Here is a 72,089-nt window from a genome sequence, read left to right as displayed (position 1 = left end):
AGTGCTCTTGGTTGTACTTAGGGAAGGGAATAGAGGAAAAGTATGTCCATGCCATGTTCCCAGGAGGAAAATCCCCCTCATTTCTTTTTTGATTGCTTCTTCATCCTGTGTTTCTATCCCCCATATTGTGGCTGGAGGACCGGGAGAGGACATACAGACCCCGAGGGGCCTCATCCCACCCACGTAACGACAACTTGCTGTCCCAACCTGGATAGCCAAGCTGAGAGTGAAATCAAGTGCTAAATTAAAATTATACAATTCGAAGTATTTGTATAAAAAAGAAAAATATTAAGTGTTCATGTACATTAAAGCACAATCAAAACTGCTTCGTTTCAGTATGACCTGACAATTAAAAACACTTGGGCAGAACTGTATTCCTTGTTATGTATTCTCTTACTTGTAAAAGTTCCTGGCTATGTCTATATCTACACCGTGTCACTCGTATTTTCTAAAAAATATATATACCTTTTGTAATTTCATCTTATAATTTTTTCTTCATAAAATACCTCATTCCTTTTCAAAGTTATGTATTATGGTTATAGGTTTGGGCGTGTTCAACATTTTCAACTGACTATAATTTTTAAAAAAAAATTGCTGGGGCACCTGGGTGGCTCAGTCGGTTAAGCATCCGACTTCAGCTCAGGTCATGATCTCGCGGTCCGTGAGTTCGAGCCCCATGTCAAGCTCTGTGCTGACAGCTCAGAGCCTGGAACCTGTTTTGGATTCTGTGTCTCCCTCTCTCTCTGACCCTCCCCCATTCATGCTCTGTCTCTCTCTGTCTCAAAAATAAATAAACGTTAAAAAAAATAAATAAATAAATTCCTAGCTCTCAAGCAAGTCTTAAAAGACTCTCCCAATTGGAAAAAAATTTTTATTAGTTTTCTTTATTTTTGAGAGGCAGAGAGAGACAGAGGGCGAGCAGGGGAGGGGCAGAGAGAGAGAGGAGACACAGAATCCGAAGCAGGCTCTAGGCTCACAGCTGTCAGCACAGAGCAGGATGTGGGGGCTGAACTCACGAACCGTGAGATCGTGACCTGAGCCGAAGTCAGACGCTCAACCGACGGAGCCACCCAGGCGCCCCAGAAAGACTTCCCGAATTTAATTGCAATTCCCATGATCACAGTTCTGTTTACCTGTCCACATTTACCTGTATCTATATGCATTGAAAGATAGCAATCTATATGCGTACCTATGTATTTAGAATCTGTAGACATGCCAATGTCTCTAGGTTTTTATGTGTAAAGGGAAACCTTCTTTTTCCCCAAATGAACCAGTGTGCTGTTTCATTACTTGCGTGGAGACGTCGCACTTACTGAACAGACGCCGGTGGAGTGCTGATGGAGAGCCGGTCATCCTGGCCGGCTCTGCCCCCTGCTGCTGACTCTGGGGAAAGCTTCCCCCGTATCCACAGCCAAGGGGCCGGCTTTCGCTCCCCCAGAGAGGAGGCCTTTCTTGGTGAGACAGCTGTAGAAGGAGTGGGGATGTGAGTTCTGTTTCTTAGCTTTTTCTGAAGGAGTATTGAAAATGACTTTGGCTTGTTTTTGACCCGTTTTTCTTCTTAATCAGAAGGTTGCGCAGGAACTGCTTGCAAGAAGCAGCGTGAAGCCGTGGCTGGGACTGGGGGGGGTTTGGCAGCACACCCCCCCGCCTGGTTTGGTCCCTAGGACTTTACGGAAGACACACATCTCTCTTGGTTTTCCTTTCTTATCGGTAAAATAGGAACGTGCCCCTTGTAGGGTCTGTGTGAGGGTTCAGTGAGGTCAGGCGTGTCAACGGCCTGGACAGACTCCGTCCCTGGTGGCTGGGAGCTTCTTTCCATCATCAGTGTATCCAGTGATTGGCTTCTGTCTGCCGTCACCTGGTCAGGACAGGGGGCCACTTCCCGGGGGTGCGGCCGGGGAGACCAGCAGTCCCTCCTGGGGCCCCTTGACCCGCTCGCACAGCAGCTGCACAAGGTGGGCATGGGCACACCTCCTGCCGCCTAAGCGGCCAGGGGCTGGGGGGGCACCTCGGGGCTGGTTGCGTGGGAAAGATGAGAACCCGAAGGTCTTCTTCCAGAAAGCCCTCAGTGTGCTCCGGAAGAGGCAGAATAAGGTCAAGACGGGTCAAAATGTAACAATAACAATAAGTTAATGCAGGTTTCAGGTCCTGCTTGTAGAGGGTGTAAAGTGACGCTGGGAGTTAGTTCTGGAAACTCTCCAGCAGCTGGGCCGTGCCATGAGCCACACCACACGCCCAAGGGGAATCAGGTGCATAGACAGCTAATGAGCTATGAGGTGCATCACACCAGCTCAAGTAACAGCATATTCTTATTATTCAACCAATCAATACGCCTACTTACTTACCCCCATCCTTCCTAAGAGTAACTTCTGGGTTCTGGTTGGGTATTAGAGTAAGTGCTGTAATCTAGGAATAGTTTTCCAGGAATAAATAACTCACGACCTTTTCCCTCTGAAATGACAATAATATGAACGTATACGGAAGATGTGAAGACCAAAACACCACAGCACGAGGTTTTTATTAAGAGAAGCAAGGGCCAGAGTCCACGGAGGGCCTGGGGACAGAGATGTGGGAAGATTCTGATCTTGCTGTGACCGGGTGACCTTTGACCAGCCCAGGCACCCCTTTGCAACTTCTCACCAGTAAACTGGAGATAATAACATTTACCTCCCTTCAACAGATCGTAGGACGAACCTTAAGCAGCCATTAAAAGACTATTTTATCGCATGGAAAACTCTATTGGCCTGTTTTAGGTGAAACGAAAGTGCAGAATCAGGTATAGATTGTAAGATTCCAGCAAAGCAAGATCAAATAATGATGGAAAATATAGCAAAAGTGAATCCTGTCATGGAATTATGCATCCACATATTTCAAAATTTTGTAAGGTGTATTTTCAATGTTTCCTAATATGAAATGGATGTTCTGACCTTCTGGTGACTAACAGCTCAGCGACAGGAATCCCATTTGAGGAGCAGTGTCTATGCCTTCACTGTGGGACGGTTCCTTCTAGTAAAGCTGGGCTTCCCGTCTGTTACGGTCCAGGGGTGTCCTCATCCCTGGTGCAGAGATTCCCAAAGCTGGGGTTTGTGTGTAAAATATACCCCTGAGAAGAGCCGGTAAAGGATGTGGTGATCGCAGCCGCCCGGACCGTCATGGGGCTGAGAGGGCTAGCCAGCCACAGGTCACCTTCGTTCAGCCGAGAGAGATAGGGTCCGGGGTGGGGGAGTGAGACTCCCATTGTGCTTGAGGCCCGCTCTGCTCTGGGACCCTCCAGTTTTGTAACTTTGAGGGTCTAGTCCCACTTTCTTCGACACTGTATAATCCACCTTTTATAGAGGCTCCGAGGAGCTGGTATTCATCAAGGTACAAATTCAAAACTGTCCGCACAGACTCATCCTTTCTGCCGGGGCCAGGTTGGCTACCACCAACATGCCATTAAACAGATGCATTTTCTGGGACAATCCGTGTCCCCAGTCACCTTCCATCAGCCTCTGAGAGATCAAAATGAGACCTCAGCAGGAATACACGGCAGGGCATGTCACACAGACCCTGTCCTGACCTCCGTTCCCAGGACAATGATGAGAAGGTCACGTGAGTGGACGTAGGTGGCTGCATGGGTTGAGCTCACACAAGTGGACCAACACCCCACCTTCGGGGCCAGAGTTAGGGGTTTCACGGTCACTGTGCCATATTTGAGTTCCTCCTTCACGTACAGAAGCTGATGAGGAGGAAGGAAAGATGGCAGGCTCCGTTCTGGAGGATTCCCACATTTGGGAAGCACTTCAGACCAGCTCCACGGGCTCCACTCTGACCGGTGTGAGGTGGTGTCTCAGTGTGGTTTTGATTTGTATTTCCCTGATGAGGAGTGACACTGAGCATCGTTTCATGTGTCGGTTGGCCATCTGGATGTCTTCTTTTGAGAAGTGCCTATTCATGTTTTCTGCCCATTTCTTCCCTGGATTATTTGTTTCTTGGGTGTGGACTTTGGTAAGTTCTTTATAGATTTTGGATACTAGCCCTTTATCTGCTATGTCATTTGCAAATATCTTTTCCCACTCCGTAGGTTGCCTTTTAGTTTTGTTCATTGTTTCCTTTGCCGTGCAGAAGCTTTTTATCTTGGTGAGGTCCCAGTAGTTCATTCTTGCTTATAATTCCCTTGCCTTTAGAGATGAGGACATGCTCTTTTGTAAGGAGGAGAGAATGTCGTAGGAAAGCATGGATAGACCGAGAGGAGAGAGCAACGCAAAAAGGGCCCGTGGCCCCGCGGATGCGGCAGAAGTGATGGCCTGGAGGTGTGGCCACCAGATGCCGGGATGCCTGGCCCTTCCCTCACCTCCTGTGGCTGAGGAAGGCTCAGGGAAGATCGAGCATCACCTGAAGGGTGGTGTCCCCAGGAAACATCCCACGATGGCCTCAGGCCCTCCGGACACATGTTTCCAGCTCTGTGCCTGGTCAGCGGGAGCAATGGCTAGACACTGACGAGGAAAACGCATGGGCCGATGAACCTCATGACATACATCCCCACCTGTGCTGGCACTGGTGCAGGGAGGGCACGAGCCCCGAGGCCGGTGGGGACCCCTGCTACGTGGTCTGTTCCGGGAAGGGGCATGGCGTCGAGTGAGGTAGCACTGGAGACACTGGGGGTACGTCCTGCCAGGGAACAGACACCGGGTCAGCTCCCCCAGTAGGGACGTGCTCCCTGGAGGTGACCAACATCATGGAGGTTTCCTCTGCCCCGGTTTTCTTTGGTGGCCCTTGCTGTTAGGACACCTTCCTTCCGATAATCTTCCTACGTATGAAACACATAACCGCCATTAGAGCGGATTCAGAGGAATTGTCAAGGCGTGCTGCTCAAAGGGGACTTAACTCAGCCGCTGGCTCTCAGCAGCCTTGTGTGCTGAACGTTTCTACAGAGCCACAGCCAGGATGCTGACTGTCCTCGAACACCTATCTTAACGTGGGCTCCCCAGGAAACACACGCTGGGATGAAGAAGCAGGAAAAACGGAGCTGTAACACAGCAGGGGCTCAGCTGTTGGCCCCTCAGAGACGTTTCCATCTGAGGCAAAGGGTGGGCATTTACAGTCGCAGGAACCGGCCGTCATTATGGTCTCACCTGCAAAGTCAAGTATGTTTGCCACCTGGCCCATTACAGGCAAAATGTATGGATTCCCACCCTGGAGAAGTGGATTCAACCAACTCGAAAAATAGTGTGGACCTGAAGTCCACCCACTGATGTCCATGGGATGCCGGAGCTCAGGTTAACAGTCTAGCTCCTATAGTAGGAAAGCAAGTACTTGGTAGGTTTCCTGGGACCTGCGGGGTCAGTCACGTAAAGTAATGTCCATGTAGTCCCATGACAGGCAAGCTGGTGGGATGGAAAACATCAAATGCCCAGGTTCACTGTCACTGCTACTCTCCCCATGAGATCTGCCCTGTGTTTATATCTTACTATTAGTTACATGTATTGAAAGTTTTCTGTAATGCTGCTATAGATTCTATGACACATCCACAAATACTGATGAGCTTTGAAATAAACACCCTCACCCAACAGAACTTACATAAATTCCTAATATCATTGTTCTTGAAACCTTTGGAAACTCAAATGTGTAATCCTGAATTACAAGAATTATAAATGTCTATAATTAAATTGGCACAGACGTACACAATGCACGATTCTGGACTACATCTCTTGGCTGCCTTTCTCTCCGTCTCTAGAAAAGATATTTTGATTCTTAGACACTGCATCGGCCATTTATTATGGCAAATGTTGCAAAACATACTCCTCCAGAGGCTCAGTGGTTTCATCGGCAATCACTCCATGGGTCTCTGGGTCTCTGGATGGCAGATGTGGGCCGAATTCTTGATGTCTGCTCAAGCTCAGGCCCCCGAGGGCGGAGGCGGGTCCCCCTGGTCCCAGCAGGCTTATGGAGCATGTTCTTCTCCAGAGGGGAGCCAAGCACAGGGAACAGACCCAACCACAGAAGCACTTTTCCAGCCTCCTGTCTGGCCTCCCCACCAGAGCTGTCCTGGACACAGCCAAGCACTGGCCGAGCCCAGTTACGAAATGAGGAAAATTCCTCTTCATCGGTGGGAAGGGGAAGTCACATGCCAGAGAGGACGGGCACTGGGAGAGGGGAAAGTTGGAGCTGCTAATTCTTCAAGCACAGCCATCAACTACCCATCCCGCGCACACAATGATCTGATACTCAGTACCCATCCCACGGAAGGGCTGGCGCCCTGGAGGTCAGTCCAGACCACAGAACCCGCATAGGCTCATGGCTGCCTTGGCCCACAGGCCATTTGACATTTACTGCAAAGTCACTCACACCTTCTCTCCTTTTTTTCTCTTGAATCTTCCATACATTTGTCTGAAAGGCTTATGAGCCATAGTCATTCCTGGATTAAATTTGAGATACATATTATGATCAAAACGGATTTTTTGCTTTCCTCTGAGAAGCGTGAGAAAATCCCTTTGGATGGGGCTACACAGGTTTTCTTGCCAAATTATGATTTAATTATAATAGTAATAATCTCTGTCAAGGAATACTCTAGGGTTGCCTGGGTGGCTTAGTTGGTTAAGCGACCAGCTCCTAATTTTGGCTCAGATCATTATCTCACAGTTTTGTGAGTTCAAGCCCCCCGTCGGTCTCTGAACGGACTGCATGCATGGAGCCTGCTTGGGATTCAGTCACCCTCTCTCACTGCTCCTCCCCTGCTTATGCTCTCTCTCTCTCTCTCTCATGCTCAAAATAAATAAATAAACTTAAAAAAAAGTTAAGAAAAAAAAAGAACATGTTTCAAAATTGGACCTGAAGGTCTCAGCTTAATTTTAAAATCTAGTTCATTGTTGTCTTCGTTTTTCCAATTTCTTTTTGGAAAAGCATGATAATTCATGGTGTAAGTTATAGGATAATGAATTTGATTACTTAATGACATATTTAATTAAGATCTATTTACATGCTTATGTTTTACATGAGTCTTTTTATTCATTGAAATTATGAGCAGCTAGTGAAATAAACATTCAAATATATAGTTAAATTATTTCAAGCCTCCTTTTAAAAAAATGTTTATTTATTTATTTTGAGAGAGAGTGAGCGGGGGAGGGACAGAGAGAGAGAGAGAGGGAGAGAGGCAGAGAGCATCGCAAGCAGGCTCTACATTGTCAGCACAGAGCCCGACGCGGGCCTTGATCCCAAGAACGTTGAGATCATGACCTGAGCTAAAATCAAGAGACAGATGCTTAACTGACTGAGCCCCCCAGGTGCCCCTATTTCAAGCCTCCTTAAACTTTATCCAAAGATAGAACAGTTGTGCAGGTAACGTCACACAGGTACCCGGTCCCTGATGCTCTGTCCAGCTGAACTCGGTCTCTGAGCATCGCTCCCAGGCAGGTGAGGCAGCTGGGATGAATTCTCGGCCAGTGAGGAGACTGGTGCCCAGAAATGCCCGGTCCTGTTTGCCCGTGTTCAGTGATACGTGAGGACTGGGGCTGAGTCTCTGGCTTTGATGGTCACCTGAGCTAGGGGAGGGGAAGCCCCCTCCACCTGTTCTGCCTTATCTACCACATTTCAGGGAAGAAGGTCTGTGATAGTGTCTGCAGCCTTATTTCCTCTTGTTCTATTATATCCGCGACTTTGTCATCCCTGGTCCGCCTGCCCCCTCCGTGGCTGCCCCTCCCGCGTCTGTGCTTTTGATTTCTCCCGTCTGGGTGGATAGGGCTGCTGTCCTTTGAAGATGAAAAGCTTCAAAGTCGGGGTCCTTTAAAGGTAGGAGAGGGAGGCAGTGCACTGACCAGACCGTCTGATTTTTTTTTTTTTTAAGTTTCGTTGTGCAAGGTTTGAATAGCACAGTAGAGAGAAGGGTATGACAGAACTCGTACACCTATCACTGGTCTTACTGGTGGTCAATATTTTTCCAATGGTATTTTGTCTGTGGCCCCCATTTTTTTTTTTGAAACAAGACAGATGTTTATTTTTCTGCATGGAAAAGAAAAATCAGATGACTTCCAAGTCTAGGATCAGGTTTAGTGATGTATCTGCGGGTGTTGCAGAAATGAATGCACTTCGGTATCTGTTTTCTTATTATTTACAGAAAAGACCTTCACCCCAGAGGCAGCGACCTCTGCAGCCTGAGGTCACTTCTCCCAGTGTCCTGAGACCTGGAGCGGCCATGCCGGTAAATGACTCTCACTGGGCTGTAAGCAAAGCGTGGGTGGTCTTTGTCCAGCCCCGCAAAGAATCAGGCAAGTTTTCCGTCTTCCTCTTTCCTACTTGTCCTGGGCCAACGAGCAGACACCATGCTGGCGCCCCTTCTGACTATGTGGCTCTAAAGGTAGAGACAGACCCCGTGGCTAAGAGCGATTGTCCACAAAGTCTACTGGCGGAACAACACAGATGAAATTACTTTGTCTCTCTGACGCTAGTTTTCTTCACTTGTAAGATGGTGATACCAAGTGGTTGACATCTTTTAGAACTCAAAGTAGGAAGTGCAGGAAATATCTGGAAGTACCTGGCTTATAATAGGTAGCGAGTGATTACTTCCCCCCTCAAATTACTGCTGCATATTACATAATATACAAAAGCTACGTCAAATATGGCATTAGGAGTAGAACAGTCAAAATCAAATACGCTGAAAAAATATCCCGTATGCGCTGAAGGGATAACGTTCCTAATTGCCTCACAAGTGAATTATAGCAGCCATTCTGGGTGAGTAGGTACAATGCACTTTCTAATTACAAACAGTGCAGCACGCGCAGTAAATAAGCATCGAAGGAAAGGATTTAGCACGTCACTTCTTCTGAAAGTAAACAAAAAGTCATCTCAATCCATGTTTATTTGGTTGTTTTCATGACAAATGAATATGGCCACACAGTGTCCCGTTCTAAAGAAAATTGTAACGGCTTCTCGTTTAAGTAAGACTGATGTGCCTCGTGATTATCAATCTGTCTTATCAGACACAATAATTGGGCGTTCACGGACACATTCTTTAAACTTTATCTCCCTGTCTGTACTCCCCATCCGCACAAAGTTTCAGAAGAAACACCTGAACAGATAGGCAAGATCCCATTAATACCCAAAGCAAAGGAGAAAGAGCACCTTATTTCAGCCTTCTCTAAGCTCTGAGACAATACTATTACCCGGAGGACAAAGTGATGAATCCGATCAGAGCTTCATTTCCCACCTTCCATAGCTGCATTACAAATGAGGTCTGCTCATCAGTGCTTCCGGGAGTGACACAACACATCGTGTCCATGACACCCTTCTGTCCACATTTTAGTTTCTTAGGTGATTTTTTAAAGTTGCTTTAAGGGCTTTTTAAATAGCTTTCCCCTAAAATTCTTATTTTTAGAGATAATTCAGGAGTAAATGAGCAAATTAGCCTCTAAAAACATCCCTCAACTTCTAAAGACTTACTCTATATGTTGGATCAGCACTTCCTGTGTCAGCTACCACACATTCAATCTTAAATATCGTAATATTTCCCCAATAAAGTATTAATCGACATGTGTTCTTTCCTTTTGTAGTTTTCTAGTAATTTTCATCGCACTGAACAAAAAGAGCGGGGCTGAGCTCGGTCCAACTGAATGGATGATCGGAGTGAGAAACTCTCGCGTTCACCGAAATGGAATAACCGTGACGGAACAGACCTGTGTCTGTCGAGAAACTTCTTGCTGGGTGAGCTGGGTTCTGTACGTGGCACCCCTCACAGAATGCTGGGAGTCCACGGCTAGGGACCGGAGACGGGCTGAAACAGGTCCACAGGACCTGTGGCTCCGGAGAAGCGCTGTGGTTCAGCTCTCGGGCAGGGGACCACTTCAGACTGAGCGATGAGGGAAACTGGTCCCCTGAAATTTTCTCCCAGCGGGGAAGGGGCTCCATCCTGGGCAGCTCCCTCCAGCCCTCCTGTCCCACCTGAGGGAGGACACCGCAGTCAGCAAGGTGCACGGCTTTCAGGAAAAGGGTTGGGAGGTGGGGGACGACCGGCTGGGGGCCACCGAGGGGTTGAGCTGTGATGAAGAGATTGTGGGGAGCGCCCCCAGCTCCGTCCCCAGTCACACCTGCCGGGCCGCGACAGGTGCAGCAGAAGGGCAGGCCTCAGGAAGCCCGGGGCAGGACAGGGGGCAGGGGAGGTGCCCCCGGGGTCTGAGGTCCCTGGCACCAGCCTCCCGGCTCCAGACGGGCTGACACAAAGGGCACACTGAAGCCGGTGTCCCCGGTTCCCGTCCCCAGGGCGGCACGCCCGGCTCCCACAAGCATTACAGGGTGAGCCAAAGGCAAGGACAAGCCGGCTGCCGGGACTAAGGCGGCATCAGGGCTGGACTCAGGGAAGCAGAGACCTTGGAGCCAGAGGACGGGGGTTGAAGACGGACCTCGGGCTCTAACTGAGCACAAGCAGCAACGGAGCTGGCTTCCCACAGACTCACTGCGGCTCAGGGAAGCACCCGTGACCTTGAAGGCAGAGAGAGAGCAGCCTCCCAGGGGAAAGGCAGAGACAGAGAGTGAAGAAACACCGGAGCTCACACACAGCAAGAGGCCAGGGGAAAGAGGCTGGTGGAAGGTGTCCCGGGGAATAGCACCTACTCTTCTCCAGTCCACCCAGGAGGCCCCTGGGAGCCTCTGTTTCCCCATCTGCCAGCAGGTGGGGCGGCCGGACGCTTCCCTGTGCTGGATGCCAAACCCTGACCACGCGCTTCTTCCCAGGACAGGAATAGTCTCTTGCAACACTGAAGTCATTTTCGGAAACAATTTTAAAAATCCTTTAAAAAAAAAAAATTGACATGTCGATTCTAGTAAAGTTCATGTGTAACAATAAATGATCCAGAATGGCTGAGAAAATTCCAAAAATAAAAGAAACGATGGGAGATAATGATTCTCGATAATACTAAACTTCGCTACAAAGTTACAGCAGCCAAAGCAAAAACAGATCAATGGATCAGAATGGATGATTTAACTCAAACCAAAGTACATAAGAATGTAATGTATGATGAAGGTAGCATATCACCCCTGTGGCAAACAGATGGGATCGGACGAAGGGAATAACCATGAAAGCAAAAATAAAGAAATAAACATTAAAAGCAAAACATTGGTCTCCTTTCTTTGCTTTTCTTTTTCTTTTTTCTTTTTTCTTTATTTTTATTTTTTGAAAAATTTTTTTTTAACGTTCATTTATTTTTTGACAGAGAGAGACAGAGCACGAATGGGGGAGGGGCAGAGAGAGAGGGAGACACAGAACTGGAAGCAAGCTCCAGGCTCTCAGCCATCAGCCCAGAGCCCGACGCGGGGCTCGAACTCACGGTCCGTGAGATCGTGACCTGAGCTGAAGTCAGATGCTCAACCGACTGAGCCACCCAGGCGCCCCGCTTTTCTTTTTAAAAAATGTTTACTTTTTTTGAGAGAGAGAGAGCGAGTGTGAGTGGGGGACGGGTAGAGAGAGAGGGAGACACAGAACCTGAAGCAGGCTCTGCATCGCCAGCACAGAGCCCGACACGAGGCTTGAACTCAGGAACCGTGGGATCATGACCTGAGCCAAAACCAAGAATCAGATGCTGAACCAACCGAGCCAGCCAGGGGCCCCGATTCTCCATTTTGTTTCAAATAATAATTTGAAATACCATTTGAACCAAAGATGTCAGTGTAAAACTTAAAGTTACAAAACTACCTGGGAGCCCAACAGGAGGATATTTAATAATTTGTAGGAGACTAAAAGGAAATTTAAAAGGATTGTCAAGGATAATTGCAAAGGCAAACTTAGAGAAGAAGAGGCCGTCACATTTAACTACATTGATGCTAAAATGTTCCGAGCACCCCAACTTCTCAAAGCAAAAATTCGAAAGGCAGCAGACTTGTAAATGCTGCTGGAGACACGCAAACACACTTGAGCAGACGCGGGGCAAGGGGGTAGCAGCGGCCGCAGGGCAACAACGCGGCCCTGAGGTTTTGCACCAGGATAATCCTGCTCTCAGAAGGCGGGCCTGTGTCTCGCTTCCTAAGCTCATAGTGCTTCCTGTGCAGTTTCCTAAAGCAACAATCTTATAATCAAAGGACACTCTTTAGTACAATTTCTAGTCCTGGGATTTCAAGGCCGTCATAAGAAATTTAACAGGCGTCTCACTATCTGATCAATTATTAGAACATTATAATAATATTTAATAATACTTTAAACGAGATTAAACATAAGGAATATCCTTTCAGTTGATAGTAAGTGTGTATATTAAGTGTGTATAGTAAGTGTGCCTAACGAAGGCAAAACTAGATAAAAGGTCATTTAGTATATAACATTGACTTTGGGGAAAGACTTGAATACACTTCATGAGATAAAATTTAGGGAGTATTATGCATCAAAGCAGAGAAACCATTTCTTCTGATTCCAGGATCTGTGTAAGAGTTACTTCAGAGAGATTTCGACATCAAAGTTGATTCTTGAAATAATAATGTTGTACATGGTTTATTAAAGTGGTAATATATTCTAGTATATTCTAAAATGTCTTTTAAAGATGGAGCCAGAAGTTAGAAGTCAGACCGTGAAGGCTCCAAAGATGAAGGAATAAGACTGTTGATCAAACCAAATCATAAATCGTGCATTGATCGCGGACTCGGGCTTCCCACGAGGCCAGCGTGGGGTCCGAGGCTGGGGTGCAGTGATGGGACAGATGCTCAGAGCGGTTGACAGGGACTAGGTCGTGCTCGGGAAATGTCCATGTGGATAAACTGAAGAAGGTGGACAGAGAGCGACGATGGACATTTCCAAGGAGGATGAGCACGGAGTAGACACCATGCCGTCGTCCAGAGTTGTTTGTGATGAGTTCAGGGACCCTGTTGGCAGAGCTGAGAAATGTCGGTGCTTTAGTAATTGGAAGTAGAAGACAATGAGGCGAAAGGAAATCTGGACAACGTGCAATATCTCAAGGGGAAATGCTACACGTTTGTGAGCCTAGATGATGATTTTAAATAATTTTAACGGCTTATTTTCTTTTTGTAAAAGCCGTGCAACTAAGTCCCTTTTTTCATTGTAAAATTCCAAGTAATATTAAATAGAAATCAGCTTTTCAAATAAATATGAGTACAGCCAGGGGTTATATTTTGTTCAGCACAAACTCATCACTGTCTTTCATCCGGAGTTGCTACATTCTTGTACGTTCAAAATGAAGGCGTGGCCCCCTGGGAATCTTGTGTCCATGCTCCCTGTGCCAGAATTCTGGCGCTGAACACCCAGGGAGCAGGGAAGACGCCACGCTGGCCCGTGTGGACCTATACCCCAGCCGTGGGGAAATGCAGCTCATATTCGTGCAGAAACACATGAGCAGGCAAGACAAGTGGACATTAGGATAATGGGATTGAAGCATTTTGAAATAAAATTTTTCTTATGAAAAAAACCCTAGTTTTACAGATGTGAATAACGAGTATGCAGCAGTCCGCTCCAATGAAGCCTGTTTAACACTTTTTCTTTTCGTTTTCGCCTTGGCTTCTTTGCCTCAGATGCCCTGACATTGACGCTGGGCCTTCCCATGGCCCTGGGTCTGTCGGGTCTTCTGAGCTCAGTGCTGTCAGGGGGAAGGCGGCCAGTGTCACTGGCTCAAGAGGATGTTCTGAGGCTTGTAGGGAACATTTAGGGCTTCGCCTCAGTCCAACGTGGGTTGGGGCTGGAAGAATTTCTTCCACTATTTCCACCAAAAGTCCTCATGTATTTCAGTCATGGGCTTGTAGATTCGATCTTGCTCTTGGATACTCTTCCATGACCAACGATTAAGTTGTAATGATGAACTCGGGAAATGCTCCCCGTGGATACTCTCTCTGTGGGTGGACACGCTTGTTGCCTACGAAGGAAAATGGAAAATAGCCTCTCCTCTGCTAGGGGGCCAGGCCCGGGCTCCTCACGACCACCAGAAGGCAAAGATCCGCTGAGGTCTGGTGTCCTCACTGTGTGAATCAGGCCTAATGCACCTCTAGACCCCGCCTCCCAGAGTGAAGGGGAGGCGCATTTGCTTACAAATGTGAGGTTTTAGAAGAGCTTGGAACTAACCGGCTTCCTGCAGACACACTGCAGTGTTACAAGAAATGTGGAGGAGAACTGACAGTACAGAATGTTCCTCAGCCTCCCAGCATAAACAAGATAACAAGAGAAGCTTTGCTGATAAAGATGATTATTTTGCTCCATTACAACCGGGGAGTTACCTTGAGGGTACTACCAAATCCTTGGGCAAACACAGAGATTGCCTTGTGTTTTACACTTGGGGAGGTATTATTATGCTTGGGGGTTTCACTTACCGGGAAAGAAGCTTCATGACAGCCTCTGGATCCAGTGCTGCCGTATTTTGGGACTATGTTGGAGGAATAATTTATTTGATATTATAAGATCTCGCTCAAACATCACCTTTTCTTAGATCTCTCCATTTAGAAGCAGTTTTTTTTTTTTTTTTTGACTTACGCTGATTTACCCAACAACGATTTACGTTTTGCTTCTAGAACTTTAAAAATTTCATAAAAGCATATGATCATTGTAAATTTTTATTTGTAGCTAACATTCCTCCAGGAACCCCCACTGTCCTAACGTTAATGTCTTCCTAGAGGAAAAGCAACCCCAGCTTGCCAATCCCTGGGCCTCAGGTATCTCAGGAGTCCTCGTTAGCACATGAACGTCCTTCTGGAGGCCTCCCTTGTGCCTTTCCCTCCCCCAACCCCACAGTATATCACCAGTCACTCCTCATAACCATAGTGCAACGTTTTCTGCCCACGGGTCCCGTCCCCATGCTTTAATACAATCATGCTTGCGCCAAAGACGTCTTCGAGAATTCTCTCTTGGCCGTCAGCTCCAAACCCCACCACCACCCCCAAAACCTCATCATCAGGGAGCTCCACTCCCCAGGACCAAGGCGTGTAGTGATGATGACCGATCTCCACGGTGGGGACATTTGCTCGAAACCGAGCCTCCGGAATGTCACCCCACGGACAGAGGCCTGCCCACGTCCCCCTCCCAGCACGTACGCGGGAACTTCTGACTGGAGACCCAACCTCCTGACGTGGTCCTTTCGTGTTTTCATTCGACGCTTACATGTATTTTTTGGTCTCGCACACATTTCTGTATTCTCCACGTGTCTCTTGGCAATCTGCATTTGTCAGAAAACTCTCAACAGTTTGGTCCCAAGGGACCAACGTCACATCAGGGACATTGAAAAACTAGGAAGATCACCCCCCTCGAGTGGTCTCACTCCTTCTCGGTAGGAGCGGGAACATCAGGAGGGAATCCATTCGTGAAAAAATTACGATTTCCATTTTATTTATTTATTTATTTATTGTTATTTTTTATTTTTTATTTTCTTTTCAAATCTTTCTAAAGTTCTAGTGGGTTAGCATGCAGTGTCGTATTGGCTTCAGGGGGAGAACCCAGTGATTCATTACTTTCATATGCCACCCAGCGCCCATCCCAACAAGCGCCCTCCTTAGTGCCCGTCCGCCATCCAGCCCATCCTCCCCCTCCCCTCCAGCAACCCTCAGTTTGTTCTCTGTGTCTAAGAGTCTGTTATCTTTAATGTTTATTTATTTTGAGAGAGCGAGCAGGCAAGGGGCTGAGAGGCAGAGAGAGAATCCCAAGCAAGCTCCATGCTGTCAGCGCAGAGCCTGACTTGGGGCTCGATCTCAGGAACCGTGAGATCAGGACTTGAGCTGAAGTCAAGAGTCAGGCTCTTACCTGACCGAGCCCCCCAGGCGGCCCTGTAAAGGTCTGTTTTGTGGTTTGTCTTAGCCACAAGAAAACCTTGTGTGTAAAAGGCCAGGTCCCGGCTGTCCTCACTCCCCAGCTGACCCAGGGCTGCTGGCTTCCGAGCTGCTGGGCAGAGTCTGTCCCTAACTCCACGGCCTTAACTGCGAGGAGGTATAAGGGGAATCGCTCAGTCACTAGCCTGGTTGCACACCCCTGGCTCCTTCTCCATATCCAGGGCTCTTTCCACAGAGACCTCATCTTTGCTCACCATTCTTCCTTCACCATGAATGCATCACAAACGAAACATTTGCTTGTTCTGTGAAGACACAACACAACAACAAAGATGTGTAAAATGTAAAGTGTACGAGAAACCAGAATGCCACTCATACGAAACACTGTGAATACTTTGTACAGATTCACGATTCCATCATCCCCATACGGGTACATACTTGAGATAATGACTAAACTAGAATAATACCGTCTGTTTTGTGACTTGCCCCTCCACTTGGAATGCTTTGGCTCTACGCTCATTTCATTTCATCTTGTCTTCTGTTAATGTACTTGTTAGAGGAGTGGTTGGCACACAGTAAGCATTAAATAAATGCCATGGAAGCAGTGAATACATGAATGGGTGACAGGAGCATTTTAATGGGTGTGCCCGGGGCAACGTCGTGTCTCCGTCACATCTCCTTCCTGGTTCTCCGAGTCTCAGCCACAGCCTCCTGTGTGTGGACATGGACGGTCCATGAGACTGAGTTCTGGAGGATGAACTGGGCCATGGTCAGTCTGGCCTGGAGACTGCTGGAACCTTCTGCCAGACCCCTGCACCTGTTCCTTCTTGACCCGCTGGCTGCAAGGAGTCCAGTGGAGGACTCGGCAGGGGCGGGGGGCGGACTAGCACCCAGTGAGGTGCCCAAGGGGAGGCAACCCCCAAGGGGCTCCTCTTCTACCCCTTCCCTCCAGCTCCACTGGACTGCATGTGGGCGGGGTGAGCCACTGAGATTTGGGAAATTATTTTTCTAGCAGAGAGCCTATCCCGACTCATACAGAAACCATTCTACTTCTCCGAACGCTTGATTAGTTACACAGAAGTCCTGCCAACAAGGGTTAAAACAAATGATACCCTTACCCCATTGTCAATGCTGTATGTTATTCAACTTTTTAAAAAATGCCCATCATTGTAACACAAGAGATCTCCCTGCGATTTAATGTGGATCTAGTTAGGGACCTTATTCACTGTCACTCCATGTTCATTGCTCATCGCCTCCTCTGGGAATTGCCTGGAAGGAGAAAAAGAATGAGGAGGAGGAGGAGGGGAGGTGGAAGGGAAGGAGGGAGAGGAGGGGTGAAGGGAACAAGAAGAGGAAGGAGTGATGGAGAGAGAGAGAGAGAGAGAGAGGGAGGGAGGGACACCCCAGGATCTCCTGCTGTGGGGGTCTCCCCAGGCAGCTCAGCATAGGAGCAAAGAAGCCTTGGGTTTGACTCAACGCTCACCCACAGGAACACATCCTCATGAACCATTGATGGGAGGGAGGGAGGAGCCCACACCACACCCTTGTACCATGAGACATGACCACAAAGGAGGCTGCTTTGTTTCACTAAGTTTGTAGAAGAATATCCCCCAATGACAGATAACCAGCTCCTAGGCAATGTTTATACGTTTTCTCACAAATACGTGAAGCATTTTGACAGTGTAAGAAGGCTTCAAGAAAAAAGGTGAAACTCCATAGAGACACTTTTTCCTGGCTAAGACAACTCTGCCCCCTGTTTGCCTGGGGCACGTCTGGTTTGCGTCTTTTGTACATTTGTAAATTTTTGGACTGCCTTTTCTCTCAAAAGTTTGGTCGGTGAGTTGTAAGCACCTTCTGTTTCATGGAATCCTGGCTAAGTTGGAGGCTTCAAAACCCAGTGCCTCTCACTCTCTTAAGCTACCTGGAGAGACGTCGAGGACAGACCAAGATAAATAGATTGGTAGGAACCGCGTCCGCCAAATAGACATGCCTGTGCCCACCCCCTAGAACCGGTGAATGCAATCTTATCTGGAGATGGGTTTTCGGATGTAATCGAGTTAAGACGAGGCCCTCGTGGAGAAGGGCGGCCGTGACACAATGATCGGTGTCCCTGGAAGTCTAGGACACGGAGGAGAAGGCCGTGTGAACTTGTAGGCAGATTGGAGAGATGCTGAGGATTTCTGGACACGCCAGAAGCAGGAGGAGACCGGGGGTTCTCCCCAAGAGCCTTCACAGGGAGCATGGCGATGATTTGGCACATCTGTCCCCCAGGCTGAGACAGAATAAGTTTTGGTTGTGTTAAGTACCCCCCATTGGTAGTAATTTGTTACAGCAGCCGCAGGAAACCCATATAAGCAGCAAAGACGTTTTCCATTAAGGCCACAGATTGATGACGAAAGTCCAACCTGGACGAGAATTTCAGTTCTTTCAAACACGGTCTCCGTTAGCGACAGTGTTTCCAGGAATGATGAGACAAAGGACACGGGTGAACCTCATGGTTAAGTCTTCAGTGACTGGTGTGCTGTGGGGACATTCCTGTGGCCACGTTTCTGTTGGGTCTGCCAGACTTTGAGCACTGGCCCCGCCTTTCTGTTCCCACAAATCCTATTATTTTCAGTGAGAGTTTGCAGAAAGTGCCTGTTCTCTCACTTGGGAAGGAGGCTGTCATGAATCCCTTCCTTCAGGGCAGAAAAATTGTTTTCAACCGCTTTTGTTTTCCTTACATTTTGAAGGCACTGGCCACCTGAGGCCCTCAGAAAATGTTCCGCATGCTTCCAACACCACATGGAGGTAAAAAGGAAAATGGATCGGGTGAGATTTTACAGTTTCTGGTGAGAATGGTTGTCCGATGGTAAAAACCAATATGCCTTCAAGCACCTTGCTCATCGTTTCCCCACTGAAAATGTTCTTCCGTTTTACCAAATAATTAGAAATGTTACTGACAAAGAAAGAAAAGAAGAAAGAGAGAGAGAGAGAGGAAGAGACAGAAAGAAAGAAAGAAAGAAAGAAAGTCACTCTGAATATTTAATCTGAATGCTCTAGTATTCTGAATAATACTAGTATTCTAGTACTCTGAATAATCTAATCTACTTGTGGGATAGAATTTAACTTTCGAAAATGATGGGCACTCAGCTCTCTTAAACCCTGAAATGTGTCTGAAGGATATGAATAGACAAAAAGCAGAGAGAGTTGCCTGATTATTCATTTGTTCTGCTTCTTTCTGTTATTAACAAAAGTATTTTAATATATGTGATAATTATATTACAGTGTGGCAGTAGACAAAGGCACCCAAATTGGAGAGGATTCCCATTTTAATAGCCTCATCAATTTTTCTGACAAGGGTGGAGATTTTATTTTTATTTTATTTTATTTTATTTTATTTTATTTTATTTATTTTAATTATTTCCTATCACTTTATTTTATTTATTTATTTATTTATTTATTTTTAATTTGTTCTGTTTCTACCATTGGAGAAATGCCCGTGGGTCAGACTTCCAAGTGGCCTATAAGGTTCTTAGAAGCTCACATATAAAAATGTTCCCAATCGCCTTCTCCCCAAACCATTTAGAACCATTTGGTTCTTCCTGGGTACGTTCTTCTTTACAAGAGGTAGTGGTTTTCAGTGACCTTCTCTAATAAGTTGGGTGGCTTCTCCTGTGGCTCCGTGTGGGTAGTTATGTTATTTAAGTGTTTTCATCTCCAACCTCAGGGAGCTTGGAGGGTGTTTGCTCTGCTCCAACAAGCACCGTTTGACACAGAAGGCTCGGAGCTCCCGTGTGGCCAGGAATATTGGGGTCAGGTTTTAGGGGGAATCAGTCACAGCAGCTTCCCTTGTCTATGCTTCCCCTCACCGTGGTCCAGTGGTTGGATTGGTGCCCACACTCAAGCGGGAGTTACTGGGGTCTCAGCGGATGGTACTGGTAGCTCCCCGTGGCTCATGGGGAACCCAGGAGCCCCCCGTCCTCTCTTTCCCTCACCCCCCCCCATTGAATGCATCAGCAATTTCTATCAACCTTTGTTGATGCATCAAAAGCATCGATGTGATGCCGTCTCCTCTCCCTCTCACCCTGGTTCAGGTCCCCATCATCGTGCATCCAAGCCACCCCATAACCGTGGTTACAGTGTTCATTTATTAACTTGTGGCGTAGTGAACAGTTTATTTGTTTCTTGCCTCTCATTCTCCCAGTTGGTTCCCAAGGTGCCTGCAGGGAATCCCCTCTCCAGTTGGTTGTCTCCGTGCCTCGTGGCATCTGCAACATGTAACGCAGTTTAATAAATACAAGTAAATAAATAATTGCTCAACCTACTCAGCCAGGGAGATTGCCTTCTGTAGGCGAGTTCAGATGTTTTCAGGAGCATATAATAACCGGGCTGGGAAATGTTACATCAATTAAATAGGATGAACAAGTACGTGATGTGCTTGTTCACATTATATTTATTTTGTTTGGGATATAGTTGCAACCATTGAAAATAGATTTGCAGCTTGTAGTCAGTGATGAAGGAGATACTTTCTGTCGCTGGGAGGCTTCTTGAGAAGAAAATCAATCCCAAGTAATCTGTGTTTTAATTGTATCAGTGTCAGTATTTTCTCCATCTTGCTACCGCTCTTAAATATGCCATTCTCCATGCTTGGGAGGTTATCTAAGCATTAGAAAAAATGAGTCAGATAAAGCTAAAGAGACAGTTAAGTTTACTGAACTTCACAGAGAAAGGTTTTATTTTAATATCTGTTTCTTACAAGGCATACATTTCACACTTATGAAAACAATGGATTCTATTGAGATGTTGAGATTTTTACCTTTAGCGTGTGTTGGAAAAGGACATTGGATGGTAGGACATTCTGGGGGGGGGAAATCACATGGCTGTTTCCATGGAGACTGACAGAGGTACATCACTGTCAATCTCCCAAGTTTATCTGAAGGTCATTTCTAGAAGCCCCAAGTGAATGGCTCCCAAACAAGTCCGGCTCCTCCCGAGCCGTGCCAATGGTGATCAATATCTATTGTGAGGCGACCTGACCTGACCAGAGAGGTGAGACCATCACTCGATACGCTTTCAGGATGACACACAAGCCAAATGGGGAGTCAGAATTTTATGGCTGAAAGTCCGCACTTTAAAAGGATTAATAATTAAACATTTATTGAATTTTGTGTCCAAAGGATTCACAAAAACTATAGAAGAATAGGCTGTTCTCTTGATATATCAGATTGAACATGGCAAGATTTTAAATGCATTTTCTGTGTTGGATTATATTCATTTGAACTTGAAAGAAAGAACAGATTATAACTGCATAACTGTGGAACATAATATTGGTAACCCTTCTCTGTGTTTTAATTAGATCTTTAGTATGTAGTCATACTTAATTCTCAAACTTTGTTTCTTTCACAATTCACCCTGCACACATGTATTATTATGTACCTGTACACCTGACAATCTATTGAGACACCAATATTCATGGGATAAACTTGGGTTGTTTATATGTAATTATTTTTCTTATAGCTCTCTCTTTTTTTTATTCCAAAGAACGCTAATGTCTGTTCCTTTTCCTTTCAAAAAGCCATATCTGGTAATAGTTCTGATTTTCCTTAGAAACAACCATTATTTACTTTGACAATATTAGAAGCCAATGAGATTTTTGGCTGAGATGGAGTGATAATGGAAAAATAAATTCTGGAATAAATATCAGAAGATTTATCTATGTTTTTCTGTCTTACATAAACGTATCAAGTACATCACTAAATCTAATCTGTATCATTTTTAAAATGAGAAAAGCAATCTCATATGTTTTCTCAGGATAACTGGGGGTTTCGAATAAGAACCTCCGTGGCAGTGCCCTGGAGACCGCGATGAGGTACAAACACGTCTTTGTGACACACGGGGCTCTTCTCACCCCTCCCTAGACCGCCGGCACTGGTTGCACTCAAGGCGCCTGGCGATCGATGAAAACAGCACAAATTCTGTGCAACTTTGTAGTGCAGGAGCTTCTGGTTTAAGTTGACATTTGGGAAGCCGCCTCCGTGTAGCCGTGCAAGGTCTTATTTCGGGTGTATTTGTCTCTTTATATCTGCCTTTTCTCGCCCCACCCCACGTAGGCAGGCTTCGAGCTCCTTTGCCCCAGGTAAGAATGGAGCAGGCAGCCAACCAGAAGGACTTCCAGAAAGCCGACTTCGGCTCAGGTCATGATCTCATGGTTTGTGGGCTCGAGCTCTGTTTCGGGCTCTGTGCGGACAGCTCGGAGCCTGGCGCCTGTTCGGTTCCTGTGTCTGCCTGTCTCTCTGCCCCTCCCCAACTCATGCTCTGTCTCTCTCTGTCTCTCAAAAATAAATAAAAATTAAAACATTTAAAAAAACAAGTATTTCGTGGGCAGCTTCACTTCATAACCACCGTACAACCTTTCTCTCTCTATGAAGATGTGCACAGGAAAAGCAGAGCCGGTGACACCAACTTCCAGAGTCAGCCAAGACCCTCCCAGAGCTTCGTTCCCGTAGGAGCCAATGCACATCGTGTTCCGTTCCTATGTGCACAACCCGTACAACGTTGCCAGGGCTGGGAGTGTGAGGGATGTTACTCCCATGGCCAATTTAGATTGTAAGGCACCGTTGACCACGAAATGAGGAGGTTCTCCGTGTGGGCGTGGCCTGTTCACAGGAGCCACTTGGGAAGAGTTCTCTCTGTCTGGTTACAGAAAGGGAAGCCAGAAATGCACAGTGTGGGCAGGACCCAGGTGTCCGGCCCTGCGGATGGAGACACACAGGGCAGCAATGACTTGCTGACACCCGCCGGGAAACAGGGACACTCGTCCTACAGCCATGAGGAGGGACTTGTTGCAACAGCAGGGGTGAGTTGGGGAGGGAGCCGCAGCCACAGATGGCACTCCCAGCCACCCCCAGAGCCCAGCAGGACACGCGCCCTACTGAGCTGGATGCCCGAGGGGCGGGTTGTGGTCACCCTGCTCAACGGGCTAGGTTGTCTACGACGAGAGAAAACAAATAGAATCTCACTGAAAACTGCATCTTCCAGAAACGAACAGGAGGAAGACAGGCGGGTGATGCCTGGATGTGATCTTTGCAAACCACACTCTGCAGCAAGCAGCAAGAGCGTTGGGGTCAGGGGATTGGATTTTTCACAAATACAGTCCATACTCCAAGGTGACGGAGACCAGAGAGGGGGAATAAGAGACCATCCCTTCTCCGTCCAGAAGGGTGGCCATAAAGGACATTCAAGGATGTGGGTTTAACTGGTGAGCATCTCAAGTCAACAGACCGACAGTGGTGGGACCAGAGGAGCTCAGCACCTTAGCGGGAAGGCTGAGGCCAGGCAGCCGCACGTCTGGGTACCTAGCAAGCCCTGGGCGTGAGGAGAGCTCACGTGGTTCAGTTATGAGCAAACTGAAAACAGGGGATAGTCAGCCAATCTTCGGGCCAGAAAGAGAAGGCCACACCAGCCTGAAGGTTGGAAGGAAACCTGGAGCAGGAGACGATTTGCTACCAGGCCGGAGGGTTTGCCAAAGCCCACCTGTCACACCGGATGCCGGCCTTTGAGAAACGGGAGGCAGAGGCAGAAGCTGAGAGACCAGACCAGAGCCATGGAGACCGAACACGAGGGTAAGGGGCCTGCCCTGAACGTGGGGCTTGTTCTCATCTGATTAACCTGAATTAAAATCTGTAACATTAACAGGGCACAATATTAATGCAAACACAGGTAGGTCAGTGGAACAAAGAAAGAATCAGAAAATAACTTTAAATTTCTAAATTGTTTTTAAATGTTTATTTTTGAGAAAGAGAGAGAGAGAGAGAGAGAGAGAGAGAGAGAGAGAGACAATGTGATCTAGGGAGGGGTAGAGAGAGAGAGAGACACAGAATCCGAAGCAGGTTCCAGGCTCTGAGCCATCAGCACAGAGCCTGACGTGGAGCTTGAACTCACAAACTGTGAGATCATGACCTGAGCTGAAGTCGGACGCTTAGCCGACTGAGCCACCCCAGCGCCCCAGAAATTAACTTTAGAATTATAAGGAGTAGTGCATTTTAGACATGAAAAATAGATATTGTTTTTAAAGCATAAGCATAATGGACTATATTTGTGGATAACATTGGATTCTCACCGTCACATAAATACTATGACAAACACAGATCTGCAAAGAATGTGAGGCCATCTTCCAGCTTCAACAATTACAAACATTTTGGCAAACTTATTCTTCTGTCATCCTACTTGTTTCTTGTGTTTCTTCCAGCAAATCCATCATCACGTGAACCTAAATAATTCTCCAATATGCACCCACAACAGTGAAAAGTTGTAAAGTTAAATTATCACACCATCATCATACCCAACAAAAGAATATAAGCAAATATTTTACCTAATACTGAGATATTAAGTAGTCTTTTAAAAATGCTTTCTAGTAGCAATATAAAATATCCATGATTTCTTAAATGAAAACCACACAGTTCACCATCGCATCTCAGAATCACAATCTCTTTCAGATATGTACAGATTTGCGCAGAGGAAAGAAATTAGGAGAAAACGAAGATGATAGTCGCGATTATTGATTCGTGACGGGATGTTTGATCGCGCAGTTCCTTTTTACATCTTTCTAATTTTTCTAAATATTCTGAAATAAGCGTATACTTATTTTGTCATCAGAAGATGTTATCCGTAAAAAAGATTTTTGAATAGAAATTTGAATACGTTGTCAACCATAGAACACTGCTCTCGAAACCGACCCCCAGCATTTTAAAATATTTACTGAAGCATCAACATGAGTGTCTCTATAACACCCTAAATTTGTGTAATCCCGAGTAGACGCCTTCGTTGTATTAGAAGTTATTTATTTTTAATTTCATGGGCGATTTGTCAACAAGGTTCTAAACTTGACATCTGTGTACGAAAGACATAAGAAGTTCACCTTCATTAAACTGTGTTCAGTCTTTGCTTAAGGGCACGCCTGCCGGGGCGACCGGCTACTGGCATTTAGGGGGTAAATGAGGAGGCAGCCAGGGGAGTTTCACGTGTGCCCCAGGAGTGCGTACCCCAATTGCACAAGTGATCAGAGCTTTCCACAGAGCAGATTTATCAGACATAATATTAACAACATACCGGCCGGGGAGGCCATCTTCCTGCGCCAATGTAACACTGACTCATAAACTTTTCCTCGCTGGAGGATATTAAAACATTTCCCGGGGCCGCATGTCCAATCCTTCCAGAAGGCACTGTGGAGCTGCGTCACTTAATGTGCCCTCAGGAGATGCCACTTGTCCCAGAAATAATGAGTCTGAGTGAGTGATTTCAGAGAGCTTCACGCACAAGCTTTGGATCAATTTAGATTTGTAGCTGATTTTGTTTGATTTGCGAACGTCTACACCTGACTTTGCTTCCAGTTTGGTAATTTTCCCATAACTGGCGAAAATTTGTATTTTGTTCTGAAAAAGTGCCACTTCAGTTCTGTTAACATTTATTCCTGTTCCATTTTGATTTGTGGAACAGAAAAAAATAAACTTTTAGCTCCTACTAAACACATAGGAGAGTATACTCACAGATTTTGTGCAGTTTATAAGTCAGCAATCTGCACAAAATGTGAATGATCTGGGATGCCTGTCACATATTTTATGTAGCATTTTTTAATATGATTACTTCTTAAACCCATAATTATATCTTAGGTCGCTTTTATCCAGATTACAAAGAAAGCTTTATAAAGATACTTTAAGTATACATTTTAGAATTTAATTTCCTTACGATGTGTGGTATTAATTTAATCTACTTAATATTATTGTGTTCATAAGATCGTGCTCAGGGTTTCAGACAGACTTTAAACTATAATTTCCACTTTAGCAATAACCTTTGAACGTAATCTAAGTATCTCTGGGAAAGTGACCTCATGGTTCCACTTTGTTTGCTCAGACTCTGATTAACGGATGAAATGGCCCAATGTTGGGGGCGCCTGGGTGGCTCAGTCGGTTAAGCGTCTGACTTTGGCTCAGGTCATGATCTCACGGTTCATGGGTTTGAGCCCTGCATTGGGCTCTGTGCTGACAACTCAGAGCCTGAAGCCTGTTTCAGATTCTGTGTCTCCCTCTCTCTCTGCCCCTCCCCTGCTCATGCTCTGTCTCTCTCTGTCTCAAAAAATAAATAAAAACATTACAAAAAAATTAAAAAACATAAATGGCTCAATGTTGCTTTTTAGAGAACTTGTTTTTACACAGCTCGCTCGATTTTGTAGAAGGCAAGTATTTTTGAACACCTCTCGTTAAGAGGAAGCCATTTAAACATATAAAATTTAGAAATAAGGCCAATAGGGAGAAAAGTCATCGACTTTTAGAAATCCTGGAATTGTCCCTGGGGAACAGAGAAGAGCTTGCTGATAAGTAGAGGAGAAATGGATGCAGAAGACAATGTGTGACTAGTAAAGCCAAAACAAAAAAAAAATACAATGTGCATATTTAAGTTTCTAGTCTTCCAAAAGACTGATAAAAAAAATGAAAAAAAAAATCCTTTAAAAAAACAGGCCCAAATTCTGGTGTTTGAGAAATGGAGGTCTCATTAGCGGATCTTCGTGAAAGGAAGGAATGATCCTGGCAAAGTCGAGGGCTGTGTGAACGTCAAGAGGGTTATGAACAGCATGGAGTTTTAAGTGTCAGGTTCTCCTTCACTTTAGAGAAATCTGAACATTACCCAAAATGGCTTGGTTGCTAACGTGATGTATTATAGTAGTTTCATATTAATTTTCTTGCTCTATGTATGTCTCTCTCTCTCTCTCTCTCTATATATATATATAGAGAGAGAGAGATGATAGATAGATAGATAGATAGATAGATATAGAGAGAAACATCTGACCAACATCGCCATAAATAACCAGAACAGCCACACAGAGCATATACTGATTTGTCAGTCTTGTTGGCGTTGGGTGCATGGGGCTGTGGACGTGCGCTCAGCCACGCTCTCAAGGCCTGGGGACACTCCCCTGCGGTGGGTGTGGGTCGGCCACTATCCTGACCCACTGGTGCCTTCATCGGGATTCAGCTTCAAATTTCAGGACTTGCTCATACTCATTTTGATTTAATCACAGTTTAAACAATGTAAACCATTTGTATGGTTCTGAATATTAAAATACAGACTCTAAAGGTTTCTAGTCTCCACGATTTGCTCTCTTTTCTTAGAGGGAAACATTTGTATGGTTTTGGTTTCTGTCCCTAATTTTTATCTTATTCAGAGGCAAACAAATGTGTAAATATTGGTAGAATAATTAAAATTCTCTCTCTCTCAGGTGTCCTGGGTGGCTCAGTCAGTTGAGCGTCCAACTCTTGGTGTTGGCTCAGGTCATGGTCTCAAAGTTTGTGAGCTGGAACTCGGCATGGGGCTCTGCACTCAGAGCACGGAGCCTACTTGGGATTCTCTCTCTCCCTCTCTCTCTCTGCCCCTCCCTGGTTTGCTCTCTCTTTCTTTCTCAACAAATAAACAAATAAACATAAAATTTTTTTTTAAAAATTAAAATAATTTCCATCTACTTATTTATCTAGGTGTGACTTTTTAAAAAAAATACACACTGATTTATTTTTGAGAGAGACAGAGAAAGAGAGAGAGTGCACAAGCAGGGGAGGGGCAGACAGAGAGGGAGACACAGAATCCGAAGCAGGCTCCAGGCTCTGAGCTGTCATCACAGAGCCTGACGCGGGGCTCGAACTCCTTGCGTGTACAGATGCAGCACGGATCTGGACGGGGAAAGAATACGGTTCTAGACATTGACAATCATACAGCCCTTGCTAATCAGTTAGCGGTGTGTCCCAGAGGTCATTCCCCACCAGTGACAAGGGATCTCCCCGTCCTGTACTTACAGCTCCTCGAATGTCATGGTCCCCTGCTTATGGGGCTATTTTCAGCCTCGTTTCAATAAAACAAGTGGCAGTGAATAGCCTCTTGCACAAGTCAATTATGACTTTTTTTTTTTTTTTTTTTTTTGCCTGTTCTTCGCTTAGCTTTCACCAGAGGACACTACAAAGAACCAACAGTGCCCATTTCTGCGTGGGTCAGGTGGAGATTGATAATGACAGGTTTTAGAGCAGCTCTCAAATTCCCCCTTTGAAGTTCTATTTTAAAATGCTCTTCCGAAATAAATGCTACAGAACTACAATCTGGTTTGATTTTGCCAGAAACTATTGATATAGATTTTTTTACTAACAGTTCTAATATGCATTCCGTTCTCCCCTTAAATGCTGTTTGAATACCTCCATCGTCCTAGGACCTTACGGGACATCAGCGAGTAACGCAGGACAAGACCTTGGCCCGGGACGTGACCTCTGAGCCGACACTTAGCCAAACCAACGTCTGAGTGAGTGTGTTTTGCAGAAGGAAGTCATTAGGGGAGGAGAGGGCAGCCCATCTGAGAAAGGGCGAAGCAGGCATTCTGCTGGAGAAGGCGGGATGACGGGACACGGGAGCAGAGGTTAGAGGGCAGAGGGCCGAGCCCCCCGGACCGCATTGAACACGAGTCCATCCTTTCTCTGAAAGGGAGAGCAGGGGAGGGCCGCGATTTGGCTCACGTTTTTCTGGTTTCTCTTTGGGAAGAAGAGGCAGGACTGCCGGGGTTGACGTGGGGACAACTATCCAGATGGGGTGCCCTAGCCCTGCAGACGTTCTGCTGCGGTGCCCACTAGCGGTGGGAATTGTGGGAAGTGGTGACATTCCAGATGTTGCTCGAAGGCAGAGCAACAAGGTTTCCTGCAGGAATGGGTAGGAAATGTGAGAAAAAGATCTCAAGGTTGTATGGGGATTGGACCCTGTGGTGTAGATCAGGGAAAATGATGTCCACGCCCACATCTCTAGGTTCAGCAAGGTCAAAACACTAGTTCCTAGTGAATTCAAGTAATTATTTTTTCAGTTTGTGACATTAAAAAAAAAAAGTTTATTTATTTATTTTTGAGAGAGAGAGAGCATGCGGGGGGTAGGCAGAGTCAGAGAGAGAGACAGAGAGACTCCCAAGCCGTCTCTGTACCATCGGCACAGAGCCCAGCATGAGGCTTGAACTCACAAACTCTGAGATCATGACCTGAGCCGAAGTAGGACGCTCAACCGACTGAGCCACCGAGCTGCCCCAGAGTTTTTGACATTTAAAGCGAATGACGGTACGGCCACCCCTATGTTTTAGACTGAGGGTATTATTCGATGTGATAAAATGGACATTATTATAGGCTCTTACAAGTTGGGAAAGAGTAATTTCTAATCTATCCTTATAACCTATTTATTTTCTGCAACAAACACATTGCTCCGTCTTGAAAATCTTAGGGTCACTTGGATAAATGCTCATAAACACGTCAGGTAAATAGGCTTTTTGGTTCATTGCATCAGCTTTGGTTCATAATGGAAAAGAGAAGGATGTGATCGATACACATTTTTTATTTGACTAAGACCCATTAGAAGCTATTTTAAGCTTATTAATCCTAAAATACATGAGGTAACGTGAAGTTTGATGTTGTCCAGGTATAACTGGGTTCTTGCACTTGGAACCTCCCGAATACATATATGGTAAACTCGACTTTTTACTTACGCCTGTTTCCTGCCCGTGACCCCCTCCTAGGCTCTGACACCATCTCTCACCCTCCTGCTAGAGTCAAGGTAGGAGGCAACAGAAATTGGAAATGAATTCTGGCACACAGGCCATGTGGAGAGGCGTTTATGTCACACCTATTATCGGTGTGGGGCGTAGGGATTCAGGACGGTGAACTTGAGTGCTGGAAAACAAAACACGTGCGTTCCAAACATATGGTAATTTTATCGCGCTGATACTAATCTCTCCCCGTCACACTGATCACTAAACCGGGAAAGAGATGAACACAGAGTTTCAGCTCGTACTCTGTTTTCAGAATATCAGCACCGTAGTTCCGCTACGTCTGGAACGGAGACTCCGAAAATTTCAAAAGCAGTAGAAATTATGATTTTTTTCCTCATCAAAAGTTTAACTTCTTCCCTAAATGAAAAAAAAAAATTTTTTTTTGAGATGATTAGCTCCGAAATGGGCAACCAAGTCGACACGGGGAAGAACAATACTATGGGGAAAACGACAGTCAGACTCATTACTTTCCCAACGCAGAATCCCGCAAATCGCCCATTCATTTCCCCAAGCTACAGATTTGACTAAGCATAAGAATTTGAATATATTCTTGAGTCAATTCAAGGAACGCTAATGCGCATTCTTCCATTTCCCATAACGCGGACGCCGCTTCTCTGACAAGTGCAGATGAACTCCTTCAGACTCCGGCTCTGGCTCAGTTTGTGACCTTAGGCAAATCACATTTTTTTCTATTATAGATTTCTCATCTGTAAAATGATTATGCCATGTTCCCTCACATCTAGACACAAATGACTGTCTTAATAGCTCTCAGGCGCCATTACACTAAGCAGCATAAAATGCTAAAAAGAACCAGACAACCATTCAAAACAAAAATAAAACAAAAACTTAAAGTCTCCTCTGCAATTATGTCTGTCACTTTCTTCCCAATATCATCAAGCTGACAAAGTTGGTGGGAAAGTGGAATAAGGGAATGCGCCATTTTGTTCCTCTTCTGCCTTTCAGACGTGGATGGATGACTCAGGACATGGCCCACCCGACGGCAGATGCCATGTTCATGGGCCACCCCAGACCCACCCTGGACCCTCCGAGCTGGGGGCCATCTCTCATCACTCGTGGTGGCCACAAGCCAAGCTGTGTTTCTGTGAAGACACCTGTGTATTTGTGGAATGTGGATCTTTACGGAGGCAGCCAATATTTTCTCCTCCATTACTGCATATAATAACTAATAATGGGCAGCTACACCTGTTGGCTGCCATTTTCTTCTGACTCACTATGGTGCTAGGGAGGCAGAAGGACCTGATGAACATAGATAAACAGAGAAAGAAGCGTGGGGAACGCAAAAGCAGTCAAGGGAAAAATCCCTCACGTGTGCCCAGCCTTATCCTCGGTGATCGCCCCCTTGCAGATTTCTGTGGCCTTGGATTCCTCTGAGTTCATCACTGACATAACACCACGGCTTGATCCTGCCTTATCATGTTGCGGGAATGGGTCCTGCACCCGTAGACAGTCTCCTTGTCTGCGCTTCACTTCTGCCTCCTTTATCTGCCCCGTGGTGACGTTTTATACAGGAGCCGTTCCACTGCCGTGATAAGCTGACTTTCTCTTCCTATTGGCCTATTTCTTTTTTTCTAAAAGTTTCTAACGTAACGTAGTTCTAATGTAACGTTCAATTTATTATGGATGTCAACCACCAATTTCTCTCTTTAGGATACCTGTTCTCAAAGTTGGGTTCCACTTCAACATTTGGGGAGCTCCCAAATGAGGTGCGTGGCCTGCACCAGACCCTGAGTCAGCATGTGGGGTACAGCTCAGTGACCTGTGCCTATAGAGCCCCTGGGTGATTCTAATGCCCATGAAGTTTAAGCCCATCTCCAGGTGTCCCTAAAGCCCTTGTCCAGGCTCTGGTCTCAGTCAGTTTCCAGTCTTCTGTTGCGATCCTGGTTCTGTATACACTTGTGAAAACCTCTGTCCCGGCAGGGACCAGGCACGTCAAGCCGCTATAGACCCTCCCCGGGTCCTGATCAAAAGTATCTTATCTTATCTGTATCACAACCTTATCTGTTGTGGAAAGCACTGGCTCAACCATGAGTCTAGTGTCCCAGACTCAATCAATTCCCTTCCCAGCCACCCACAAAGGGGGCAGCCCCCAGGAGGAGCTGCAGGTCTGTTCATATCCAATAAGGGTGTCCTTGAAGGCTTCTGTTGAAGGTACCTTCTGTGGTAGAGTATTTCTAAGTTCTTGAACATGTAAGAGCACATTTCCATCATGGACTTTTTTGATGTGAGAAGTATGCTCCATCAGAGGTAGCCAGCCTAGGATTCAGTTTCTGTTCTCGGGTCTCAGTAACCCAAAGCTTGATCCCATCTACACCATTTACTATCTTCATAGTAAGATATATCCACTTGTCAGATAGAGCGGTAGTGGTAACCACTTCGTAAGATTGTCGTAAACGATAAATGCTAATGAAGCACTTAGAACAAAGCCGACATATATATAACATTTACATTTATGTTATATGGCATTTATATCACATTTATATTTATAACATTTATGTTACATGGCATTTATATCACATTTATATTTACGACATAAATATAAACAATTATATGTTATACGTATCTCCATTAACTCGAGGACAAGAAAAATGCATTCCCCAAATGCTGGGTAGGGTTCTCTTCATAAATCTGGCACTTGTAACACTTGGAGTCTGACACAACTTCCTAACCAACGTTCCACAGTCTTGAATGTACTTGGGTTACGTGGCTATATATCTTTTCAGCTCTTGGCAGTTGAGTTGTGCCTGGGGCTCCCCAAACCACGGCCGATCGCTTTCCATCACCAGCAACCTTTTCTAGTTATTCCAGTGCCCACTGCAAATGTGTCCATTTTCTCTCTTAGGTGTCATAAGATCAAAAGGCCATGTGGCACCGGGAGAGCTGCGCACATCATCCGCCGAGCGAAGACCAGTGCTTCCATGTTGGTCAAGATCCCCGACCCTCCCGTCAGGTCCTCTCTGTTAAGCAATGCCCTATGTCAACTGTGTGGGAAGACCCAGACAGAAGTGTACTTTTCTTCTGCATTTATTATTCAAGGCTGAGTAAAGATTTAAGGTTGAGCCTTGGCTTCATGGCCTCTAAACTTCAAGCCACACTGGCCACAAACACAAGAATTGAACTGAAAACTCTTTGCTTCCCGGCCATTTTCAATGAGTCGTGCAAGGAGCAAGAGATTCCCTGTCTGCTCCTTTACACGGATTCCCATACTGGCCGATTTTCCTTACTGCCATTGTCCATTGTTCCTGGGAGAACCTCCATTCTATGGTAAACAAACTAATTGCTTAAGAACAACGCCAGCAAAACAGCCAGAGAGATCGGTGCTTTTCAACTGGTGGGTCAAAACTATTAATGGGTCATAAAACTAGGTTGATTGACAGCAACCACACGAGTACAGATGAAGGAGAAGAAAATACAAAATATCAGAAAGCATCACACGGTATGTGTGCCTATGTTCTGAATTGTAATTTAAAAAGTATTTCTTGCTGTAGAGCAAAGTCAGAACTGAAAATCTGGTGTCATACGTCACCTTCTACGGGTATTTTGAAATAATATTCAAAACACACACTAAGAAGCACATGTCCGTACATAGGTAAGTGAGAGGACTTCCTTAGAAGCCACATGAAAAGCTGATTAGCAACTCCAGTGTCTTGACTGCGTTGCAAGGAGATGGGCACGTGGTGGAGAGCGAGCCCACCGGGAGGGCGGTTCCAGATGGGGCGACCCAGAGCTTCTGTTTTGTAGCCCCTGATGGAACCAAAGCTTGGGACGGGAGCCTGCCTGAGTGCAGAAATCAGGACCAGATCAGAAGTGGGAATCCTCGACGTCTGCCTGTGAGCTCTCGGTTTATGTGTGGAATAGACAGAAAATATCTCCCCGTCGTCAGAGAAAAAGATTGTGTGAAAGAGTTCGTCTCGTGTTCACTACATACACACAAACATGCACACGTAATCTTAGAAGAAAGCCTTCTGGAAATAAATACAAATATAGTCACTAAGCTAAAACACTCAACAGATGGGTCGCATGACAGAAAGTGACTGGGGAGACAGCAAGTGACTTGCAGGACGTGGGCAAGGACACCAGCTGTGGTGCGGACTCAACATCTGTCACCACACCCCATGTGGAGCCCTGATGGTGCAGCGGCATGAGGGGGTGATTACGTTTAGATGAGGTCCTGAGGAGGGGCCCTCCAGCTGGGCTCAGTGTCCTCACCAGAGGGGAGAAACGCATGTGCGCAAGCCCGGGAAAGGCGCATGGAGACGCATCTAGAAAGTGGCCATCTGCATGCCAGCTGGAGAGCCCTCACCAGGGCCACGGCCTTGATCTTGGGCTCCCAGCCTCAGAGCCATGAGAAACACCTTTCTGTTGTCCGAGCCCACCAATCTGTGGTATTTTGTTAGAGCAGCCGGGGCATGTCAGCATCACCTACAACAAAGTGTGTGACTATAAAACGTGATCGAGATTAAAATATTAGAGAGAGTTCAAGAGAAAAGTGGATACAAAGAAAAGATACAAAATCAACTTAGTGAGAATGTTCAAAGGAGATGATAGGCGGCATATGGGAGACAGTTCTTGAGAAATTTCTGGAATTGATGGGAGATGTGATGTCAACGGCCCAGCAAGCATCATGAAAACCAAAAGAAAGGAATGAAGATGAATTTACACTCAGGTAATGCACAGTGAGAAAATACCTGTAACTGGGAATGGAGGACGGTTAGGGCAATAAGACTTTTTAACGTGACAACTAAGGCCGTGAAGGCACAGAGAAACTGGGCTCCGGGGCTGGTGGAAAACAGCTGTTATTCCAGGTAAAGCTTTCATCATAGTTAACACCGTATTCTTATTTTGAGGGTAACGCACAGACGTTGTCGGACGTGGTACGCGCACGGATGCTCCGTGAAAGACTCCTTGAGAAGGAAGGGAATCGAGCCCAGCAGCAGCTCTAGAGGCTGGGGTCACGCAGCATGCTGAGACCCCTTCCCTCCAACAGTAAGGAAGAGCAGACCCCAGCCACGGGCGGGGGTAACACAACACCGGATGCACAGAAGTGACTGAAACCACCGAGGTGGCCACACCAGCCACGAAACAGCCCTGGAAGCTTGTGGTGTGAGCCTGAGCCGGCCAAGGCACAGCCGGTTTATCCTGGGGATGGGCGCAGGTGACAGCGTGGTGGCACGGAGCCCAGTCTGGGGGTGAAGGCGTGAGGGCCCTGTGGCCCGGACTGCAGGGGCCAGAGCGGTTCTGGGGCTGGCACTGGACTGCTGTCACCCCAGTCCACCTGCACAGCCTCCCCGGTGGCTCGGAACGCAGATGAGGTCACCACAGTGAGTGGCACACTGCTATCGGGGGACAGAGGAAACAGCAGGTGTCACACTTACCCTCAGAAACCTCAGGTACTCCCTTTTCAGACAGTGCGTACAAAGAAAGTGGGTAAAATATCTAAAGTGATAAACGATGGACTCTGTAAAATGAGCAAGGGGCAAAAATATAAGAACTTAGTAAGAAGATCATAAAAAATGAAATAAAAATCTTAAATGGTGAAATACATGTATACAGTGTTCAAGCTATGCTTAGTGACATCGGGAACCCAGTGGAAACACAGTGGACAGAATAGGAAATCGAGAAAGGGGCGAGAGCGGGACGTAAACAAGCCGCCCCAAGTTTCAGAGCAGCACGAAGATGTAAGGTGCCAGGAAGACCAAGGGCGAGGCTCCTGGGAAGGAAGGCAGCAGGCTGGGGACACCTGCTCAGTGCTAGAGAAGAGAGCGGCACCGGCGGCCCTCCTGGGCCCTGTCTGGGAGGCCGTCGATGCCTTAAAGTGCAGAGAGCACAGTTTACATCAAATCAGGCCGAACGAACCCAAATCCCTCCGCGTGTTAGTGAAGCCCCGTGGCGCTCACGACAGACACCTAACTTTACAGCACCTGGAGACAAGTGGGGAACGCTCACAGAAGGGACACTGTTCCAGTGATGGCACACTTAGAGGTACAAAGACGGGAAGCTGGACGTTGAGTTCACACAAAATACTTTGAGCTCCACGAAAACTGAGTTCATAAAAATAAATCTTTTCCAAAGCGATTCGTAAAGAAATTGCCTGTAAAAGAAAGAAGCTCTTGGCAGTTAGATGGTCTGAGAAACGAGGAGGAATGACAAGCAAGGAAAATAGGGAATAGATCGGTAAAGATAAAGAACCGTTTTCTGTGTCAAACAATTCTATTTTTGAAAGGAGTGGGGCACCTGGGTGGCTCAGTCGGTTGAGCGTCTGGGTCTTGATTTCAGTGCAGGTCATGATCCCAGGGTCGTGGGATCGAGCCCCACGTTGCGCTCCGCACTGAGCCCGGAGCCTGCTTGGGATTCTCTCTCCCTGTAAAAAATAGAGCGCTCTCTTTCTCTTTCCCTCAGTAAATACATACATACATACGTACATACATACATAAATAAATAATAGAACTGAAATACTAACAACAATACCTGAGCCGGGAGGAGGTGATTATATTCTCATATTTTCAGGAAGAGAATGATGATTAGTTATAGGATGTCTTATATGTGGTGAGATTACACAGCGTGTCTTTCAAATAAAACAAGCAGCATGTACCTTTTCAACCTGAAAGATTAAAAAAAGCAAACGATGAGCATAAAAAGAAGCAGAAAGTGGGACAAAGGTAGAGTACAACAGCTAAGTGTAGCAGGAAGTTCACATTTATCAACAAAGACAATGAATCAGAATGGATTTCCAAAGCACTTTGTGCAAATTAATTACACCATACACACACACACACTCACACACAGATGGAAACTACAGTTTTTAGTATTTAGATGATGCATATGTGAGGCATAAGGACACAGATGTGTGGAAATTAAGAAAAATAAGTAATATAGTAACGAATAGGAAGGAATGAATAGTAACAAAATAGTAACGAAATAGTTTACGAAACAGTAATAGTAACGAATAGTAACGAATAGTAACGAAAATAAGTAATATAGTAACGAATAAGTAATACAGTAACCCAGATGCTAGCTGCCTCACAGCGTTCACGGCTGCCTGTCTTTGACAGAATTGAATCTAGGACCTCCTGTGATGCAGTGGCTGACTCTTCCCCTATGGGAAAATACTTTTTCTCTCCTCCCACATAGAGGCCCTAAGGAGCACTACATAAATTTGCTCCCCTGATTGACACGCTTTTCAGTTGTCTACGCATTCGTTTTGCGCCAGCCTCAGAAATCCAGCACGGCCGAGTCTGCTCGGTCCACTCAGGTTGGTCTGCTCACAGGCGTGGTTCCCAGTGGGGACCTGTTTGCAGCACGGAGCGGGACCAGGCACTGCCCAGAGCTCTTCTGTCCTTGCGGGACACTTAGCGATCCAAACGCGGGACTCACTGTCAACGGCCATCCTAGTCGGTGTGGCAAAGACGTCACTACAACGTTGCGCCTGGTGTTTATTTGCCTGCAAGGTTTTCACCTTCTTTGGTCACAGTCCTCATGTATCTTCTTCCTGGAGGACAGACAACACTTACACTTCTAGGGTGTTTATGGCAGCTAATGGTCTCCATTTTTGTGGCCAGAAAATATGTTTATTTCACGCTTGCTTCATCATTCCGTCTCTTTGGGTTTAGAATCGTAGGCTGATAGTTACTCTGTCGAGTATTTTAACGACGCTATTACACGGGGATCTAACTTCCGTATTTACTGTTGAGAAGCCAGCTGTCAGGCACAGGAAAACTGTCTTTTCTTTCAAGCTGCTACTAAGACCTTTATTTTGGGGATTGGGGTCTTCTGAAGTTTCATTAAGTCTTTGGTTGTGGATTTTTTTCTGCTTTATCCAGTGAGGTAGTATTTTGGATACATCAAAAATTAATATTTTTGTTAATTCTGGAATGCTCTCAACATTATTCTTGGAAATATAATCTCTCCCCCATTTCCATCTTCCCCATTAACACCTACGGTAGCTCTGACTAGATGTTTTGGGCACCCTCACTCTGCCCTCTGTGTCCTTGGACCTCAATCTTATTCTGTCTCCCCCTGCCTTTTATTTCTTTTGTGTTTTAGTCTTAGAAATGTGTTCAGATTCATCGTCAAGTTCACTACTTATCTGTTTAACCAACTATGGATTTTGTTTTAATTTCAATGTGACAAAGATATATTAAAATATTATATGCATTCAAACAGATAAGGGCTCAGTTAGCCCATGGAAAGATGTTAAAGCTCTACATAGACAAAGAAAAATAAATTTAAGACAATTACTTTATTTATATCTCTGATCAGATCGACAGGTTAAAAATAATAAGATTTTCTGTCTCTGGTCGTGTGGCAACTAGAGTTATGATAAACCCCTCCCAATAGAAAATATTCTTAATTGCTGGGGGAAAATATGAACCGATTTAAAAAAATTGATCTGATTTGATTTAAGCTGGTAACCAAGCTGGGGAAGACATATGTACCAGGGAAGGCACACAGATGAAGACAAATAAAACTAGAACTAAGGTTTATGAGTGCTGACGTTTTGGGGGTGGTGGGCACTCTTCCGGGAGGTTGAGAAGGAATTATGGGCCGCACGGACCCAGCACAGTCCAGGGAAAATGCAGCATCTGCCGTGAAGAATTGGAACTCCCTTCTGGTTCCATGATCTCGTCACTCCAAAGGGGCAAGGTCTTCAAGAACACAGCGGCACAGTCGTTACTAAATATTTTTACGGTGTGCGTTCACTGCTCCATTATAATAAATCTTACACTTTGTCAAGATTATTTGAATGTTAAGACATCATGAAGGAGACAAATGATCACAGCAAGACTACCTAGATCTCTTGGAATACCCAGGACATATTATTTGAATGATTATTCCCCCAAATCGCACATGACACGCAACTGCATCTCCGTGTTGTCATAAACAGTAGATTTGGGAACGACTCTGGCCTGCATTGTTGCGTGCGGTCCACGTGCCTGGGCGATAGATAACATGACTTCAAGCAGACGCTAATGGGAAATATCGCAAAGTTAGAACCTCGGTGGGTTTTGATCATTTAATTTCATTCCCAACAATGGACATTGAACAAATAACAGTTAGGTGGTTTGACGAGCGCTGGTCTATAGTTTGTTCTAATTCCACTAGAAAAGTCAACTGTGGTATGAATGGCATTGAAGCTTTCTGGAGAAAGGCAACGTCACCTCCGGTTTGATCACACTGGGGCCTTCACTCCAAAACCGTGTGTAACTACTGCCATCTGCTGGCTCGGGGCACTTGACAAATGTACTTGTAGGTTTTATTCAGCTTCCAGAAAAATCTATTCCCAGTCCCAAAGAGTGTGGCCTTTATTAATCTTCCTAAGAATATAAACATACAACGTATCAGAAAATAAACTAAGAGCCACATGTATACTGACTATCGGTGCCATTTGTTGATGACAGAGAAGGCACTTGTACCTTCAGTAGACTCGAGATAACCCGGTGAAGCCTTGTTATCATCACACAGGGTGAAACGTATGGTCAAAAGTGACATTTGGTGTAATGCATTGGCACGTCTTTAATATGAAGTATTGTACGTATTAGGTATTTAATATGTTTTAAACATCAGGGTTAAATACTGTAAAATATAAAATGACGCCTTACACACAGTCTACTACTTCACTGTTAAGCAAAAAGGAGCAAGAGGAAGTCAGGGGAAGTTAGGGTTCATTCCAAGGCTGGGGTAGGAGAGGGTGTGTTCAGGCCGGGAGGGCTTCCTGGGCACGGTGGCGCTGCCCTCCCCCCCCTCCCCCCGCCCCTGCCGAGGGCTCACATTCCCAGGACGGAGGACTAGGGACACGGGATTAACAACATGTCTCCAACGATGCAGAGGTGTGGATGCGGGGCTGGACGTGGGGGAGAGCAGCTGACTTTTGCTGGACGAAGTTGGATATGAGGAGTACATCAGACGAGGCCATGCACAATGAGCAGAAGTATTTCAGGCACGGAGGCCAGGAGCAAGCCCGCCAGATGGGGCCCCGGCTGCCCGCACCACGGGGTCTGAAGGTGCGTACCGCGCTCGGGAAGCCAGGAGAGCCGGTGTCGGCAGGCTGCCCTTCCAGAGGCCGGTGCTGTGCCAGAGAGTCTGGGGAGTAACTGCGTGAGTCCTTCTCTCTGGGACTCACAGACTTTGAACACCGGGCAGGGAGGGGCGGTGACAGAACGAGGCTGGACTGGCCACTCGGAGTGCCTCGCGCACAGGAGGCAAGTGAGCCACACGGCAGGTGCGTGGCCAGGCAGAGTCTATGGCAGGCTGGGAGCTGGGGCTGGTCTGGTCCCAGCAGGACGGGACCCGGAGCATCAGCCCAGACGGCCCCCCTTTGCTGACCGGGGCTAGCAACTGCCTCACCGCCTGGGTCCTGCCCGGGACCTTCCGCTGGAGGCAGAATGACTGCCATCGCCCCCTGCGCGTTCCCTGCACCCCACCCCGAGTCACCGATGCCAGCCCCGGTCTGTGACAAGCCCCATGTCTTACTGCCGCTGCGGGCTGTGCTCTGTCCGGCATGGGTGAGCCAGTGACTGGGCGGAGGGTGAACACAGGTGAGTCGGTGCTGGTCTGGAGGCCGCGGCAGGTGCAAGCGGGGCTCAGAACCCTGTGCAAGACCAGCCCTTCGGTGGTGAGCAGAGCAAGCAAAACTTCTGAGTTAACCTCGGGGGACTCGTCAAATGCTTAGGAGGGACCGGAGGAAGGAAAAGAGTTTCAGAAAGTGTAGCGGCCAACGGTGTGGATAGCGGATTATGGCGATAAAGGCAGACAGAGGCAAGACGGGAAGTTGGAAGAACAAAAACCAACGCAAGAACAGTCTGTTTGGGCCGATGACACGGGAGCCCGCTGGCCACCGTCTCTCTGTCTACGCTCACCCTTCTCCACTGCGCCCGCCTTCACCTGATGATAATTCTCGGATGTTTATCACATCCTGACCTCTCCCCCGAGCTACGAAAGTGGGCGTATGGCACGATCTAGATGGCTTGTCCACTCGCAAGACTCGATGAAACCTTGAATTCACAGTCCACGTCTGAGGCTGAATTAATCATCCATTATCTCGGTGGCAAGCGGCCGCCTGTTCAGTTGCTTTATCTGGATGGCTAGGAAGCATCCTGGGAACCAGCGCCTCCCTTACACCCCGTCAGTCCCAACTGATTTTGTCCCCCAGCCGCCCGGGAATCGGTCCGCCTCCTCGGCTCTGTGGCCGCACAGCAGTACAAGTCGTGAAGGAGTCTCCCCAGGGCTCCGGGATAACCTCCTAACGGGCCCCTCTCCCCTCCTTCCTACCCGCCTCCATCAGTTCTGCGCCCTGCGCCGTGGCGATCGTTGGGAAGTGGGATCCAACGAGCTGTGCGTTCTCCAGCAACCGTCGCAGGACCACAAACAATGCAAGCTTAAAACAAGGCTTCATATAGACATCAAGTTGTCTCAAGACTGTTGGAAAACCCGGAAAGCAGCCGTCGGGGTCATGTCACCGCTACGGTGACCTAGATGTCTGGAAGCAGCACCGCCTCATAGCCCACAGTGGGGTCCCCGAGGGCGAGAGCTGTGGGGGTGCCGGACCCACCACAGCCCCCCCAGCAGCGGGAGCCTGCGGGTCCGCTCACCGCCAGAGCTCGCCTCCCGACCACACCTGTGCATCGCCGAGGAGCCTGGCCACTGTGGGACGAGGGAATGTGTCTTCCAGCTTCCGCACTGTGAGGAGAGTACAGAGGGATACCTGCAAAGGCATCTGCTCCGCTCTAATATGATCTCCCGGAAGTGCCCTTCAACTTGGAGCTTGATGAAGACAAGGGATTTGCTAAGAGGGACGGAATCCACACACCGCGCCGAAAACACGCAACGGGTCAGAAGACACCATAAAGCTCAAGTGATGGGCCCAAGGCTTCCGGGACAGGCTGGGGGCGAGTGTCGTGGGGTGGCTTTGGGAAGAGTCTAGAGCTGCCTCCCTCACCCACACACCTGTGCAAGGAGGCCAGCTCCCATTTTAGGGCCCTGACTGCAGACTCGTGCTCCGTGCTGACGCATCTTCTCTCCACTGAATCCTCTCTGAGCATTACTTCTGTCTGATCTGTGGGCAGAGGGCAAGGTTCCGCTACCCTACAGCAATCTGCCTGGCCCTTGTGCCCTCTGTGCCCCCCAGCAGCCTTGTTGATAGGCGTACGTCCTCTTGTCAAGTCCGCGAGTTCACGCTGTAGCGAGGGAAGGGACGTGCTGGAGGCCGGTTGCCAAGAAGTGTCTCTTCCTAACTGGATTCCAGAGAGAAAAGAGCCCTATTTTGGACAACCCACAGGTGCCCTAACGCTGGCAGAGAAACACCTTCTAAGAGCTCCTGAGGCAAAGGTCAGGTCTCCTGAAATTCCCCGCACGCCCGGTATCTGTGTACGTCAGTAGACATGGGGCACGGAAAACAGCCTAGGGCACAACCTCTGTCCTTCCGTGCAGCAAGGGAGAAAGGCATTTGCAGAAACAACTGGCCAAGATGGGAGGCCTCCCGCAGGGGAGGGCGAACAGACCCTGCAGCCACAGTGAGTCACTGCTGGAGGGACCAGCGAGGCTCCAGAGAGCTTTGAGTCTAGACTCAGGGTCGCCTGGTCTTCAGGCAGCATATAGAGGGACAGCAGGGGCGGAAATATTTTTCACCCATTAGCTTATGAGAAGGTCTAGCCAGACTTGAAATTATTATGCGCTGAAGGAGTGGGTGAATTGATCGTTCTTGAAGTCGGATAATGAATAGGCGGGATGTTGTGCGTGTTGGAAGTTTTCCACAATAAGAGGTTACAAAGAAATACAAGGACAAACTTAAGAGACAGATTTGAGCAAAAAATTCAAATATTTGTTTGATAACTTTAAAAGGGTCAGCATATTTATTAGCCAGTGATTTCGGAGAGGTGATCTATGCGTGCCCAGTGATATTAATATCCTTTGTCTTAAAAATACAGCAAAAAAACTCAGCAACAGACAACTTACAACTAACTTAAAGATTTCCCGGAAAACTGCAGATCATTGTCATATGTTTACCTGCTATGTAAACAGTATCTCTTATTCTAAATTACATCAGCTTTTATAATTTTTACCTACATTGGCATTTTTTTTTCCCTAAGCAAATGCATTGTTGATGAGGAAAGGGATGACCCAGAAGCTGGCTACTTCTAGAGAGGTCTCCCGAGCCCAGATTTTATATTGGTGGGAAACGGAAGCCTGATTTCTCTGCAGATTCAGGTTTGGCACCCTTGTTTCCACTAGAGGGCCCTGTGGATAAAAGAAAATTCTTAAAATCCTAGCTTTCGAAGCTACTTCAAACGTTTGCCATCTTACCAGTCATAATCTCTCGGTGATTTTAGCTTAATACTCAAAGATAACTTGTTTTTTATGAAACCAAGAAATAGTAAAGTCTGAACATCTCCAGATACTGTTTTCCCCCTGATTTCTTACCTCACTGTCAATAGTGGCTCTGAGAATGTTTACACGATCACGAGTCTTTATCCTTTTCTTTGGTTATCAGGAGTTATGATCAGCACTAATTATTCTTGAATTTGAAATTCTCTGATGAACAAATGCCTTACTGATACTCCAAAACTCAGTTCTTTCATAATTTAATACTATTCCAAGATTACTTTGAAAACATTAGTGACAATGTATGGCACACAGAATGTGAGTTCTTAGATGGGATCTGTACTCACACCGATTTCACTATTTACCTTTCATCTAATTTTAAATGGCAGAGGAAAAGGTGATGTGAACTTGATAGACATTTGTTTTTTACATAAGCGTCCGTATATCACTATATCTGTCAATGTGTTTGAGCAGGCTTTTTCATTTTTAGGCGTCAATGTTAACAAGTTCCGCAGAAGGGGCAGAAGGGGTCAGTACCCAGTGTTCCTACAATCTATTCTCTAAATCATCAAGTTTTCAATAAACAGGAGAGTGTAACCTAGACATGGGGGAGGGCTGAAGCATGTTGCCCGGGACAGAGACCTGACTCTAGATTTAAGAGACAAAAACTTCCAAACAGAGTTATAAATATGTTCTGATAACTGAAGAGATCCATGCTTAAAAAATTAAAAAGAATCGTATGAGGCTGCTGATAATCATCAAATGGAAACTATCAATATAAGGAGATATAAACTGTATTAAAAAAAAAACAGACCAAATGGAAATACTAGTTTTCAGAAGCACCATAACTGAGTTGAAAAATTCACTAAGGGGATGACACATAGATTTAAGTTAAGAAAAAAAGAATCAGTAAACTTGAAGATGGGTCATTGGGGATAGAATCCAAAGACAAGAGAGGCAAATGGGGGCAGCCTTAGCATCAAGTAGGGCACAGTTAGCCCAGCAACACAGTGTAATGGGAACACCAGAAGGAGAGCTGGGAGGGACGGTTGCAGAGAAACTATGCAAAGAAATAATGGAGTGTGACCAGGAAGCCCAGCCACAGAGGCCACGTCCCACGCCAGCCAAGTCACCGATCAGGTCCCTAGCACCATCTAACTTTGAGAAAACTGGAGGAGGAACCAAACACACGTCTCAGAAAGGAGAGATGTGATGACTGACGAGAAGAGTTAAATAGAGAGCCTCAGGCTCGGCCAAGCGGAGGAGAGGACGGTGAACTCAAAGACGGCTCATTGGAAACTATCCAGTCAGAGGAACAAAAAGAAAAAAAGTGCAGAAAGTCTACGGATGCCACGAAAAGAAATAGCTTACACATTGTGAGAGTTCCAGGAGAAGAAGTGAGGGAGAAAGAGACAGAGGGCTTATTTAAAGAAATTAATTTAATTTAATTTAATTTTATTTTATTTTATTTAAAAAAATTAACGTTTATTCAATTTTGAGAGACAGAGAGAGACAGAGTGCGAGCAGGGGAGGGGCAGATAGAGAAGGAGACACAGAATCCAAAGCCAGCTCCAGGCTCTGAGCTGTTAGCACAGAGCCCGATGAGGCGCTCGAACCCATGAACTGCGAGATCGTGACCTGACCTGAAGTTGGACGCTTAACCGACGGAGCCACTCGGGTGCCCCAAATAATTATGTTTTAGAAACTATAATACAGTTGTCCAAAATCAAAGAAAAAAAAGGATTTAAAAGCAACAAGAGAAAAATAATTTTCTCACAGATGAGGGAAACCCCATCGGCTATCCGCAGATTTCTCAGCAGAAACTTTGCAAGTGGGAGGGAATGGCATGACGTATTCAAAATGCTAAAACTAACTAACTAACTAACTAACTACCTACCTAGTCAACTAACTAACAAACAAACAAACTGCCAACCAAGAATACTTTACCTGGTAAAGTTATACTTCAAAATGAAGGAGATAGAAAGTCTTTCTCAGACAAATGGAAGCTGAGGGAGTTCATCATGAGACCCACCTTACCGGAAATGTTGCAAGGGGTTCTTCCAGCTGAAATGGAAGGATGCTAATCAGTGACATGAAAACATGTTAAATATACAGTACACTGGTAGGGGCACCTGGGTGGCTCAGTTGGTGAAGCATCTGACTTTGGCTCAGGTCACGATCTCATGGTTTATGGGTTCAAGCCCTGTGTCTGACAGCTCAGAGTCTGGAGCCTGCTTCGGATTCTGTGTCTCTTGTCTCTCTGTCCCTCCACCACTCATGCTCTGTCTCCGTCTGTCTCTCTCTCTAAAAAATAAATAAATCTTAAACAATACGTCTGACTCACTGGTAAGGTAAGGGCATTGTCAAATTCACAATACTCTGATACTCTCCAATGGTGGTGTCTTAATCATTTATCTCTAGTGCAAAAGTTAAAGGACAAGAGTATTAAAAATAACTATCACTACAGTAATTTTAATAGGTGTGAAATATAAAGAGATGTGAAATGTGTGATAAAAACATAAAAGGCAGGGGGCCTAAAAGGGTCACATTTTTGTATGCAATCAAAGTTGTTACCAGCTTAAAATCTCTATACGATGCTTCATGAAAGCCTCATGACAACCACAACGAAAAGGTAAAGTAGGTGTAGTATTTATACTTATGCCAGAGCAAATAGACTTTAAGTAAAACAGCAACAACAAAAAACTGTAACCAGAGACAAACAAGGTCAGTATATAAAAAATGAAGGAGTCAATTCATCAGGAGGATATAACAATTAGATATGCACCCAATGCGAAGCACCTAAATCTAGTAAGCAAATAATAGCAAATCTAAAGTGAAAAATCGGACAATATAATGACAGGAGGCAATTTTAACACCTGATTTGCAACAAAGGGTGGGCCATCCAGACAAAAATATCAATAAGGAAATTTTGGACTTGAGCTATACTTTAGACCAAATGGAGCTAACTGGAAGATACAGAATATTTCGTCTAGCTGTGGCAGGATTCAGATTCTTCTCATGTGCACACGGAACATATGCCAGGAGAGATGATATGTTAGATCACACACAAGATTATCTTATTATTTAAGAAGATTTAAATAGAAATCATATCAAGTATCTTTTCTGAGCACAACGGTGCGAAACTAGAAGTTAGTAACGGGAGGAAAACCGTAAAATTCGCAAGTATATAGAAATTAAACAACACACTCCTGAATAACCGATGGTTCGAAGGTGAAGTTGAAAGAGGAATCAAAAAAGGTCTTGAAATAAATGACAGTGGAAACAAACTGTAACAAAACTTATGGGATACAGCAACTAGAGCTGTAAGAGGGAAGTTTATGGTCGTAAACACCTACGTTAAGAAAAAAACCGGAAGTAAATGGCCTAACTGTATACCGAAGGAACTCGAAAAAGAGGAACAAAGAAAGTATTAGAGAAGGAAGGAAAAAACAAACATCAAGGAAGAAATAAATGAAATAGAACCAGGGAAAACAGAAAATATTGGATTTTTGAGAAAGTAAACAAACTTGGCAAACCTCTAGCTTGACTTACCAACAGAAAAAGAAAGAACTCAGGTGAACAAGGTCATAAACAAAAGAGAAGACATTACAGATGACACCACAGGGACACAAAGGTCATAGAAGACTATTATGACAAAGTACCTGCCAGCCAACTGGACAACCAGGAAGGAAGGGGCAAATTCCTGGATAATACCAATAAATGCATAAAACCAAGACCGAATCATGAAGAAATGGCAAAACTGACCGACCAATAACAAATAAGGAGACGGCATCATTATCAGAAACGCGTCAGAAAGACAAGTCCAAGAAGAGTTGGCTTCACAGGTGAATTCTACCAAACATTGAATGAAGAATGACACCCCTTCTCAAAATTTTTCCAAATAGTGAAGAAGAGGGAACCCCTCCAACCTCTTGTTATGAAGCCAGCCACCAATTTGAGCAGGGGGATGTCGGGGCGGGGGGGGGGGGTGTGTGTTTAAAAACAGGTGCTTGGTGGAGTGAGGTAGGCAAATTAGGAATGAGAATTAGGGAGACAGGGTCATGAACCTCAGGGCCCTTTGTCTGAGGCTGTGTTTTAGGGAGAATGTTCCAGTGTCCAGCAGGAGAGAAAGATAATACAATAAATAAAAATTTTAAAATGCTAAGCAGGTGCCTCTGTTATTGGTACTGAAAGACTCATAAATATCCTAATGTCAGTATCCAAATCCTGAAATTGGGTCCGACTGGATATACAGCTCCAGTTCCTGACATTGCTGCTAATTGACAGTCTCTGCTTCTAGAATTTACTGGATGCTTAACTACATGGATCGTGGGACTGGATATATCAGTAGAAAAATTTGGAATGTATTTTTAAGTTTGTGCCCCTCTGTATACCTTCTCTTTTTTTTAATTTGAAGATAACACATTGAAGGCTACTGGGTCTGGCATCAGGTGAATGCATGGTCGTTTATTCTAACCGTGGCTCGTCCGTGTGCCCTGGGATGATCCAAGCTTCTCCGAGTCTCTGTGATCTTGTCTGTAAAATGCTATAAATGCTCATGTCTTATTTGTGGATCAGATGAAACGATGTTTATGAAATCCGCCTCTTTAAACTCTGTGTACAAAATAAATGTCTTTTTGTTGCCTTGTTGATTTCTTTGGACAACTCTCCCTTACTTTTTCCATTCATTTGTGTTGTATGTATTCTAACATTTCAATATTTATAACTTTCCTTTCTCGTTTTCCTTCTTTCTCTCTTTTCTCTCTCTCTCTACCTCTCTCTGTCTCTCTGTCTCTCTGTCTCTCTTTGTCTCATAGGTTGTCTTCTCTTTCAGAGCCTTTAGATATGGAGCCAACTTGATGTTTCCTCCAGACTTTTTACCATCTACCTTTAGGAAAGTATAACGCTCACATATTTGAGTTGCACGTGACATCCATCGCATAACTCGTAGTTGAGGGACATCATCAGTTTCTTCCCAGCCTCTCATGACTGTCGTATAACCAAACGCTTCTTAGTTGTTATTTGTCCAAGAGTAACAATAGTCTTCTACGTTATCATTTTCTGAGAATTAGTGGTTATCTGAACTGCTCTATTCAATCTGCTTTTCAATACTGTTTGGGTAAAATTCTCCCATTCCCCTACTCCTTCTGATTTCAGTTAAAATGTGTCTATAGCCATCAGACGTGTGAAGGTTCCCTAGGTGCCGGGAACCTTGAGAGGAGCACCTGCCAATATTTCATTTGTCCTTCAAGTAAGAAAAAGGCCCTGTCCTTCCCATATGTTTCGCAGGAGGGGGCTGGGGCTCCAAGAATCTTGGCAAGGTGGTCACAGACAGACCAGGGACGGGAATCGGGTCATCGAATTCCAGTCCCACTCTTTCCCTCTTAGGAGGTGATCGCACAGGAGATGGAAAGTTAACAACAAAACGTAATATTTCTGAAGGGATGAAGTGGCCAAAAGTAACTATGAAGCTTTATTTTCACTGAGGCTAATTTGCAAACCTTGAGAGCATATGGAACACAAAGATGATGATACAAGTATTCTAACTCACTGGACATTATTGACCTTTAAGTAAAATGGCATATATCAGCTGGTGACCAGGTACTTAACATTGTCATTTCTTCCTTCCTTACAGTATTATAGATCATTGGATCGTATGTAATTACCCATGAAATTGTCGGTGTTGTTTCATGACAGGTACTCAATAAAACCCCTGTGGTTGCCTAGAAAATGATTAACCTCTTCGTGGAACCACTTCGATGTAATATTTAATATATGTGACATAATATATGCATATATAACGTTAGTGCAGGGCATTTAAGAATATTCTATTTGTAGGTCAAAGTGTGTCCAGTATGACCTCATTGACTAACTTCATTAGTTTAAAATTTCAGGCTGAAATCAAGCAGTTATCTAAAATTATACGGCTTTTACCCACCGTACAACATGGATATTCATACCACCCCTCCATAAATGTTTGGTCCAGATCTTTCTTCCATTTAATGAAGTTTGACAATTTGTGACAGGGTAGAAAGGAAATTCATTATATTTAGTAATAGAAAACCTATTTCTCATTTTTCACGAACCAAGCAGCTACAATGAAATTGCCTAAACCACTATATCACAATTCTCCACCTTTGTGGTTCTTAAGGTCACCCTCAAAGGTCTTCAATTTCCTTATGTTCACAGCTTGGCATCTGGTAATTTTCAGTATCAGAAAATATAAGGGGGCTATATATTCTTTGCTAAGAAAAAATATTTCTGATTTGAAAAGAAATAAATCTGTCAAGAGGAAAATATTAAAAATAAAAAGCACGACTGTAATAATCACATTGGTGTCACAGCCAATTTTGCTTATCCAACTCGGTGAAGGAAACCTCCCTGCCCCCCAAAGGAACTGTCAATGGAAGGGAAATGGATTTTTTTATTTCAATAACCACTGTGGTTTAAGGGTAATTTATGTATACGGAAGCACAACAGCCACAAGAATCAAATTTCCTTAAAATATTATTTTGTATTCTCTCTGCTTCAGAGCTTAGTGAAATTGATAGATCAAAGTCGAAAAATGACTAAATCTGCTTCTCCAGGTGATAATTCCACACACCCTGGGTGCTGCTCAGATCACTGGCGAAGGGGTAAGGTTTTGCATCTGGCGTAGGAATTATATTTACAAAGTCGCGCTTCCTCAAATTAAATAATCCATATAATTTGAATATTATAAATAGAAAAAAAAAACTTAACTCCATTTGACCTAACTCATGAGGGGTAGCAAATTTTTCACTGCACATATCCCACCTCTGGTCATAAACAAGCTCTTTGGTTCTGTCACTATTATTTTCGTCGATAATAAATAACATGAGACATCATTTAGGCTGCTTTGTAAATGAACGTCTCCCCAGAGAAGATAAAAAGGATGTCCAAACATTCAAAAAAGCAATTTAAATTCTTATTTCTTTCTAGAGTGGTCTGTGGCCATACGTAAAACCATCTGTACGTAGAATTAAGAAAACGAAGGAAAAAGAATATATACAACAACCAACTCAGAGGCTTCATATTTACTCAGTTCCATACAGGAAATATCCATCACTCTCCCGGTGGTAATTCTCCCCCATCGCGTCCTCTAACTCAGGATGCGTTTGCCACATTTGCGGTTGTGAGTGTGGCCTCAATCTGCAAGCGCCCCTCATGCTCGTCTGCCTTCCCAACCCACCTTTTGCTGATTAGTGCATTGTTTCTGAGGTGTTCGATTTGGCCTCACTGCTCTACAATCACAGGGTCCTCTCTCTGCACATGTAATACTTTTCCGTGACAAATACCATTATCCAAAGTTATCGAAGACTGGTACCTACTTAAATGTAAAACATCCCCCACAAGTATTCAGAATTTTCCCACCTTTTGAGAAAAATCAACTTACGGGAAGGAAAAGAACAGGCTTTTTTTCTAATTTACAGATGCCAGGTCCCAGTTAGATGGCATGCAATTTTAATTAGAAAGGAAACAATGAATAAAGAACAACTTTCATAACTGTGATGAGAAGAGATTAAAAGAATCGATATTCCTTCAAACTTCATTTATGACTAGTTCAGTTACATTGAGTTCACCTCGATATTTCTTTAAAGTTTATTTATTTATTTTGGGGCGGGGAGGGAAGAGAGAGAGGGAGAGAGAGAGAATCCCAATCAGGCTCCGTGGCGTCAGCTCGGAGCCCAGAGTGGGTCTCGACTGCACGAACCATGAGATCATGACCTGAGCCAAAATCAAGAGTTGGATGCTTAACTGACTGAGCCCCCCAGGTGCCCCTGAGGTCACATATTTGGTTATGTTTTAGGTTTAGGGGGAGGATTCGTGAGTTATTAATATATATAAACCAACCATCTGTTCACATTAAATATCTAAACCATGGTCTACCCTTCACTAGCCTCAGGAGATCAGAACATGAACTTAACGCCCATGGTTCTCTGATGTTGATTTGATATCCAGTCTCATTTCTCAGTATTGACTTCTATCAAAATGGAGAATGGGCAGTTCTCAGATAGGCTGTAGTTCAAATACACGCCCATCTGGAGGTGCTAGTGACCGCCGGCCACTCTGCTCAGGGTTAAGGATACAATGAGAAAGACGCCACCGCCTCTGTCCTCGAGGTGGCCCTGATTCTCAAAATCAGTAAAGGAGCAGAGAGCTGTTGATATAAAATGAAAGCTTCAGTTCTCCGGTGAGGAGCACATGATACTTACATACTTTTTGACAACTTACATAGTTTTCTCAGGTCCTCTTAAGCCACGCAGAGAAAGTGGTATGTTTTCACCCCCAAATTAAAAGAAATAAAAAATAACTCTTACAAGGAAATGTAGGGTATGGGGAAATGGTAGAACTGGATGAAATTCTTAGCCCGGAAATGGAGACAGTACGGTGTCATGAGCACAGTAGGCAAATAATGGTCACTGGGTCAAAAACCGAGTTTCTTATAGGAAGAACCATTACCAATGCAATATAAAACCTGACGTTTTCCCTACCTTCCTTTCCTTCTCTTTCCTCTGTCACATGAAATGGCTCAAGGGTGAATAGTAGAAAAAAGGAAGAGCAGAAGTGGCAATGCAAAATTCAGATGACTTACTTTTGGATCTTATGGTTTTATGTAGAATTAACGTCACACTGGGGGCTCCTGGGGGGCTCAGTCGGTTGAGCGTCCAACTTTGGCTCAGGTCATGATCTCATAGTTCGTGAGTTTGAGCCCTGCATCGGGCTCTGTGCTGACAGCTCAGAGCCTGGAGCCTACTTCGGATTCTGTGTCTCCCTCTCTCTCTGTCCCTGTTCACCCCCCTCAAAAATAAATGAACATTAAACAAAATTTTTTAAAGAATTAACCTCACTCACATCATCTGAATGTCAAATTATTTAAACACTTATTATTTTCTCAGTTGCATCAAATAAGGTAACCATTGAAAAGGTATGCTAAAGAAAATTAAAAGCCTTGTCTTGTACAAATTTAAGTTGTCATGTGCTGTTATTATTAATAGTGTGTTTTCTTATTTATACACGATATAAAGGCACAGACTTACAGTCCGATTATATCAGTTTATGTCCAACCTGCTGCTTACTGGCTGCAGGTGATGCTACATTTAAAATTGTGATGAAAATGGTACTAATTCCAGTAGTGTGTGTGTGTGTGTGTGCGTGTGTGTGTGTGTGTGCGTGTGTGTGTGCGTGTACACATATTACACGTATTTCATATATATTTCCTATACAAGTCCAGCCGAACCATGGTAATTCATCTGATCTAAAGAAATGCATGTTCAAATTTCTCTCAGAACTTAATTTTAACATAAACTAACCAATGTTGAGCATTTTCCATATGCCAGGCACTCTTCCAAGGGCTTTCCATGGGTTAACTCAACCGGTTCTTCCCGAACCATGAAGTCGCTCGTGCAACTATCCCTATTTGCGAGATGAGGACTGGGGATGTGGGGACAAGCAGAGTCGAATCACTTTCTAGGGTCATAAAACCTGGGCTTTCTTTTCCAGGTTGGCTACCTTTAAACTGTTGAAAAATCCTACATGTGCACACACACACACACACACACACTCCCATCCCCAAAGGATCCAAGATCATATTCAGAATGTATTTGCTTGCTTGTAATTGTTGCATTTGGGGGGCATGAAGTGTCTCCTTCCCTTTGTTCCCTGGGCAACGCTGGACTAGACCCTCTGAAGGAAAGTCCTAGGGTGGTCTTCAGCACGAGGTTGTGTGTGACCCAGAGTAAGGGGTTCTGGGGGTGCCTGGTGCTGAGTGAGCAAAGTGGAATCCCCCACAGGAACTGGCCTGCAGGGGTTTGGGGTGCCCCCAGCTGAGCAGTAGACTCCTGTACTCAGATCTGCAGATCCATGGCAAGCACAGGTTAAAATAACACATTTAAGGCAATCCCAAATCTCTGCTTATACTTGAGTCCTTGCCCCTTAAATTCACTGGTGTATCCATCCATCAGGTGGTTGACAAAATGCCCTCCAATTCCCATATCAAGGACTAATCGTCTTCTCCAGACATCAGGGACTCAATTGACTTCTCCCTCTTTTCATTCTGGCTCTCAAGGCCATTTGTTCAAAGTAAAGTCAGGGGGCGCCGGGATGGCTCAGTCAGTACATGATCTCATGCTTCATGTGTTCGAGCCCCGCATCGGGCTCTCCCCTTCCCTCTGCCCCTCCCCCTGCTCTGTCTCTCAAAATAAATAAATAAACATTGTTGTAAAAAATGAAGTCAGAACCTTAAACTTTCCATGGCTGAGAACACTCTAGGTTTACCTATCTGTGGACATTTTTCCCATTCTTTTTCATCAGTGGGCGTGAAATTTCCTGTGGACGCTGCCTGCCCTTCAACCAGCAGGTGCTTCCTTCCACCCATGTTCCGTGGCCAGCGCCACCGTCATGCCCATCACTGCGCTTCGTGTTTTCACTCTCACCCTCTGACAGTCTAAAGTAACAGTCTACCTTTATGAAGTCTTGGTGAATATCACCACCTTCCAGCAACTTTTCTGCCTATTTAGCTATCTCACGTTTGCCTAAAAACATCAAACAAAGAGCCCATGAGACTTCGTTGCTCCCCCACACCGACAACACCTCATAGAGTTCTGCTGTGTCAGTCCGCACACACCAATCCGCCATTGCTGGACAAATTTGTGAGTGCGACGACTCCAGAATTTCTGTATAAGTTGGCCTTCGAGACCAGCAATACCGTTCAACTAGGTGAGGGGAAGGCTTGTTTCGAATCTGTGTTCCTGTAACACTTTACATAACAACAGAGCCCGCCAATACAAGGGGTTCCTCCAACAATTGTCCTAGTGATAACCAAAGTTGCCTGGTGAAGAAAGTGCCTCTAAATGCACTTTCTATAAAGGATCTGGGGAAAAGACGTTGGGCTCGTATGTGAGCAATGAGACACATCACAAGAACCGAGAGGGAAGAGTTGAGGATTTGGCATCAGATGGTGGGGGGGCTCCGTGGCAGCTCGGCATCTAATGACTCTGAGACACTGGGGGTGCACCTGTTCTTTGGGTCCAGCTGATTTCCTGTAAGATGACACCCTGCACGACGTCGCTATGAGAAATGCTTGCACACTGCCTGGTGTTTGGGGTGTAGATAATAAATGTCACCCGCCCCACGTTGAGTCTTTCAGCATCCACAGTGGACCTTCTGTGATAGACCTGCTCGGAGCTGCCCTATTCGGAGAGTGGCTTCGATCACAAAAACTATTCAGAGGCCTTTGCAACCCACTAAGCAGAGGACTGATGGATAGGTGAGCACTCTATTCACGTGGCTAAAAGATGATTCCAAAATACAGGGGGAGGGGGATCCTTGCTTCTCTCCACACATCCCCACCCATTCCAGCCATGGACCCACTACTCAGAAGTGATGTGTCTTATAGCTGCACGCCCAAGCCCTACAGGCAGACCCCCAGCACTCAAGTTCAGCTGCACAGCTTTTGGGTTGTATGACCTTCGGGGAATTACCTGTGTCGCCTCAACTTCCTCACCGGAAAGGCGGTGGTGACCATAATGGTAGTTTCGTAGGGCTGTTACGAAGGCTGATGAGGTGTTGTAATAATGCCGTAAATGTTGTCTCGTTATTATTACCACGATCACAAGCGTACTTTATCTGTACTTCTCGAAGCTCACCTGCACATTCTTAAATCATACTATTTACAAGTTTACTTCAGTTTTTCATGGATTCATTCCATTCATTCCATTCTTTCTCATAAGCTCCTTGAGCTCTTCCCTCCCTCCATGCACAGGTTCTTACGCACATGCTGTTGAAAAAGGTTGAATTGAACACAATTAATGCTACGCGTTGGGAGTTCATTGTTTTGAGACCATGTATCAAGTTACAGATTTTTGAAGAATGAAGACAAAAGGAATAAGTTAAATTATAACAATTGCATGGTAAAGCTGGATTTTTAAATATTGTCAAACGTTATACATCTACTTAGCTGTGCTACAGATTTGGAATAAAATGTATGTTTTGCTATGTTAAATCAAGATTATGAAAACTGTTTTTATGAATTGTTAAACTCTGAGGTTAGTGGGTTTTGGGAGCTTCAAAAAGTTATTTTGAATATTTTCTTAGGGGAAAAAAATAAGTAACACAAATGAGCCACAACGTATACCACGCGTAGAGTGTGTTGTGAGTGGGGGTTCCGATGGTGGCCGAGGCTGGATGAACCAGCTTCCTGTGACAGACCCCTTCCCCCGCCGCCCTGCCACCCCGGTCCAGGTGCTGTGAGGGCCCATGGGCCCACTCCCCCTTCCTGGAAGGCCGCCACCCAGCTCTTGTGGCCAACGAGATGTACAAGGAAATGACAAGCTGGGTCTGGGGAGACTTTTACTCTTTTGGTTCAAAAAGAATCCCGATCAGGCAAACCATTTTGCCCTGAGAGAAAAAAGTAGGAGAGTCAAGTCCTCAGGGTGTAAAAATTCGGCCTCCTGCTTGTCTCTGCTTCAGACACGTAAAGAGGATGTCCATTTGGGTCAAATTTTATTCAGTAGGAATTGTTGGTAACAAAGAAAAATTAAACATATTATTACATGACCAAACATGAACGAACCATGTTTATGGTAAGTCGCCTGAGACCCTGCGTCCTTCCACATAGGATTCGTAGTGCAGTGCAGGTCAGTAGAAATCCACATTGGGACCATTCTCATGCTTTGAATCATTTGGAGAGTTTTCGAACTTCTTTTCATTCGTTATCATATATTTTGATAACTAAATGAACAAAGTCCTTCTATCGTATTTGTTAAAGTACCCGTCGACATGGGAAGCAAGAAAAGACTTCATTCCGTATTTGCCACATCGTCTCTGAGACTCGCAGGACAAGACAGAGAACAGAGTTAAAACGCACACGTGGCCACCACCAACTGGATTGCAGTCACTTTGGACCCCAGTTAATTATCCATTCTCATTGTTTTTGGTTAGTGTTTTTTGCAAAAGCCGCGAAAAGCACACATCGACCGCGTAGACGCCCAGAGTGGGGCGAGCGGCGGTGAGCAGTGATGCTGAGCTCCTGGTTACATCAGAGGTGAGCACGGGGCTTCCAGACGTCGGCAGGAGTGAGCCGCGTTCGTGGGTTCAGGCTGTGGGACCGCATCCCACGCGGGGAGCCGGCCGTGTCAAAATGCAGCCTTGCAAAGAGTGAAGTCATGAGAACATGGTGACAGGTTGATGTCAAGAATGGCCCTTGAAAAATTGTATCATGTGCATAAGCTGCTCAGCTTTCATAAGAGAAAGACTTTCCAGAAACCACTTTAATGTATTTTCCCCGTGTCCCACAACATGTCCCTAAAGGGAATTTGGTGACATGTGACTCCTTCTGTTTATTGTTTCGCATAGTTTCCTCTCTCCCTCTGGACACACACACACACACACACACTGTGGTGCCATCTGCAAGGCACATGGCACACCGTGATCAGTGAGATAACAAAGCATGATGCTCAGTGCCCTGGGCAGACCTGATCTCCCTGCAGCTCTGGGCACAGAGCCCCGGCCCCGATTCCTTTTCACCCTCCGTGTCGAGGAGCCCCGTGCCAGCAGCGTGCAGAGAAACAGTCAGTGGGACCGTGGATCCCGGTACACGAATGAAAGAAAGGTGCTTTGGGACGCCTGGGGGGCTCAGTCGGTTAAGCCTCTGACTTTGGCTCAGGTCATGATCTCGCCGTTCGTGAGTTCGAGCCCCGCGTCGGGCTCTGTGCTGACAGCTCGGAGCCCGGAGCTGCTTCGGATTCTGTGTCTCCCTGTCTCTCTGCCCTTCCCCTGATCATGCTCTGTGTCTCTCTCTTCAAAATAAATAAACACTAAAAATTTTTTGAAAAGGTGGTTTATAGAGAATGTGAAAATAGTAATGAAGCCGCCTGTACGTTGGTCGACCCGCTTTGACCATCACCAGGTCAAGCAATCCTGCGTGCTGTCTGTGACACACTTCCCATGCCTCTTGCCACGAGTACGCAGAACATCATACACTTGTCCGAAAAAGTAGGGAAAATACCAGAGGATACGTCTTTTGTGTTTCCACAATCTAGCCTCCCCTCCCTCATGGGAGTAACATCAGAGAAGTCATTCATTTAACTAAATTACCAGCTTATCTACTTGTTCAACACGAATTATTATTCGTCTGGGACGATAGATAAGTGGCTTCATCTGAAGTTGACTGTGTGCAATAAATACCACATTAATATTAATAGCTTTATCATAATGAACTATTCATAGAATGTGTGCAGAGCTGAGAAACACTCATTTTTAAGTGAACTTTGACCAGGGGTGGGGAATTCTTTGGGAGCAAGTCTGGTTCTAAGGGGAATCACCCTGGAAGAAATAAGAAAGGAAATGATGTCCAAGATGGTAACTCTCCTCATCGCCCTTATTGAGCAATGCCAACAAATCATTTGTTCAGATAATTCCAGAATTACCTCCTTGAGTGAGGAAAGAGCTGGCTGTGATCAGTCACAATGTTCTTCGTAACTACTTTTGTGACTGTTTACATCTTCTACATTTTTCTACACGCAGAAAACTAATTTACTGCATTTCCTAGAATTTAATTTAATGCAGTACTTTCAGGGCGGAGATGCAAATTAAAGTGCATTTTTTAAAAAAATTTTTTAATGTTTATTTATTTTTGAGACAGGGAGAGACAGAGCATGAACGGGGGAGGGGCAGAGAGAGAGGGAGACACAGAATCCGAAGCAGGCTCCAGGCTCTGAGCTGTCAGTCCAGAGCTCGACGTGGGGCTCGAACTCACAGACCGCGAGATCATGACCTGAGCCGAAGTCGGACGCTTAACCGACTGAGCCACCCAGGCGCCCCCAAATTAAAATCCATTTTATGAGTAGATGCCCACGGCCACTGGATCATCTTTGAAGGGAGTCAGGAGTGACCTGTGCCCAGCCGATTTTACAAGGGAGACACCAAAAGTGGCCGTGTGCAATTTCGGACAGGTCTGCATGCTAGTAGATCAGTGAGCTTGATAGCAGGTACTTTACGATCCGAGTCCAGGCGTCTCAGGAAGGCAGACAGACAGCATGAAATGAACCCAGAGGGCCTACTGTGAACCTTCTAGATGAGACACACCTCCACCCAAGTTGGGTCGATTGTTACGTGCAGAAACGAGGGTCCTAATGTTGCTAAATTACCCGAATGTTCTCAAAGAATGCAGAAATCCAAAGTTCACTACGTAATCTTTCTCTTTCCTTTTTTTAAAGGTTTTTTCCTACCTCTATTGAGGTGTAATCGACATACAACTTTGCATCATTTAAGGTCAGAGTGATTTTATACACACGTATATTGCAAAAGGATTACGGCAATAAGGTTAGTAACTTCCCTTTCCTCGGAAGTTCCAATTTGTTTAGGTGCCTGCTGAGACTTGTCACATCTACTCTCTTAGCATCTTTCAAATGTGAATGCAATATTACTGACTACAGTCACGGCGCCCAGAACTTACTCATCTTATAACTGGGAGTTTGCACCTTTTAACTCCCTCCCCCTAATTTCCCCACCACCCACTCTGGCCTCTGTTCCTTTGCATTCAATTGTTTTAGATCCACATACGAATGAGATATCATAGAGCCATTGGCTTTCTCTGACTGACTTATCTCACTTAGCTTCATGCCCTCAAGTTTTATACACATTGTCGCAAATAGAAAGATTTCCTCCTTTTTTCATGGCTGAGTAGTATTTTATTGTGTACGAACACCACGTTTTCTTTATCCCTTCGTCAAGGACACTTAGGTTGTCCCCATGTCTTGGCTATTGTGAATGATGCTACAATAAACGTCGGAGGGCCCACGTCTCTTTGAGATACTGATCTTATTTCCTTGGGATAAAAACCGAAAAGTGAAATTGGGGGATCAAAAACAGAAATAAAAGGAGGAGAATGAACATCACAGAAGCATAAGACTCTGTAGAACTCCCTGGTAATGGTGACTATACTGTCCAGGCAGATTCCCTAATATCATAGCGGTGCTGTGTAGTCAATTCACTTGCAGCTCCAGATTAAAAGTTAAAAAACAGATACAATAAAAAGAACCGTCACTGTGTAATCTTCATACCGAAACATCGGTGGTTAATTTTTTAAAATATACGAAGAACTGAGCAGGCCAAACAAAACATATTTGTGAGTTGACAATTTTTAAACCCCTTTCCTTAGCTCTTTTACAACATAAATCTGAGCTCCTTTTTTTAAAGAAACAAAATTTTTTAACGTTTATTTATTATTGAGAGACAGAGACAGAGCATGAGAGGGGCAGAGAGAGAGGGAGGCGCAGAATCCAAAGCAGGCTCCAGGCTCCAGCTGTCAGCACAGAGCCCGACACGGGGCTCGAACTCATGAACCGCGAGATCGTGACCTGAGCCCAAGTCAGGTGCTTAGCCAACCGAGCCACCCAGGCAGGCGCCCCAGATCTGAGCTCCTTAACACAACCTCAGTCCACGGTTAGTTTCCGTTCACACAGCGGTATCACTGGCCGCCTTGCTGGGTCCCTCTGAACACGGAGTCCACAGAAGTCATCAGAGGGAACATTGCTGTGCACTGTCTCGCCCCATCCTTGGTCTTCCTCTGGACGCACCCCTTTCTCAGCACATACGCTTCCTCCCACGTACGAAGTAGCCTCCTCTCTATCTCGATTCTGACTGTCAGCACGGTGCCTGCAGGTGGTGAGGTGTCCGTGTAGACGCACGGCAGGGACAAGGCTCAGGGCTGTGACAATATGCTTCTCTAAGTGGAGGACAAAGAAATCCGAGGCCCCTCCTTGTCATTCTGTCTGTCACAACACAATCCCCTCCCCCGCCCCAACGTCCACACAGATGTGAGGTCCCAGATGCTGCCTCCAAGTAGGGGCATGACTGAGTTCAGATTATAAGCCCATTCCGCAGGGTCTGCTGGCCTGAATTTGTGTATGTAACAAAAGCTGTGTCTATACAAGGGATCGAGTCAATCACTGTACCTCAATGACTAATTAAATGAGAAAAAAATGCAGTCACATTGATTGATTGGATTCCCCAGGCCTGTGTCTGAATTGACTGAACTCATTTAAAATGCCTCACTGAGGGCTCTGTGTAGACACAACTCATATCTGGTTTTGGTTTTTAAACCCTTGGAAAGGGGGAGCTTCCCAATCCGTTCTAGGCAAGGGAGCCCGAACGTGCAATAGATGTGCTTCTCTATATGCTGCCCTGTTGTTAGCTCATTAGTAAAAACGGAGCATAACGGAGAGAAGGCAAGTTGTCTCCGTGTTTCTGGTTCAGCAAGAAAGAGCTCTACAGTGCCTGGCAAAACGGTGCTTAACCTTTATTCCAAGCATAAATCAAGAGGCTCATTTTTCAGACTATTCTTATAGAATTCAATTAAAGGTCAGATTTGTAATGGAGATCCTAATTATTAATGTGTTGCCATTTTAATTATTAATAAGCTGAAATATTTGCATAATGGATAAAGAAATAGCCCAAGAACAACTTTGGTAGCATCGGAAGAGCCCTCACAAAATTTTACCCATACCCCTTTCGTGGTTCGTGGAATTCACGTTTAAAACACACGTGTTCAACGTATTACAAAACAATTGCTACGACCATCACACAGGATGAGCCAAATTAGACTTATTATGGTTCTGAAACATTGAAGAGGTAATTTGTTTAGAAATTTACCGAAGAAAAATAGCGTAGATACGTTTTTATTATTTTATATAATCCCAACTTACTAATTTCTCGAGGATAGTTTGGTTGAAGATTTATTTCAGCCAGAACCAGTCATTATACCTCATCCTGCAAAGGTACCGAGTGTGAGCACCTTAACAGGGCTTGAAACATGTCACATACATGAGGTTCTTAACGATACGCTATTGGGATTAACTTTACTGAATACAATTCATCAGAACCTGGAAATACCTATTTCTGGAATCAACAATAGATGTCCTGGCAAAATTAGGCAGCAAACGGATGATTGATATTGTAATGTTACCTGTAGGTCAATTCAAACTTCATCTCAAAGGGAAGGTACTTCCCAGCTGCTTTTTTTTAAAGGATAGTGTTGTGATAAGGTACAAATCTCTTTTTAAATGTAAAGTGTCTTTTGAAAAACTCATTATCAATATGATTTGATTCATCTAATTATAACTAAACAGTGCGACCTCAAATATTGAGAATAATTTTGTGTTATTTCTACAAACATGTAAAAAATATTGGTGGTAAGAATCAATCAATGCCCCCTTTTACAGGAGAAAAGAGAGCAAGAATCTTTCAGCTTCAGAGAAATAATTTATGTGGATGTTTGAGGGCAGGATTAGTGATACTGACTAAAATGAACTTTTCAATAGCTAATGTGATATTTATTAGGGTTCAGTTTAACCAATGTTAGTAATTATAAGAGACACAAAATTCACTATTAATTAGTTCCTCATCAATTATTTAGAATAGGTCTGTAAAGGATGGCCAGTATCCAGCCTGTTATCTGTGTTTGGTGTGGATTTCTTTCCTAGTTTTCTTCCCTTCAATTTCTTTGCACTTGTAAAAATTTCACCTTCCTTGTTTATCACAACTACTGGCTTAGAGGTTTTGTTCTCAGGAGGACTGATATCAGACTATGGGTTCTTTATTTGGAGAAATATGCTTCAAAATTTACGTACACGAGACTCTGTATTGAAAGAGAAAGGATTTTTTTTTTTAATTCTAAAATCTCCTAGTTTAAAATATCTTTCTTCTGATGAAATCAGAGTATGTGATTTCTGGAGAAAGAACCTCCAGCAAAGCTTCACCTTTTCAAAATACAACTTTAGTAGGAAATGACAGCATAGTCAGCTCTTTTAACTTCATCCTGAAGAACATAGAGATTTTTCTTTCTGGTGAATAATCTTTAGATAAAAACTAGGAGCGTATGTGCATCGAGAGGACATCTATTTGATTGGATGGTGCTTATATAGTCTTTTGGGTATCTTTCCAGTTTTATCGACATGTAACATTGTATCAGTTTGTATAAAACATAATGATTTGATAGATCTAGATCTTATAAAATGATCTTCACCAAAATAAGTTTAATTAGAATCCATCAACAACTCTCATAGTTACAATTATTTTTTTTCTTGAGATGAGAACTTTTAAGATCCACTGTTTGAACAACTTTCAAATAGGAACTAATACAGTATTATTAACTATAGTCACCATGCTGAACATTCCTTATTAGATTATATATATATATATATATATATCTCAGCATGATGTATTATTTTAAGAAATAGATCCAGATAAGTCTAAGTAAGCTCTTTCAATAAATAAGTGAATAATTAAATGAAGAATTGCAATCAATAAAAAATCTAATAAGGAAAGATCGTGTTTTATTTTCCCAGAATTTTCTACTCATTAGTCACATCTTACTCCCTTTTGTTGTTGTATTCTCCCCTTGAAACTTGAAACAGCAGCGAATTTTGTTGTTCCATTTGCCGTATATTGGCTGCCGAGGGGCTTGTTACGAATAGGGCCGTGTGCAAAGTAGCTGCTGACTAACTATTTGAGCGAATAATTGTGTGAAGATGTTAGTAGATGATACAAATTTTAAACTACGTAAGCACAGTTGTTGGTGGGAATGCACACTGGTGCAGCCACTACGGAAACAGGATGAAGGGTCCTCAAGAAATTCAAAATGCAAATACCACGCGATCCAGTAATTTGACTCCTGAGTATTTATCCAAAGGAAACAAAATCCTTGTCTCAAAGAGATATCTTCATTCCCATGATCACTGTAACATTATTTATAATAGCCAAAACACAGAAACAACCTGTGTGCATAGATGTGTAATGAGATAAAGAAAATGTGTCTCCGTCGGTTAAGCATCCAACTCTGGATTTTGGCTCAGGTCGTGATTTCATGGTTCAAGAGATCGAGCCCCGCATTGGGCTCTGTGCTGACAGTGTGGAGCCTGCTTGGGATTCTCTCTCTCCCTCTCTCTGTCCTTCCCCTACTCTCTCTCTCTCTCTCTCAAAATAAATAAAAATTAAAAAAAGAAAATGTGGTATATATATCTATGTATATATATATATATGTATATATGTATATATGTATATATATGTGTATATATATATATATACATACATATATTTTATGGCTCTGTGTGTGTATACAGAGAGAGAGAGAGAGAGAGAGAGAGAAGGGAACACAAACATAAATGAAATCAATTGGCATGTCCATAATGATTCTTCCCACTTCTGACTATTGTCTACCAGGAACATTTACAGACTCATGAACATCCTTGTTTTCTATGTAACTGCCCCATGCACGGTGCTTGTGCAGTATTTCTTAAAATTGTGCACACCAACATCTCTGAGCCTCACTTCAGGGGTCACCGATGCTTGTATATTCCTCAGTTGTTAACATATAAAGGGATTCTGGGGCACCTGGGTGGCTCAGTTGGTTGAGCGTCTGATTCTTTTTTTTTTTTTTTTAAATTTTTTTAACGTTTATTTTTGAGACAGAGAGACAGAGCATGAACGGGGGAGGGGCAGAGAGAGAGGGAGACACAGAATCGGAAGCAGGCTCCAGGCTCTGAGCCGTCAGCCCAGAGCCCGACGCGGGGCTCGAACTCACGGACCGCGAGATCGTGACCTGAGCCGAAGTCGGACGCTCAACCGACTGAGCCACCCAGGTGCCCCGAGCATCTGATTCTTGATTTTATCTCAGGTCATGATCCTAGGTCATGGGATAGAGACCCACATCAGGCTCCGTGCTCAGTGCAGAGAGTGGAGCCTGCTTGGGATTTTTCTCTCTCCCTCTCTGTCTCTCCCCTGCTCATGTGCGCTCTCTCTCACTAAAATGAAAAAAAAAAGAGAGATTTTATTTCAAAGAGCCAATATCAAATAACTGGAACCATAATCAAGGGATCCAACTATGTTAAAGCAACAGTGTTCACGGAATCGGTTGATCTTTGGTCCTGAGGTAAGGCGAGACACCCCACATAGACAAATATGCAATAACAAGGAGTCTGAGTTCTGTGTTGAGGTCCTTTGACACATCTCACTTTCTCCATCTACTTTTTCTTATTCACAACGACAAAAATGCAGAACAAAGAGCTTGTGTAAAGCCTGTCTTTCATGATTCCAAGCACACCATTAGTGCTGGAGGACCACGCCCGCTCCGGAGATCGGGTTCTGTGGTTAGCACAACCACAGACCACAGGTGTCCTTACATGTCAAGGTCTGTGGAGAGGTCAAGGTCAGGAAGAGAAGGTAAGAAACGCTTCTCCGGAGAGAAAGGTTACTGAACAGTTGTTAAACTCAACGCTGGTGCCTGGTTGGTTTAATAGCCGCTGTAAAACTCTACAAATTCCAGCTAGACTTTGGTGGCAGTGAGGAAACATGAGAAACACCTAGAAGGTTTAGGGTCTCAGATGGCAATGCTGTCTTACCAACTGTGTGATGCAGTTTAAAGATGTTTACTTGGATTTCAGAAAGTCTCTTCAAGGAACGAAGAAATGAAAAAAGGGCCATCCGTGTCAATCGAAATGCTCGTTTGTTCTGTGAGAGCCACAGTGCCCGTGTGTCCGTCCCGAAGGTCTCCTCTGTACACTGAAGGGACCTGGGCTCTGATTTGTCTTATGATCGAGGAAACACTTCTGTAAGGTATCCTCACACTACAAATTCTGTTATCAGGTTAACGACTGTGCCTTATGTCCCAGGAAACACAAACGTGATGGGCGACACTGTTGGCGTGTGGGTCTGTGGGTCGGTGGGTCGGCGGGCTCACGCTGCCCACACGGGTGCCATCCACGCAGGAAGCACCCGGAGCTCTGTGTCTTCATCGCGATGCACCTTCTTATGGGTTCCATCTGCTCTTATCAAGGTTTGTTGGTTGCAAGGCTCACAGGCCTCCTCCACCTGGCTGGCATTGGGAAACCAAGTGGCGCTGGGGTAGGTAGATGCTGTGCGGCATCACATCCCCAAGGAGCAGGTGCAGGGCCCAGGCCTGGCAGACAGGCAGCTGCTCCCTCCCTTTTCCAGCCCTTCTTCCCTCTCCCTTGCTGTGCTCAGTTTTCTTTCCCTCTTTCCTTCTGCTTCCTTTTTTAAACAAATGTTTATTTATTTTGACAGAAAGACACAGAGCAAGTAGGAGAGGGGCAGAGAATGTGGGAGAGAGAATCCCAAGCAGGCTCCGCTCCATCAGAGCAGAGCCCGACATGGGGCTCGATCTCACAAACTGCAAGATCATGACCTGAGTCGAAACCAAGAGTTGGACGCTTAACCGACTGAGCCACCCAGGCACTCCTTGCTTCCTTTTTTTTTTTTTTTTTTAAGAAAAACATGACTTTTCCTTAATCTCCAGTTTGATTCCTGTAACCTTCCTCTATGTCACCTTAGAAGAGTTGAAAACAAAAACAAAAACAAAAACCAACATTGTGGGACACACAAGGAAGTATGACTATATAGAATTCTGGAATTCAGAGAAGCTTTGAAGTCATCCAGATAACATCTCTCTTACTTTACAGCTGAAGATAAGACAGCCAGAGAGTTTAAGAGAATAACCCAAGGTCTCCTCGATAACCGCTGTGTGACCAAGAGTGACACCAGGACATTTGTCACTGTGTCCTGGTGAGGATGAGTGTTTGAAGGTTGGTAAAAATGGTGAATGAAATTAATTGGCCTTAATAATAAAACATGTAAAGGAAAACAGAACTGAATTAGGAAGTTCTAAATTGCAGGATAGTTTCAAAAATAGCTCTGGTCAAATATAAACCAAGCTGTGCTAACCACGTAATCTGGTGGCTGTTCCATATGAATAAACACAAAAGGGATAGCAAATTTATAAATTTTATTTTCTCTGCTTCTGAACTATTTCAAAGTATCTGAAAACAAAATTCCTATGTTTTGAGATGTCATTACATAGACAGTTTAAGGAGTCAACAGGCATTATATGAGCATCAGCCTTCCTTAGCTAAAGGAAGCTTTGGAATGAGTAGATTCCTAATGAATAATGTTCCATTTGGATAAGGAATGAATCTAACATTCAGTTCTGTCTCATTCAGCTCTTCAACAGGATGTGACAACTGGAAGCTTGGGTGTGCTCTCCTCTGTGTGCGGCTGTGTGCAAATCCGTGCTTTGCAGGACCTCTCGCCCAAATGCAAATTCACTCTTGAAATATTCCAATGGAAAGTTCAATCCCACGACTGCCTTGGAGAAGTGACCAAGCCGTTTCACGTCTGGCTTCTCACTTACAAAGCTTTGCATGGCCCCGCTGAGAATATAAATGGCAAGTTGTGCTTCCCAGCTGGAGCTCCTCACAAGATAAGTATTAATTCAAGGTATTTTGTTCAGCGTGAAGCATCATGCCCGTTGATGATGCTCTAGAGAATAATTTTCTAAAGCAAAGAAGAAGGCACATCCTTGCATACTCCATGAAGATCAGGTTAATGAATACAATTCAACAGAGGTAACACTAGGGCCGAGGAAACATTGGAATATTCTAGAAAACCATTTTATAGAAAACAGAGTCAACGTCATTGGCACAGACACTGATGCACAGAAAAAATTATAATGTTGTCACACTTTTATAAGCACTGGGTTACCACATCTGTGCATGAGTAGTTCAGGACGCTTGAAGAATGTGCTTTGTGGAGACATTTTCATCTCAACACGGCCAATAGAACACCTTGAAATAAAGTAAATTGGGACAAAGAAAAAAAATAAATGTAAGATGTTAGAGAAAAAAGCATATTTCATGCAACATATTGAGTAAACTCATTTCCACTCCAGACTAACCCTCACTTACTTAACTGATAAAACTCAAACTGGATCTTTAAAATAAATACTGAGTTTTAAAAGCAGCAAATCATATGACTTTATCTTGAAAAACACATAGAAATTATGATCAATTACAAATCTTTCAGTACCAGCAATGAAAGAGAATGAACTCTTCAGATAATTTTCCTTTCTTTATCTTTTTTAAGAATTGGTACAGTTTCCTAAGGGGGGGGGGTCATTATTTGTAAAGACCGCAAAAATAAATAAGTCAATAAAATGTTAAATAAATTAGAAGTTATTTTTATTAAAAATGAATTAAAAATTAACGTGTCCTAAAATGTGCCTTTCTTTATGTGAGGAGATGTACTTATAATTCCACCATTTCATGAAGGAAAGTACATCATGTGAAGTGGTCAAAACTTATTTAAAAAATATTTATACAACTCGTTAACTAGGAAATATAAGGCAAAAATCAAAGGCATTACAAAGTCCTTCTTGATGTGAGATAGAAATTAGGATACGTGTGAGACCATCTTTAAAAGGGAAAATGATGTTTTAAGACATTTTGGGGCATCGGTTTATTTGAATATCACTTAACATCGAATGAGGGAAATTATCACATAGAAACACCTTGTGAGAAGCTTAAGAAGCAAAAAATAGTTACCTTTTTTAAATTCCTAAATATAAAACCAACTTTTGTAATGTAATTTGAACCGAAAGAAAATAAATGTGTTATTTGGATTAAGACCTCTCTTTGTGACATTGCATTTTTCTGGGAAAGAAAACAGGCTCCTGATTCCTACTAAAATACAATAAAATAAAACCAAAGAGAAAAGGACGCCTCAAAAAAAGGCAAAGACTTTCGCTGCTGGCCTGCCAGATGATGGAAAATCTACGACCACACAACTTCTGAGAGTAGCCGTCACCTGTCACATAGGACGTTGCGAGCTGACCTACGGAGTGAAAAGTTCTAAAGCATGTATTTTGGTGTAAGTTACGGCTATTAAATTACTAGGTTTAGGACGAAGTCACCCACGTGTCCTGAGGGAACAGAAATTGAAGGAAGTGGCTCTGCATTTCCGAGAATAGAAACTGTTTCTCAAGAATGGAAAGATAGCAACATGGTACCCAGTCATAAGGAAAGACCTCCATAATTACAGATCACTGAGCCAGGAAACTGACAGAGTATAATTAAGGACAGAATAATCTAACTCTTGTATAAAGTACAAATTAATAGGGCCATGTCCCCAAAACGCAGCTAAGATTGAAAACCCCAGAGAAGGTCAATGGCGGCAGTTATAGGAATCGCCGGGGAGAAGTTTCATCTGACTTGAAAACAAATAGCCTGCAGGGGGCCAGTGAGGTGATTAAAATGTGCACTTGGTGAATCGGAGACTGTCCAGTGACTCTCAGATGATGAACAAAACAAACTCAAAGATACCACACTCTACATATTAGCGTTATCTAACAATATACATTAAAAGCATAGAGATGTGCATCCTCCTCCCGTATTTAGAATTACATAGAACCCACGGAAATAATGCCCCATACAATCAGATCTTTGTCATTAGGAAGATACTATCAATTATTATTATTTTTTTAAGTCAAAATTTCAATATAACAGATTTAGGGCACGAATTGGAGCTTGAGAAACGAAATCGCTCGTAGGGTACCTGTTTGACCGCTCACATGTCAGCAGCATGTCCTGAATCTGGAGTACAGATCTTGACACAGATATAATGTGATTGATGAGCCTAAGAATACATCGGATCCCATTAAACTAATCAGACAAGAAGCTGTTCAGATCACATTAAAGCACCTCTTTTTCTCTAACTTATCCAATGTGCTACTTCAAACAGTTTTTATTTAGCTAGTAGAAGAACACTTTTTTTCCTCACAATTAGGGAGTGTGTTATTTAAAATAGAGTTTTTGAGGGGTGCCTGGGTGGTTCAGTCGGTCGAGCGTCCGACTTCGGCTCAGGTCATGGTCTCGCGGTCCGTGGGTTCGAGCCCCGCGTTGGGTTCTGTGCTGACAGCTCGGGGCCTGGGGCCTGTTTCAGATTCTGTGTCTCCCTCTCTCTCTGCCCCTTCCCCACTCATGCTCTGTTTCTCTCTCTCTGTCAAAAATAAATAAACATTAAAAAAAATTAAAATAGAGTTTTTGATTTGGACCGATTTTATATCGGATTTTTGTGACATAGACATTTTTCCCCATCAACAAGTTGAAAGAACATAAATAAAACAGAATCGCATTATCCTCAAAGTAGCTAAAGGGGCCCATCATAGATGGCTTCCATTTTAAGCTATAAAAATGCAATGATTTTCAATGAGAAAAATTGAAGGAAAATAGTTTGCTGGAGCATTCTGTTGCCTAGAAAAAAGATTTTCACCTTTTATGAAAAATGTCATTGGTACGTAGTTGAGTCTTGACTTTCTTAAAATCACTTGAGAAGTGATCGGTGAAACTATAGTAAAATCTACATATTTTCCAGTTCATTGAACTAAAACACCCAAACCTTAAACATGTAAGCTTAAGATATCATGGACGTTTTGGGGTGTGTCTTATCGTGTTTTCTGCATTGTACGGTTATTGTATCTTCTTTATTGCTTTCATCAAAGTTATTTAATGTAATGTGCGAGAATGCTCCATGTTAAGCAAAGTAGGCTTAACCGAATTCAGAAAACGCTAGAGAATAGAGTCACAGTATCCTTAAACGGACATACATTTTGAAGCTGATCTTTAATGTTGTTTGGGGGGACAAAAAAAGTCAATTATAGGGACCTAAACCAACTGAAATAATGATAAAACTTACACTTAGTTGAAATTGTCATTAATAGACATGAGAATTTGGAAAACAGAAACAAGGAAGATTCTAGTATTCAGCCTTGTTAACTGAATAAAGACGCTGATTATGCCTGTATGAACTTGTGGTCTACAGGTTACGTAACTCCGTTAACACAGAGTATCTAACAGGAATCTGGACCATTGTGAGTTCACTGGAGTCCTTTCTCTGAAATCTGCAAGGCTCTCGGTGAGACTTCCTCAAAATTCCAACAAAGTTGGAAACAGCCCCGCGTTGACCCACTCAGCCTGAGTGCTGGAAAAGAAGGATCACGTTCCCTCCAATCAACTGTGGAAACACCTGCACAATGGGAAACAAGACGGACCAAAATTCAGGGCGGGGACTGGTCTGACTGACACTGGAAGGGGAGTTCGGTGGTTTAAAATGACACATTTTTTTAAAGACTTCAAAGTAATTTAGTGCCCATGAAGACAACAAGAGAACGTCTTTGGTTAATAGTGTGAGGGCTTCCAGTTGGAATATGGATAAGACATTGACGGTCACTGGAGTGGTTTATTGAAGGATATTCTAGAATCTCCTTCCTTGGAGTTTTCAAACAATGATACAATACTGAGCTGCTGAGGGTTTGGCTCTGACCCTGTCAAAGCAAAGAGCTGGAATAAAAATGGCTTTCGCTGTTGTGCTCTGATGCAAATGGTTTTTCTGTTTTTGTTTGTTTGTTTGTTTTATTTTCGTTCTTTAAAAGTCGGCTCCACGCCCAACACGGGGCTTGAACTCATAACCCTGAGATTATGAGTCATGAGTCACATACTCTACCAGCTGAGCCAGCCAGGTGCCCGGATGTAAATGTTTTTAGCACATGAAGGTTCCTGAGTTAACCCCACGGCAGAAAGTCGGGTGCTGCTTCTCTTCTCATCCACTGAAGGAGACTCTGAGATCATGCAGAATACAGATCCTAGTGGCATTGGTTATGTTCATTGCCATATATATTTTACGTGCATATGACACGGATGGATGATAGATACGATACAGTTACATAACCTGTATTCCATCGCACAATGTAACAACGATCTGGAAACTTGTGCCGTGGGTTCTAATTTGGGAATCTGAACTGATGGTTCTCACTGTGTGATGAGTCACGTAAACCTTGGTGTCATCTTACAAGCTATTAAATGTGTGAACAGGGACTCACTGCTGTCTCACGGGGTCTTTCTAAAATAAAACTAGTAACTCCGACTCCTGTAAAGCTTTGAAGTCACAATTAACTAATAAGGCAATGATATTATAATGATGGTGTAAACACACAAGTACTGCTCAAAAGTTGACCGAAAAAATAAGCAACATAAATTTATAAAAGGGGTGAACACCGAAAAGGCATCATACAGTGGAGGTAATGAACGTGGAAAATAATGAGGCTGTGCACAATGGTGTCATTCCGTGAGTGGCTCTGGAATTTTAGCAAGTGCTGTTCAAGTGAACAAGGAAATTAGCATAAACAAAACACAGAAGTAGGAACAGCTAAGAAAAGATGAACTGGCCCCAAATTACCAAATTGACCATAAATGAAGTATGTAGGCAGAAGGATGCGTCCTGAGAGAGAAACATTTTAACACTGATGTTTAACTGTCAAACTGACTTTAAATTGCACACAATCAAGAAGCTGCTTTGTGTGGGGAGCTAATTTTGCCTTTTGCTTCTGATGCAAGAAGCGACCACACATCTGGAAGGGGAAATGCTATCGATATCAACATGGAGGCGCACGGCCGCCTCGTTGTACCTGCTCATCACGTGCCAGTGCGGGCAGAATTCCAGGGATCCATACCTTTCGGGAAGAAAAGCGATTAAGGTCGTAGAAACTCTGATAAATTTGCTACCTTGACGCGGACACTGGCATCTTGTAGGTGAAGAGCGATCATTTGTTTCTCCGCAACAAAAATTATTCCATCAGAGCCACTCGATAGTTAAGAATAAGAACGTCCCAGGACTGAATTTACACATTGTCCACCAACGTTTGCAACTCGGGCTCTGACTTTGCCGGGAAGACCTCACGCCGGGAGAAGAGAATGGAGGGAAAGAAACAAATGGCAAGATCGTAGATGTCAGTCAAATTACTCATCACCTCAGATGTGAACTTCTTGCCAGAACACTCCAGACTGCGATCATGAGCTTGTACTACAGAGCCTGGCTCCCTGCACCCACAAGAAACACACCCTAAGTATAAAGATGGAAACAAGCTGATGGGGCGCCTGGAGGGCATAGTTGTTTGTGTCTGACTCTTGATTTCAGCTCAGGTCATGATCTCAGGGTTTGTGGGATCGAGCCCCGCCCTGGGCTCAGTGCTGACAGCACAGAGCTTGCTTGGAATTCTCTCGCTCCCTCCCACTCTCTCAAAGTAAATAAATAAATAAACATAAAACATAAAGACAAAGGCAGTTGAAAGAAAAATGAGGAGAAAGACAGGTCTTGCAAACACAAAAGAAAGCAGGGTCGTGCATTTAATATCAGAGGAGACCAGGGGCCAAGGAACATTCTCAGGGATACAGAAAGCTCATACTAACAATAGCATCAGTTCTCCAAGACCCAAAATAAACATCCATCCAAGTCTGGGTGAAGAAGTACGTCCTCATCGGTGTCCCCAGTGCCTTCATCTCCCAGATGGGGCCCTGGCCAGTCCTTGGGCCTGGACCACCATTTCCTGGCTCTCCTTTATAATCTCCTCACACGTCCGTGTTTACTGAACTGTGTATAATGTGCTTTTCACCTGTTTCTTAACTTGACATGAGCAGAATTATACTGTATTATTTGGTGCCTTTCTTAGTTTGCAAATACTGTTTTTCAGGCTCATCTATGTTGTTATGGATAGATCTAGATTCCAGTTTATTTACGCCTATGTTTCTAG

At 44.5% G+C, this 72,089-nt stretch overlaps 1 long non-coding RNA gene across 1 annotated transcript; it reads right to left on the bottom strand.

Annotated features, from left to right (window-relative positions):
* Positions 1 to 20,136: 20,136 nt before the first annotated feature.
* On the bottom strand, positions 20,137 to 44,696 carry LOC125914863 (uncharacterized). Its single transcript, XR_007455464.1, has 3 exons — positions 44,585 to 44,696; positions 35,789 to 35,921; positions 20,137 to 20,349 (listed from the first exon to the last, which is right to left on the bottom strand). It is a non-coding gene; the product is annotated as an uncharacterized LOC125914863 (long non-coding RNA).
* Positions 44,697 to 72,089: the final 27,393 nt, after the last annotated feature.

Source organism: Panthera uncia (assembly GCF_023721935.1).
Source record: "Panthera uncia isolate 11264 chromosome D3 unlocalized genomic scaffold, Puncia_PCG_1.0 HiC_scaffold_8, whole genome shotgun sequence".
Taxonomy (NCBI): domain Eukaryota; kingdom Metazoa; phylum Chordata; class Mammalia; order Carnivora; family Felidae; genus Panthera; species Panthera uncia.
The sequence above is the reverse complement of the archived record's forward strand: the minus strand, read 5'-3'. Positions and strand labels throughout refer to the sequence as shown.